This window comes from Diospyros lotus, chromosome 5, assembly GCF_014633365.1.
Source record: "Diospyros lotus cultivar Yz01 chromosome 5, ASM1463336v1, whole genome shotgun sequence".
In the NCBI taxonomy this organism is placed as follows: domain Eukaryota; kingdom Viridiplantae; phylum Streptophyta; class Magnoliopsida; order Ericales; family Ebenaceae; genus Diospyros; species Diospyros lotus.
The window spans coordinates 7,917,925-7,990,013 of NC_068342.1; the positions used below are offsets into that span (position 1 = coordinate 7,917,925).

General features: G+C 32.3%; 2 protein-coding genes across 2 annotated transcripts in view; both read left to right on the plus strand.

Annotated features, from left to right (window-relative positions):
- The first annotated feature begins 6,414 nt into the window (after positions 1-6,414).
- LOC127801561 (putative beta-glucosidase 9) lies at positions 6,415-10,228 on the plus strand. Its single transcript, XM_052336804.1, is given in 7 exon segments — positions 6,415-6,420; positions 6,523-6,598; positions 6,782-6,859; positions 9,692-9,721; positions 9,724-9,775; positions 9,966-10,002; positions 10,004-10,228. Coding segments are annotated over 7 exon segments (504 nt in total).
- Positions 10,229-68,930: 58,702 nt separating this feature from the next.
- The window catches only part of LOC127801894 (beta-glucosidase 27-like), a 4,164-nt gene continuing 1,005 nt past the window's right edge, over positions 68,931-72,089 (plus strand). Inside the window, exons 1-10 of the mRNA XM_052337401.1 lie at positions 68,931-69,120; positions 69,374-69,437; positions 69,654-69,712; positions 70,353-70,428; positions 70,572-70,649; positions 70,739-70,826; positions 71,072-71,327; positions 71,458-71,573; positions 71,747-71,967; positions 72,064-72,089. The exon at positions 72,064-72,089 is cut by the window's right edge and continues 9 nt beyond it. Of these exons, the coding sequence (XP_052193361.1) occupies positions 68,977-69,120; positions 69,374-69,437; positions 69,654-69,712; positions 70,353-70,428; positions 70,572-70,649; positions 70,739-70,826; positions 71,072-71,327; positions 71,458-71,573; positions 71,747-71,967; positions 72,064-72,089 (1,128 nt within the window). The 5' untranslated portion in view covers positions 68,931-68,976. The remainder of the gene's footprint in view (positions 69,121-69,373; positions 69,438-69,653; positions 69,713-70,352; positions 70,429-70,571; positions 70,650-70,738; positions 70,827-71,071; positions 71,328-71,457; positions 71,574-71,746; positions 71,968-72,063) is intronic.

Below are 72,089 nucleotides of genomic sequence, written 5' to 3' on the forward strand. Positions count from 1 at the left end.
TTCTTTTCTTTTAATCCACAAAATACAATTATATATATATATATATAATTTCATTTATTAAATTCCATCTCTCATATTTTACACATGGGCTTAAGCCCAATTCAAAAATCCACTCATACACTTATATGGGCCCAAGCCCAACTCATTGACTCAATTAATTATAATAGCCCATTTCCATTAACCGACCTAAAAGGGCCTCAACATAACATTAAGCCCAATGGGCTTCACAACCATACAACACTTGCAATATACAAAATCTCTCCTTGGGCTCAACCCAGGTTTCCAAAGACCAATCCATAAATTTAATACATCATTTATTTATATAATTTTTGCCACATCAAGATATGCACATATTTATATAAATATATATAATGCCCATGCCTACTTTACTAATTGCCCAATTCATTTTAGGCCTATGGGATTTCTCTAAACCCATCACATTCATGGACCTTAAACACTTGGCCCAAATGGGCAACCCAATTCATGAATTTAAATACATAAATTTTGACACTTAAGAATATTTTCCAACATTCAATTTAATAAAGCAAATCTCCAAATTTTCACAATTAAAATATTAATAAACTTCTAGACCCACTAACGGGTCGTTACACGCGAAGGAGAAAAAGAGCAGCTGACGGTCGGTGAAGCTGAGGGGAAGTGCGGCCGATGGTCACGAGAAGGAGGGGGAAGCACGGCCGATGATGCGAGGAATGAGAGGCAGTGATGGATTAAGCAAGTGAGAGTAGCGGTGAGCCGTCGAGGAATGAACACCAATGGTGTAGCGGTGATAGCCGCAGCCAATGACAGTGGCCAATGATGGCAATGACGGATTGAGTAAAAGAGAGAGCCAGCGAGAGGTAGCGAGCGAGAGCAATGTTGAGTGGCTAAGGAGTGAACGATGATGGCGGCAACGGCGACTAGCGATGACGACTCCTTCATCCTCGGGTGTATGTATATTTGATTTATTTTTAGGTAATTTTTTGAAATTTAATGGCAATCAAACACCAAAAATTTAAAAAATATTACAATTTTTAAATAAAAAATTAAACCAATCAAACACCTTCAATTGACATTTTTCCTGAAATTTAATTCTAGGCAATTCAATTGCCTAGAAAATATTTTCTTTCCATGTAAATTTCATACTTGCAATCAAACGCATCTGAATTGTTTTATCTAGCATAAAAGTTGAATATATTGCGACTACAACTACAGCTTGTCAAGTTATTGGCTAAGAACAATTTTGTAAGATTTTGAAACAATACAATATTCAAAATCTCTCAAACCCAAATACACCTAATTACCCATTCTCAATTACAAAGAGAATTGTCTAAGAAGATATTATATACTTACCCATTTAATACTTCTCCATATCACCACAGCTCCCCAAGCCCTTCGTTACTGTCATAGTTTTTTTTTTTTTTCTAAATCACATTTGAATTTTCTCTCAAATTATTGGGGACGAGTTGAATTTTGATAACGATTTAAATATAAAAATCAAGACATATTTTATCACTTTAAATTTAACATTTGAAACTCATGATACTGTTTTGATAATTTTGTCTATGCCATTAAACTCTAAACAAAATGAAATAAATTATTTAGAAAAATTACAAAGACTTCAAATATTAAATTTAACTCTTACACCCACATACAAGGTAATGTTAGATTTTGTTTTTAGATAATGTGTATTGTTTTCAGTTTTAAAATAATTTTATTAATTAATAATAAAGGTGCAATTTTTTTTATTAACTAATAAAATTATTTTGAACTGAAAATAACACACCTTATTTAAATATAAAATATATTTATTAAAAAATTATTATCCTTAAAATAATAATTAATATTACCCATATATATATAATCCATAAAAACTAAGTCAAATCACATAATGAGAGTGAAATATACCCTAAATTTTATGATAATTTGTCCCGACACGTATGACTTAATTCCGTATTGTTGCAAGGCAAAGTTGGAATCTTTTCACATCAAACAAAGAATTCTTGAAGATCACATGATGAATGCTGAATGGGAAGATCCCATTCAGCATAATAACCATAATAATTTTCTTTTTTTGCAATGTAAAATGAAATGTTAGGAACTGGGCTGCAACTTAACACTACGTGCCAACCAATCACCATAATAATTTCCTATTGTGAGATTAATAGCCAACCTATCCGCGTCGATTTTGTACCACTTCTATATATAATAATATATGAATGGTGCCAAACAAAACAATATTACACTTTTCCAACGTGAAATAAATACTGTATTCTTTTTTGCAATGTAAAATGTAAAATTCGTCACTAATATATATATATATATATACATACACTTTTCTTTCCAAAAAGAAATAAATTCAAAACTTCTTTGCTACAGTTGTGTTTCGCCTGGATGGGATCTAGCATTATTTTGTATTATAAATATTTATCATGTTTATGTTTTGATGATGACATTTGTTTAATGTGTCATTTGAAGTATATGTTAAGGGCACTAATATGGACTGTTTGTTTGTATCGCTTTAGTATTTTATTATGACCTATGAATGAAGTGTTATATATCTTAAAATGAAATGTTAGGAACTTGCTTTAACTAATTACATATCAATTATATATTTGAGAGTGACATACATGATATATTATAAATTGATAAATTGACTTAAGTAACTTGATATCTATGGAGCATATTGGATTAAATTGATGTAAAGAAGACTTCGGTATATATCTCAAATTGATGGGTCTTCAAATAAGCTAATTAAGAAGCAACTTGACTCAAAATACGTATGAAACTGAGGTCTATGCTACACTTAAGCGGTAGTATTAATAATCTTTCTCATCCTTTAAATCCCTATGTACGTGGGAAATTGCGTGAGATTCATATAATGAAATTAGTTGTACGCAAGATTTGATCATTGAGTATCTTGAATCGTCAATACCATGCAAATGAGGTATTATTTTAGTGGTCGTCTTTTTTTATTTAGAGATAAAAATTAATCATATCTCTTAATTATAAAAATAATATCCATTACTATTTTTTTTTAAAAATCACCTTTTCTCATAGTTATTAAAATTGTCTCTTGATTTTGTTGCACAGGTAAATGAGTCTACTTGATATCTCAATTTTTAAATCTAAAAAATGTATAACTAAGATTCGTTGAGCCGAGAATTTAGATCAAGCAATGTATTTGAGTAATTTCCTACAAACATTTTTTGTCTCTTCCTTTTTTCTTAACAAGAACAAACAAAAAAAAAATATCCAGTCACTAAATGATCAATCAAGGTACGTATTTTTCACTTGTCGGACCAATAATTCACAACTCGAATATTAGTTGGTTTAGGAATTTATATATAAATATGGTGAGATGACTACTTAGATTATATAAATATATTATTACAATGAAATTATTAATATTTTTAAAATATATATTAAACTATCACAAAAGTATGAATTATTAATCATTAATTAAATTCTTAATTTTTATAATTATAGACATTAAAAACAGAAAAATAACTAATTAAGAGGAATTTTTAAGAAGAGGAATAAGTGGAACGATTTAAGTTTTTACTTATTTTTGCTCTTTTTTACACAAAGATTAACTTGTCCCTCTATTAAAATAAAAAAGATATCTTAGTAATTGTTGGTTATTTATAACTTCATGTGGGTTTTGTGTTTCCTAATGAGGCGCAAGGCGATGACAATTTTTTCAAGTGGATTTTATCTTCATAGGTTTTGGCTCAGGATTGAAGAACTCAAGTCCGTCACCATTTTTAGGCAGCTCATTTTAGAAGTAGGGTCACAAACCCTATTCCTACTTTAGAGGAGAAATGAGTCTTAACCCATTTGCTCAAGTAGGAGGAAGCCCATTGTACTGAGCCCAAAAGCCCATTATCTTCTAAGCTCTAAGCCCACATATAAAAGGCCCTTGTGCGGCCCACTCTCTTGGTATTTCCTTCCTCGGTCGAACCCTAGCCTCTCTCTCTCTCTCTCGTTTTCTTGCTTGGCCGATTACTTCCTTCGTGGTTTCCTTTTGAGGCTGATCTTCGATGGCTCTGTTTCCATGTCGGTCCGATGCTTTTTTCCATGTTGAGAGACATCATTTGTCTTTGTTGATCTTGGCCTATTTGTTGGTGTCGCATGCCCTATTTAGGGGGTTTCAATCATTCATTCTCGGTAAGCTTTTCTCTTTGCTTTGTGCTTTCTACCTTCTGTCTTTGTGACCGATCTACCTTCTGTGGTAACCTACTATGTGTGACTTTGATCGATTGGGTGAGAGAGGGCTTCGTTTGTGTTCAACCGAGAGGTGTTGAGGCTTTTCTGGGCTTTCGGTTTGAGGGCTTCGTTGTGGCTTGTGGTTCCTATTTGTTGGCGTTACCTAAGTGGTGAACGAACTCTTCAGATCTTAGCCTTGAACGTTATTTAAATAGGGAGTTTGTACTTCACGTTCATCTTTTTGTTGCTATTTTCGGTATTTTGTGTATTGTCGTTATATTCGATTAAATCTGGTTCGATGTTATTGCACTAACCCTTTCTGTTTTGAAGAGATTTTTCGCAACACTTCAAATAAAATTTAGGAAAATTCAGCATCGAATTACATTTTTACTGCATGGCTTGCTTTTCATCCCTTGGCCCATGATTTCATTCATATGGTTGAATATCAATGTCCTAAAAATAAACCTATATTTTAACTATAACCGATTTATACTAGTTCAAGTTGTCCTACAGGATACTCTTGTCTTCCCTTAATTAAACACACATGCGACCATGGACCCGTCCCGGCCTACCCTTAATTAAACCCTCAGCTGGACGACTTTCAAAATAGAGAACAAAATTTCTTTTTTTGGGTCGATAAGAGTGGAAAAATGTTGCTTGTACAAATTACTTGACACACAAAGAATGTAATGATGAAAATACCTCTCATTGATCACCCATTAAATTGAATACCCACCCAAAATTTCAGTTTCTCTCTCTCTCTCTCTCTTTCTCTACCACATCTCCTCCATTTCTAGTGTGCGTCTCCTCCACCTCCAATCCTGCGTTAGTCCTCCACCTCTAGTGTGCGTCACATCCACCTACGACGTACATCTCCTCCACCTCCGGCCTTTTATCAGTCCTCCACCAGCAACAACCTTATGTGACCACGTCTCCTCCACCCCCTACTTGTGCCCTTCAAGAGCATTCTTGGTTTTTTTTTTCCTAGCATAAACTTCTAATATTTTTGGGAATAGAACCAATTAGATTAAAACCAATTACAATCAACTAGATGAGATTTTTAATCAAGCAACAACTCTATTGATTAATTTCACAATTTTTAGGTTGTTAATCGGTCATGGATGAAGTCCGATAAATGAAGTTCTTGGATGAAGTCCGATCAATGAAGTTCTTGGATGAAGTCCAATCAAGCCAAATGAAGTCCGATCAAGCCAACTATGGTGAAGGACTGACAAACAGCTAACCTATTCACGCACGACTGCTGTTGGTGGAAGATAGATGAACGATCGAAAGTGGACGACCAACAAAAGGCCAGAGGTGGACAACCAATGAAAGGCCAAAGGTGGAGAAGAAGTACACTAGAGGTGGATGTGATGCACACCGGAGGAGGAGGACCAACGAACGGTGGGAGGTGGAGGAGACACGGTGGAGAGAGAGAGAGAGACAGAATGTGTGTGGGGGGGGGGTAAAAAAGAAGCTGGAATTTTGGGCAAGTATTCAATTTGATGGGTGATCAATGAAGGGTATTTTCATCATTACATTTTCTATGTGTCAACCTGTTTGTACAACTAGCATTTTTCTTCTAATAAACATGTGATAAAGTAAGAAGAAAGCTCATTTTAAGGTTTCAAACTTGTATCAATCATTACTCTTTGTTACAATTGTAACCCGGAATTCAAATTTGACTAAGATTAGAACTCCCAATTTAACTGTGATTGTGACTTCGAATTTAACTGTGATTGTAATGTTATCAAATTTGATTTTATGTTAAATTTATCTCATCTGGAGGAATATACTCATGAATTATCTTCTAATCACGATATGGTTTCATGTGTATATCTATAGATAATTTTAGGTCTATAAATTATAGGTGCCCAATATTTTGCAATTAGTTGTAGTTATATTACTTTTGTTATAGCAATATTTGCTTAGTAATATTTTATTTGGATGTGACAATATCACTTTCGTACTAGCAATTATCTGTTTAGTGATATTTTGTTCTTTTTGCCCGTGATTTTTTCTAATTTAAGTTTTTTACCTAAAATTCTATGTTTATGTGTGGTTGATTGGTTTGAAGTGGTTTGTTGTCAATCCAATTTTGTAACACCCTTGTTAAACAGTGATAGATCTAATACTGCAAAAAATACGATACATTTATTATCAATCAAATTAAATTAAAAATAATATATATTTATTATACCTTGACCGATGGTTGTACATCATTTTTACGTATCATACGACAACATCTTTCTACTTAGGTCAAAAAGTGTGTTTTATTTTGAACAACCTTTGACATGCTAAAAAATATTGTGACAGGAGGACGTGAAACTAATGAAAGACATTGGGATGAATGTCTTCAGATTTTCCATTTCTTGGGCAAGAGTATTACCTAGTAAGTTTCTTTTTAGTAAGATTTAAATTTTTCTACAATGCCATAAGATGTATATAATTTATTAAAAAAGTACTTTTATTTATATACACATGCATTTTTATCTATTTTTAATTCGTATCTTATATTAATAATTTGTGTGTTTTTTTTTTCATTAGTAGATTAAACGATGATTTGTTTGCTTAGGTGGCATGCTAAGCGGAGGAGTGAACAGTGAAGGAGTTGCCTTTTATAACAGTCTCATGAATGAGCTTCTTGCAAATGGTTCTTTCTATATATAATCTCTTTGCTCTTTCTTTTGTGTGATCATTCTCTTCAAAATTACTTAAATAACTAACTATGGCTTCATTTCTATTTTCCTTGGTGAAAATGTAGCGGCCCTCTCCTGGATAATCTCACTAGCATAGGAAAATTCGAAAGGAGGTCGTCACATAAATGGATACAGAAACAATAACTCAAATTAAACATCAATTTTTTTTTTTTACTTGCTCACTGATCATCAGGAGCCAAAAGAAAACATTTCCAATGGCGATTTAACTTACACAATTCTTTAGGCTCAAGGCCATACAATCAAAATATAAAAGCAAATATCATTTACAAAATAAATCTCACTCTACATGCCCTCAAAACAAATCACTCCCATGAACCTTTTCGGTTGGGATATCTCTGTACACAACTAGACCCGGGCTCTAGTCTTACTGGACTCACCCTCAGCAATTGCTTTTCCCTTACCTGGAATGACAAGAATAAACAAAGTGAGTCACAAGGCTCAGCAAGTATATATTACAACAAATGAAGCAATAGAGTCAAGGCATGGATAAACCAAAGTGGAATAGACCTGACTTCCCAAGTACGAGTAGCATTTCCCATTAGATCCCATCATTATTATCATTTCCATGCCTTTGTCATTATGCATTTCATGCGTCATTTCATTTCTCATGAATATATAATTTTCCATGCAGCATATCGGCCCTCAAGGCCTTTCATTCACATGCATGCATACATATACATAGAAAAATCATTTAGCCATTCATTTGGCTTGAGCATCGCCTACCGGTTTTATGGCCACCTTACCCGTGTCAGGCGCTCTTTAGGATATCATTTTCTCACCCCGAGGTACATAGCCGCCGAGCAAAATAATAAGTGCGCAAATAATAATACCATGCAATGCTCATGTAGGTGTCAAGTAAACATATCAAACATGCTTCATTATTAGAAATGTTCTCATCATGATCATCATACGCACTTAGACATTTCAAGATTATATCCTCACATGAGCCAATGGTATTTTCATCACATAATTTAGCATCATTTATTGAAATTCATTTCCATACTATTTCTCAAGGTCAAACAAGTTGATTACATGAATTCACCATTAAAAGCTCGTGATTTTCATTTTTTATTCTCACCATTAATTAACTTCCCCATTTTTGGAACACCTACATATCCCCAAAATGATTTTGAAGCCAACTAAAACATCACAAGAGCTTTGGGGAAGAATTACAAGCATTAGAAATGAATCAGACCAAAAAGAGAGAATTAATACATTCTGTCGGTTGATCGAATAAAAGAGTTGGTCAACCGACTAAGGACTTAGTCAACCGATGAAGAAGACTTAGTCGACTAAATAGGGACTTGGTCGTCCGAGTAAAAACACTTGGTCGACTAACAGAAGCTTAAATTACCACTTGGTCGACTAACAGCCCACTTGGTCAACCGACTAAAACACTTGGTCGACCGATTGAAACACTTGGTCGACCGATTGAAACATTTGGTTGACTAACAGAAAGTAAAACATATACTTAGTTGACCGATAGAAATATTTGGTCGACTAACAGAGAACAAAACATATACTTGGTCGACTAACAGAGGCTTGAAACTTAAAAATAACAACGATAACCCATAAAACTCAACATCCCAAGCAAGATACACCAAACCTTGCTTCTCTAACATTCCTAATCAATTAAGTGTCATTCCTTTGAGAATTTAGGGTGAACTAGACCCTAATTAAAACTCTCAAAAAGACTCACCAATGATAAAACACCAAGTTAAGGAAATGAGAAAATAATCCACCAATCAATATAACTCATTATTAGATCTTCTAATAAAATAGAAGATTCGAAGACAAGGGAACCAAGAAGGAAACCAACTTGACCCAAGATAGAAAGAACCCAAGATTGCATTAACAAGGAGAGTCAACATGAACTTGCAATGAAACAACATAAGAGGAACAAGAAATTGCATTTAGAACGAGAACTTGCCTCCAAAACGAAACAAGGAGGAAAAGGAACTTGCCATGTAAAGGAAATGGAGTAGAACTTGCATAACCAAAAAGAAATGCAAGAAGAACTTGCCTTAATGCTGCTTGGTCCAAAGAGAGGAATAACCAGCTGCAACTTCCACCTTTGAAGCTTCAATAGAGATTGACAATATAAGAAGAAGAAGAAGAAAAAGATGGCCGATCGGGAGAAGAGGGAAGGAAAAAGAAAAGGAGACAAGGAAAATAAAGAAGCATGGGGGAGGGATGGACGCCACTCAGCTTTCCAACCACCCCCCTTAGCCAAATTACCACTTTGCCCTTCTCCTTTACAAACATACCACAACTCACTAAACCCATTTTGGTATTTTGCCTCTTTTTCTTTTCTTTTTCATTTTCCTTTTTACTCCATAACACTCATAAATTCATTTATAATAATACCCATTTATGAAATTCCCATTTCACCCTTACTTTTCACACACACAATGAACAACATCAAGCCCTCATTAGACTTTTCATAATTCATTCATTTTGACTAAGTAAAATACACAAAACTTTATACTCATGGGCCCAATTCCCATTTCATTAGCCCAACACAATGGCCCCAATATATATATTCTTAGGCCTAAGGGCTTCACAACCTCATTCTTAAATAAAACACAACCCAAAACTAATGGTTTCAACCCAAGTTTTTTCTTTAAAAACTCAACCCCTTAAATTAGGCAAATCACAATTCTATAACATTTAATTCTTGAGGCTAATTTATCACACATAATAATTCATAATTCAAGTAAAACTTTAGACCCACCAACGGGTCGTTACAGAAAATATACATGCAGGTATTCAACCTTTTGTCACACTTTCTCATTTTGACCCCAAGCCTTAGAAAAAGAATATGGAGGCTTTTTTAACCCCAACATTATGTAAGTAAATATTTCAATATTGAAAATCATGCATATATATATACACACATTCTCTCTCTCTCTAAAGCAAGCAATACACGTGATTTTGAGGAATATACATATAAGTACATATTATTTTTCTACATGATTGTATATCTAGCAAGAAAACTTCACCACTTTAGTAAAACAAAACGGATATTTGGATGGGCAGGGAGGACTTCAAGGACTATGCAGAATTTTTTTTTCAAGGAATATGGTGATAGGGTCAAGCATTGGTACTATAACGAGCCGTATGTTTACATTTTTTCGAGTTATGACTTGGGTGTCATGGCACCTAGACAATGTTCTGCATGGAGAAATAACAGTTGCCCAACTGGGAATTCTGTAACAGAACCTTACATAGTTGCTCATAATATGCTTATTTCTCATCTCATGCAAAAACAGCCAAAGTGTACATGGAGAAATACTAAGTGAGATTTTTAATTTTCCGATTCTTCAATTTATAAATATATTATGAGTGTTCATGATCTTTCGTGACTTGGAGGACTCCCGAAAAGAAAAAATAGGAATAACTTTGGTTGCCAGTTGGATGTATCCTTACACTAAAGAGCTCTTTAGACCAAAGAGCATCCAGTCATGTACTTGACTTTATGCATGGATGGTGAGTTGAATATATAGATCAAAATGTCAAAAAGTAATCTTTGATTTAGGAATATATCTCGATGTTTAGAAATTGTTAGGGTTGCAATCTAGCCGAGTTTCGCTAATTAACATTACAAGAAATTTAGGATAATGTGACAAAAATAATTGTGATGGATTAAATTTTGTCAAGAAAAATTTCCGTTTTGTGAAAAAATTGTGACAAAATCGATTTTTCTCATACAAAATTCAAAACGTAAGTAAAATTGGGACAAACAATATTTTGACATAATATTTTGTCATGATATAGTGACGTAAATAATTTATAATGACAAAATAATTTTTGTCACAAAATTTTGTCTCAAGTTGGTGTCAAATTTTTGGCACTAATTCAACTTACATAACATGACAAAATAATTTTGTCACAATATTTAATTATATAAAATGTAATTACAAAATATTTTAGTCACAATAAGTAATAATTTTTATAACAAAAATAGTTTGTCACAACATAGTATTATAAAAAAAAATGACAAAAATATGTATGTAACAAGAAATTCAATTTTTTGTGACAAAAATAATTTTAATGACAAAACAATTTTATTAAATTTATTTTTCATAAAAATACATCATATTAGGAATAAAAAATAATAATCCGGTTACAAAAAAAATTCAAAATATTTTGTCATAATAAAAAAATAAAAGACATGTAGTGACAAAAATATTTTATTATAATATTTTTTCAAAAACTTTTAGCCCCAATATTAATTAGATAAATATATAATAAACATAATAATAAATTATAAAAGAAACATTAGAAAAATAAAATAATAAAATAATAATTAGTTTTTGGTTAATTTAATTTTTCTTAAAAATTTCCTTCCATCATTTCCCTCTTTAAAAATTTTATTTCACATTTGTTGTTTTGATTCGACACAAATTATTAAGTTTCTTATTTAAAAATAAGACTTAAAAAAGTTAACTTTTGTTATAATATTTTTTCATAAAATATTGGCACCAAATTTTTGGTGCCAATATTAATTAGATGTCTTGAAAATTAATAAAGTAATATTTAACTTTTGGAAAATTATAATTTTCGTTAAAAATTTGCCCCAATCATTTTTCTCCTTAAAAAATTTATTTCACATTTGTTGTTTTGATTCAACACAAATTATTAAGTTTCTTATTTAAAAAAAAGACTTAAAAAAGTTAACTTTTGTTATAATATTTTTTCATAAAATATTGGCACCAAATTTTTGGTGCCAATATTAATTAGATATCTTGAAAATTAATAAAGTAATATTTAACTTTTGGAAAATTATAATTTTTCGTTAAAAATTTGCTCCAATCATTTTTCTCCTTAAAAATTTTATTTCACATTTGTTGTTTTGATTCGACACAAATTATTAAGTTTCTTATTTAAAAATAAGACTTAAAAAAGTTAACTTTTGTTATAATATTTTTTCATAAAATATTGACACCAAATTTTTGGTGCCAATATTAATTAGATATCTTGAAAATTAATAAAGTAACATTTAACTTTTGGAAAATTATAATTTTCGTTAAAAATTTGCCCCAATCATTTTCCTCCTTAAAAATTTTATTTCATCTTTACTATTTTGATCTCATCTAAAAAGTTAAGTTTCTTATTTAATAACAAAAACTTTGATTAGAAATATAGAAATATTATAAATATGGCCACTCAAGACGGAAGGTGAATTGAGTTTTTAAAATTTTTCTCTCTTTTAATGAATATTATTGATTAATAATTATTTAAAAATATATATTTGATAAATATAATAAATTATATTTGAGACAAAAAAATCTTCATCTCAAACTAGAGATGAATTTTTTGTCTCAACATCCGTCTCAAATTGAGACGGATTTTGGAGACGGAAATTAATCTGTCTCAATTTGAGACGTATATTTTTTCGTCTCAAAATCTCTATCAAATTGAGATGGATTTTGAGACGGAAATTTTTTTCTCTCTCAAATTTAAAAAATATAAAATTAATTTATAAAATGTATAATTTTAAAATATTAATTTATAAAATATAAAATTTTTATCTATAGATATAGAAATTAAATTCTAAATATATAAATTAATATATTTCATGTGCATAAAATATAAAATAAAGTATATATACATGTAAATTAATATATATATATATGTAAATTTATAAATTAAAACATATATTAAATGTATAATAATTAACTATTTGTAATAATTATTAAATATATACAAAATGATCGCACTATTTGTAATAGTTATTAACATTCTTAACTCTTCTTTTTATTTTTTAATTAATTAATTTATTCTAATTTATTCCTTTATTTTTTATTTTATTATTAAAATTTTAATTTAATTTTTTAAACAATTACCCATACAATTGATAATAAACAAACACTACAAATGTTATAAAATAATTAACTTTAAGATCAAGAATATGATGAAAATATAAAAGATCAGTTTAGCTAGAATGACAAAGAAACAGTGATTACAGCTTTTCTGTTAGAGAATTACGTGCTAATTTTTCTATTCATCGATCCAAATTTGAGACAGATTTAGAGATAAAAAAATTTTGTCTCAAATTTGAGACTGATTTTTTTGTCTCAAAATCTTTTTCAAGAAATCATCTATATAATATAATAAATTCATAAAATAATACACATCATCCATAAATATAAAAATATATTATAAAATCTATCAACAATACTAATAAAACGTACAAAAACATGCAAGAACAGGAGCTGAATGGATTCTCAAAATTCCAGCGAACCCAAAGTATAATAATACTTTGAATCAAGCTGGAAAAGTCAATCAAGGCAGCAAAAAGCTGCCCAACCAGTCACACACAATCATTTTATTTCTTCTCTTTTGGGTGCAAAAGGTGAAATTTCTCGTCTTAAGGGCCCCACACACTACCTCATGTACGTGAGAGGGGTTAATCACGGTACATGGCGGCCCCCAAGATAGGAGGCACAGTGTATAGTGCCCACAAAGAGCCACCCCAATAAGCGGATGAAACTCCTACACTGTGGCTGCCATGACTCGAACCTGCATCCTTGGATGCAATCTTTTACTCTGTGAGCCATTCGTACTACGGCCATGAGGCTTCTTTCTCCTCTCTGTGCCTGCCTGTGCGCCGCTTCCATTCCAAAAAATCCTTGCCATTCTTTCCCTTTATAATATCTTATTATATATATATATATATATATATTTGAGGCGCTGGGCAGCCCTAATTAAGGCCTCCTCCAATTCACGCCATTTTAGTATAATATATAATAATATACGTATATATAATATATAATACATATATATAAATAATCTAATATAATATAATTTATAATAATTAATATATTATTAATTATAATAACTTTAATTATATAATAATATTAATTATTTAAAATATTTATTTAATATTTTCCTTTTTTTTCTATTCCTTAATTTTTTCTCCTTATTCTTCTTTCTTCTTCTCCTTTGTCTTCCTCCCTTTTTTTTTGCACTTCTCCTACACGCACGAACAGCCCGCGCGCCAACCGCCACACTGCCTTCCAGATCCACTGGTCACTCCCGGTCACTGCGCGCCTTCCAAATCAGCACCGCTTTCTAGATCTACCGGTCGCTCCCGATGGCCGCGCACCTTCTAGATCTGCACCATCTTCCAGATCCAACGATAGCTGCGCACCTTCCAAATCTGCACTGCCATTGTCACTCTGCACCCAGGTCCGCTATTGTCACCTCCCAAATCTGTGTCGACAGCCATCTAGATCACGATGAGTTTCTATATTTTTTCGATTCTTCAGTTATTCGTTATTCCACCTAGATCACGGTTATTCGTTATTCGTTATTCCACCTAGATCACGGTTATTTGTTATTCGTTGTTCCATCTAGATCCGTTGTTGGTGCCGCCCAATACCCAGATCCGGTACCTAAATCTACCTAGTATCTAGATCTACCCAGTACTTAGATCTAGCTAAATCTACCTAGTACCTAGATCCGACCAAATCTACCCAGTCATCAAAAAAAAAAAAAAAAAAAAAATAGAAGATCATGTTAGGACCCGATTCTCCATGCGGTGCCTGCAAAGTTTTGATAAGAAGATGTACCCAATTGTGCGTCTTTGCCCCTTACTTCTACCATGAAGAAAGACCTACTGATTTTGCAGTTATTCACACGATTTTTGGTGCCAATAATGCCTCCAAGCTCCTGGCCCAGCTTCCGATAAATGATCGTTATAGGGTTACCGCTACACTCTTGTATGAAGCTGATGTTAGGCTTCAAGATCCTATTTACGGTTGTATATCCTACATTTTGCCTTCCAACAGCAAGTCGTTGATCTTCAATTTCATCTAGCTTATTAGAGGAATTACTATTTGTAAACTCTTATGCAAACCCTCTCAATATTCAAAATTGGTTTCACCTAGAAACCAATTCAAACCCATATTATGATAATGAATTTTTCCTCGTAGATGATCCAAACCCTATTTAGAATTTTGAAAACAGGTCATCCAAGAAGAAAATGTGTCGTTTCTTTATTTTCAAGAGACTAGTTCGCAACCTTACCCAATCGAAACTAGCAGCAGCCAGTGGCCATTCCCAAATGATATCGATGAACTTGGATCCGTCGTGTTCGACAACCATCATCAGCACTGAGTATCGACGAAATCCAAATCTATCAACGTGGGTAAATTAGATTATTGCTTTGTAGATTCTGTAATGAAGTTGTACTATTTGAATATTATATAATTACTTTCTTAGATGTTGTGTAACTTTGAATATGTGGTTAAAAATGTTAGTACGAAATTTTTTGACAGATTAATTTCTGTTTCTAAATCTGTCTCAAATTAATAGTTAATTGTTAATTATTAAAAATAATATATAACTAATATATAATATATTATAATAGTTAATTATTATACATAATATATATAATTAGTATATAATATATTAAGTGGACTCTCCCACCACCCATGAAATTTTTCTAAAAAAATTTAATGTTGTATTATCTAAAAAATTGTCTTACAAAATGACAAACGCATATCATTTAGCTTAGAGGTTGTTTGGTTGTGCCGAGAAGACAATATTTTAATAAAGATGAGGTTTAATTTAAAGTGATTCCCAATTTAAATAATAATATATTAATTATTACAATTGGTGATATTTTATAATAGTAAATCATTTGTTTTAAATCTTAATTTTAAAGACATCATAATAAATAAAATTAAATATATATGGTCACACAAAGTGGCAACAAGTGGCCTCTTTTGATATATATATGTGTGTGTGTAGAACCATCCTCACTTGGTGAGACAAAAAATAATAATAAAAAAAAAAAGGTAGATTTGACTCTTGTTTAATATTAGGATATTTTGCTATAATATTTTGTCATAAATATTGGTGCTAAATTTTTAGAACCAATATTCATTAGAAATATTAAAAATAATAAAATATTATTTAGCAAAAACTAACTACCACTTTAATTTTGGTCGTTAATGTAATATTAGCTAATATTACATTAACGAAAATGCTACTTTTAAGAACCAATTTTAACTAAAATGACGAAATCAATCAAAATAATGAAATTTAATTCAAATAACCAATATTAAGAAGTTTTAGTAAATATGATGATATTTGTAGAGTGAGTTTGATATAAACTTGAGTGATCCACATACAAAAAGAAGTAGTAGATAAGATTATGGTTAGGCGTTTTACGATTTACAAATACTAATCCCACATGCATTATAAGAAATTTGCTACCCCGGAAGAAGCACATGAAAATCCTATCGATCACATGGAATCGGATGATTGGAAAGCTTTATGTACTCATTTTGAAGAGGAAAAATTTAAGGTAATCTTTTATTTCTAATAAATTTAGATACAATAAATAAATTTTCTCAAATTTTTTCATCTGTGATTTAATTGTTCATAGTACTTTTTTTTCTCTTATTATTATATATTTTATAAATTTGTAGGCCCAATGTGCATCAAATACAAGTAATCGAGCGAAGATGCAAGTTTCACACACATCAGGTTCAAAGTCCAAGTCATGTATGAAATGGTATGATTAATTAGTTATAAGTTGAAATATAGTTATTTAAACTACTTTGTACTTCATATTTTTTTTAAATATTTTGATATGTATGCTTTTTTTTTTTTTTTACCAATTTTAAATATAGGAACTTATTGAGGAAAATTTGGAAGAGATTTTAAAAGAAAATATAGAAGGAAATCAAGAAGACAAAGTAGATCAGCCTATTGAAGTAAGGCTTTATTTTGAGACACATTGTATGTAACGATCACAAAATGGGTTTAGGTGTTTTATTACCTAATGTTAGTTTAATGGCATTTAAATATGGATCTAAGTACTTTAATACTTAATGATAACTGTTTTGATGGCATAGAAATAATTATTGGATTGTATAATTTTATTTTATGGTTCATATGATCGTGAAAATAAATGTATGGGTCAAATTTAAAAAAAATTAGAAACGATATAATGGGCTGCAATTAATTAGTTAACGAGGTCACGGGTTGACCCGGGTGGGAAATTAAGCCTGGTGGACTTGATATATATATATATATGGAGTATATGTGGCTTGGGCCTAGGCCCATTGAGATAAATAATTTAAAAATAATGAAATTGGTGGTGTAATAATAATAATAATAAGAAGAAGAAGAAAATAAATTAGCATTTTCCAATAAAGCCCCTAGATATTTCTGCCTATAATTTGAGAAGAAGGGCATTATGATAATTTTATTGGAGTTGGCGTGCAACTTGTACGCGCTCCCTTTTTTGTGTGAAAATCTTCTAATTACAGTGCAAATCATCTTCTTCTTTTTCTACTATTTCATTTCTTTCCTCATCACCTCAGCGTCTTCCTTCTCTTTTTATTTCGGTTTCATCTTCTTCCTCTTCTCCTCCTTGTGCTATCATCTCATCTGTATATCTTCTCTGCCATTGAAGCTCAGTAAGGAGAAGGCTCAATCAACCTCAGGCAAGTTCTTTCTGCCTTTTCATTCACATTATGTAATCTCTGTATATTTTATCTCTTCTTGAGCAATTGTTGTTGCCAGCCGAGTGACCCACTTGTATTTATATATATATATATATACATATACGAACAACCATTGTTGCCCAGCCGAAATAAGAGACCCACTTATATTATATATATATATGTATGTATATATAGGTATACAACCAGTTCGTGTGCTCCCCTATTTTTATTTGACCCAGATAAGTACTTATATATATGCATATACCCTATGCTAAATGCTTCTGTTCCTGACCCACTTTCACATATACTCACATATACATATGCATATGGATGCTTAGCAGAGAGGTTAGCCGAATGGAAGCTCTCTCTCTCTCTCTTTGACATTGCTAACAGCCTTTGTATATTTATATAATCGCCACTGTAACGATTGCCCTATTCTAGCCAGTCGAGCCTAAGACCCACTTACACATATATACATATATATGTAATCACCCAGTTGGTCGCCCCTGCACCAGCCGAAGCTAACGACCCACTTGCATCTATATATACATATACGCATGCCCCTGCTTGGTTGGAGAGCTCACTCTCATTTTCTCTCTCACTCTCTCTCGCTCTCTGTTTATTCGGATACCCCGTGTTTTATTCAAACGGTGTATGTATATATATATACACACACTTTCAAGTTATTTTGGATCTCCTGTTCCAGCCGAGCAACCCACTTCTATATGCGTAAATCCCAGCCGAGCAACCCACTTCTTTTGCATATTATATATGCTTACTTGCAGCACCGTATATAGATATGCACGCACGCCTATTTAATTATTGTAGTGTTTACTTATGTTTTGCACTTAAGGCACCCACATAATATATATATATATATATATATAGGTTTACACATGATAGCTGGTTCAGGAAATTGAAGTCACCTAATAATATATAAATATATATATATATATGTTTAGCACCATTATATATTGCCACGGCATAAGTTATCCATTTAAATAATTTTGAATATGCCCAAATTTATTAGAAGGCATATCAAAACCTTCCTTATTTATTTATTTATTTTTGTCATTAGTTATGGTCAGTAAATTAAATGTGTGTGTGTAAAGATCAATAGAGCTAATTTGCTTGATGTGGTTCTTTTAGCTACATGGAAACTCAAATTATAAATTTGAGACTATTCGTGAAAATGTAATTGTCATCAATACGTGATATTAAACCATGTGGACACTTATTTATGCATTTGAGAGCAAGGCATCAAGGGTGGTAATCTTGTGTGATTTCATAAATGGCATGTCAAAATAAGATGTATATGCTATTATTATTAAACTTTGCGCACCTATTATTTTGCGCGGAGGGAAAGGTACCCTAGAGCACCTGGCGTGGAACAAGGTGGCCATAGCCCGGCATGTTGGGTCTATATTGAATGTGAGTTTTTATCCTCTTGATGCACTTTGGCATATGTTGTTTAATGGCTTGTGAGCCTACGAGATTTGATTCTGATACTTAATTTCATATGCACATTTGCATAGTAATATATGGTGACATGATGCATTTAGATTGAAATTTATAAAGCCATAAATTGCGAATCTTGTATAAAAGTATGGAGTTCTTGATTACTCTTTTTGGTGTCACCATATTCTTGATTCCTATTCGCTATTCATTGCTTCTCGAACTTGCTGAGCCTTGTGGCTCACTTGATCTTCCTTGCCATTCCAGGTAAAGGGAATGTCATTTTCGTGGGCGAGTCCAGTGGGACTAAGGCCCAAGGATAGTGGTGTACTGAGGCACGTCCTGACTTAAAGATCCTATTTAGCATTTTGGTGAGACTTGAGATGAAATGATTTTTATTTTATTAGTTAACATTAGAGCCTCTTAATTATTTTGTATAGCCTTCGAACCTCAAACTTATGAGATATTGGAAGTGTAACTGAATCTTAAATTAGTTTCCGCTACTACTAATGAATTGAGTTGTTTGTTTTATTATGGTTTGTTCTATATCATCTCTGTGATGACCTCCTTTCGAATATCCTATGCTAGCGGGAATATTCGAGAGTGGGCCCTTACATCATAAAAGTGATGGTACTTGGACCCACCCACAAGCTCAAGAAAACTATGCAAGTAACTTCATTTTATTAATTTTTAATGATATATTATTTTAACTATTAATTTATATAAATTTTTATACTTCAATTAACTTCTATTTTTATTTTTATAGGAGCAAATGAATGCTCTTTGGGTCAAAGCAATGGAGGATGTACTGAAATGACTGGGCACCAGATTCTTGAAAAGGTTTTGAAGCTAAAATCTGGATATATTCATGGACTTGATTATGGGGTAAAACCAAGTAAATCTAGAGAACTAGAACTAGAAGCTCTTTTAAAACTGAAAAGATTATATCTTAAAAGCGAAATACTGAATTAAGAGAGCAAATACAAAGCCAACAAATCAAAATAAGTAGCTTACAAGAATCTTATGATCAACTTAAATTTTTTATTGATGAGTTAAGACGTGAACGAAGTGGTAAAGTGAATACATCTGCTCCTTGTATGTTTGGTGCCAAGTAGATGAAGATCAAGGATGTTTGGTGCCAAGTAACTTTATTTAATTTGTATGTTTGGTGAAAGTAGTATTGTTTTGGATCATTATTTTTATTTTAGAAATGATGACTTTCCATATATGAAGTTTTTTTTATTTATATTATTGATTTTATTTATTATATTTAGCATTGTTGACTTTAATATATATTTCAAGACTTTTTTTAATTTTTTATTTGATATAAGGATGAATAAGATATGTCTTAAAAATAATTCCATCAACATGACTTTTATCAGTATTAATATTTTCTTACTAAAAAAATTTGTCACTTATGTGAATTATTGACACAAATTTTTGTCATTATTGGGATATTGAGAATATGACAAAAATATTTTCCACCCTTTTATAATTTTGACAAAACTATTTTTGTCACATTTTTTGATTTTATGGAAAACAATTTCATTAATATTAATATTTTCTTATTAAAAACATTTATCACCTAAACTAATTACTAACACAAATATTTTTTTCACTATTCACTATTGGGACATTGACAAAAATATTTTGTCACTATTGAATAATTTTGACAAATTTATTTTGTCAATATTTCTATTTTATCAAAAAAATATTTGTCACAATATTTGATAATTGACAAAATTAATTTTATCACATTAAAAATTATGTCAAATAAATTTTGTCACTATTTAAATTGTGACAAAAAAATTTCAAATTTATGACAAAATAATTTCATTAGTGTTAATATTTTCTTACTAAAGAAATTCGTTACTTGTGTGAATTATTGACAAAAATATTTTTATCACTATTGAGACATTGAGAATATGTAAAAAATATGTCACCCTTTCATAATTTTGACAAAAATATTTTTATCACATTTTTTAATTCTATGAAAATTAATTTCATCAATATTAATATTTTCTTACAAAATAAAAATTTTTCACCTATACTAATTACTGACACAAATATTTTTGTCACTATTGGGTCATTAATAAAAATATTTTGTCACTATTGAATAATTTTGAGAAATTTATTTTGTCACTATTTATATTTTATCAAAAAAATAGTTGTCACAACATTAAATAATTGACAAAATTAATTTTATCACATTAAAAGTGATGTCAAATAAATTTTGTCACTATTTAAATTGTGACAAAATACATTTTGTCACGATAAAACATAAGATTTTTATCTAAAATTTGAATTTATTGTGAATAAATAGTACTTATTGTGACAAAAAAAATTTCTTTTACAACAAAATAATTTGTCATAATAAAACTGTTAATATTATGACAAAACTCAGTTTTGTCACAATATACTTATTAAGACAAACTTGTTGTGACTAACATGATGACAAAAATTTTCGTCACAACAAGTATGTTGTGACAATTTTCATAGTTATTGTGACAAAATATTTTATCACAAGAAGCCTAATTTCTTTTAGTAATACATTAATAATAAATTTATTCATAATTTTATAAATATATTATTTTCTTATTAGATAATGTATGTATATATTAGATATATATTTGTATATACATATCATATATATTATTTAAACAAAATTACATATTAATATACACATGATCATCAACTCGAGCACTGGTCTGTAGAGATGCGCCTAGTTTGTTCTTTCATCTTCTTCCAACACTGGGCAGGGATGGTTGTTGTCGCCACCTCACCTCTTGCAAACCATCGCCTCTCCTTGTCGCTATACACCCCTCCCTCTAATGTGTTTCCTGCTCAACTGCCACCTTGTCGCTAGCCGCTACATCTTTCTTCTCTATCGCTGTCTCGCATCTCTCTCACGCTCTAGTTGTCGCCTTGCCTTTCTCCACTAATCGTAGCCACATCCTTAGCTCCCGCTGCCAACTGAGCTCAACACAAGCTGAGCTCAAGCTCAGACTATGTTAATTGAGCTTAAGCTTGAGCCTAAGGTCACATTTAGCGAGCTGAGTTGAGCTTACACTACAAGAAATTTGGACATTAGTGGCGAGACAAAATCATCACATATGATTAGAATTTCGTCACAAAACTATATTGGTGACAATTTTATAGCGTCACAACCATCGTCACGTTAAGTCCTTAGGGAAAAGTAATTAGTGACGTTTTTTATATTTCGTCACAAATACATAAACGAAAAGTGACGAAATTTTTGTCGTCACCAAAGGAATCTCCTTTAGTGACGCATAATTTTGTCACGAAAACCAATAAAATTGCGTCATCTTAGAGCTCAAATCGTCACAAAATTACTATGATGGGTTTCTTATAATGACAAAATTTCTATTGTCACTAAATACTGTGACAACAGTGACATTAATATCCTCACTATAGTCTTTTTATATTTCGTCACTATTAGATCAAATTATCACTGAATAGTTTGATCAAAATTTGATTTGATGACGCAAACTAAAACATCACAAAATATCATGTAATTAGTGACGCAAAAGATCGTTGCGAAAGGCAACTACCTTTCATCATAAATATTGATTTTGTCACTAATAAATTGGGTCAATATCTTAATTGGTGATGCATAAATATCATCACCTATCAAATATATTTTTTTATAAAATTTTGTCACAAAAATTAATTTTTTTTGGTCATAGATAGACCTTTTCATCACTATAGGCATGACTTTTGTAACGTTAATAAAATTGTCAAAGAATAGGATAACCAATCGATGACAATTTTAAAATGTCTTAAATTCATATAATTATATATTATCTTTAGTGATAACAAAACAAAATGTCATTAAAAATTGTATGTATAGATGGTGGCCAAAGTTTTATTGTCATAAATTCATAAATTAAACTTGTTAATTTGATGACAAAAACAAGTCTTCACACAAAATTACACAATCTAATAAGTGACAAAATTATTTTTATAGCAAATTGTATAAGCCTGTATTTTTTTTCTTTGACAAATATTATACTCACTATCAATTAATCTAAAATTTGAAATTAAAAATACTAAAATCATATTACACACAAAATGAATTGATATATGATGAACAAATCTCTATCACAAAAAATAAATCTCAATATGACACATCCAAAAATATAAAAAGTAATTAACATCTAATTAGTGTCTCAATAAAAGTTCTAAATTAAAAAAGTAGATTTTACAAAACTTGTTCAAATGTGACGATACAAGTACCACCACAATATACTTCAACCTCTTCACTCCAACCCTTTAGTTGATTGTGCTTACGATTCGTTTGAACCTGAAATCAATCACAATGGTAATTATATTGCGATCATAGTGGTAATTGTGTTGGAATGATAGAAACATGCAATGTAAGATATAAATGCTATTCGGTTGGACACATATAAAGTTTATTTAACAATAAAATAAATAGAAAATTAGTTATTTTATTCTTACCTTGATTTGGGGTTAAAGGAGATAGAATTGAAGGAACCGGTTGGATCTCTAAACTTATGAAAAATTATAGTAACTAGCTGTAATTGCCCAACAAAAATGGAAAGACAACACAACAAAAATCACAGAATCAGGTGTGGGTAAACCTGGTTGACATCACACCATTCTGCATGCAATGAGTTGCCAAAAATCCAATAACAGCGTCACAAATACTATATATAGTAATGCAGGCTAAACACGTAAATAAAATGTATATAAGCCTTGGAATAGTTGGGGGAAAAAAGGAATAGAAATGATCCAACTACAGAGTAAAATAAAAAAATTAAACCTTAAATGGCTAAGGCAATGACCAGTTATATAATGGCAAAGGCAAAAGCTACACACCTATGCAGCTTGGAACCAATTCATGACTATAATGGTAAGGACCAAACCAACCATGTATTCGAGAAAAGCATTCTTGAAATGCTGGCTTGCTTTTCCCCTGGAGACATCAAAACACAATCCCAGTGCTACAAAAATGTCTAACAAGAAAGGGTGTGAGGAAACACTAAAAATAACCAAAAGAAAACAAACAAGTGTAATTATTAAAAGCACCATTATAACCATCTATATATAGGCTAGCTAAGGCTGCTATATGAGACAGCTTATTGTCACTGCTGTAAATGAACTGGGTATGCATGCCGAACAGATTAAAGTAAATTACGTGCATTAGGTAAATGCAAGCTCATACTAGAGAGGTTATTGATTCCAAAAGGTTAAAATATACTAGTCTTAAATTTTTCACTTCATAACAAAGTGACCAAACTATGCTTTAATTTTGGTCGGTATAACTAATAAATTTTAATTTTTGTTAAAACTCAACAACTCTTTTAATTTTCCTTCAAATTTTATTAGCAAATTAATATTGAAGTGACAAATATTAATATAAACCATGAGATTTACTACAAAAAAACTGGCATTTAGCGGCGGTTTTCAAAACCGCCGCTGAACCAGCCGTCGTGGAGCATTTAGCGGCGGTTTTGCCCAACCGCTGGAATAACCGCCGCAAAATCAGTGATTTTGCGGCGGTTACTGCCGCAAAATCAGTGATTTAGCGGCGGTTTTTTTTAATTTTAGCGGCGGTTTTAAAAATCCCCGCTAAAATTAAAAAAATTAAAATTTTTTATTTTAGCGGCGGTTTTTAAACCGCCGCAAAAATTAAAAAAATTAAAATTTTTAAAAAAAAAAATTAAAAAAAATAAAAATTTTAAATTTTAACGACGGTTTTAGAAACCGCCGCTAAAATTAAAAAAATTAAAAATTTTTAATTTTAGCGGCGGTTTTTAAAACCGCCGCTAAAATTAAAATAAAATTAAAAATTTTACTCTCTCACCCGCCGGCGCCCACACGGTTGCCCACCTGCCCAGCCACGTGGCTGCATATCCGCGCGCCACGTGGCGAGGCTGGAAATTAAATTTCCAGCCTCCCCGCTTCCCCAGTTTCAAACCCACAACCTCCCATATGCCATTGCATGCTTGAAACCGCCTGATCTACCAACTTCCCTTGTTATATAATTATATATATAAATTATATACCACTATTTTTCAGAATTATATTTTATATTTTTTAATATAGAAAGGAAAACATTAATTAATTTATCATTTTTTAAAAGAATAAAGGGAATAAATTAAAAATAAATTAATTGAATTAAATTAACTAAATTAATTTATTAAAAATAAAAAAATTATATATATTTTAAAATTATTAAAATTTTGTTAAATTTATTTTTATTTTTATTTTTTTAAATTAAATTTTTAACTAGTGGTGAACCCGCGTGATATGTGGGAGAGTTTAATTTAAAAATAAAAAAATAAATTTGTTATTTTAAATAATTTTAACTAAATTGATAATTATAATTTTTTTAATCTTTAATCATATTGAAAAAATTTAAGTTTACTTAATTATTCATTATTCAATATGCTAATGGAGAACACTTTTAATTCAATATACTTATAATTTTTTTTTATTATATTATATTTATTTATAAATAAATATTATAAAATCTATAATATTTTCACTTAAAGACGTTCGTTATTTTCTATTTATTATATTATAATTATAAATATAAATTAAAACTCTTAAATATGAGTAAGAATAAGTTTTTTCAATAATAACAAAATTTAAAAAAAATGAATTTTGATTTCTTCCATAGTCGTAAAAATGTGATACCTTAAATATTAATTAGCATTGAAAAACTCTAATACTTGACAACCCTAATAATTGACATTTGGCAAAATACTTTATTTGACTATCATATTTTATTATTATATAAATATACATAGAATAAAGATATAAAAATAATATATTAAATAAATAGATACTTTTCTATGACTTAATTAATAGTTTAAGTTGTCTATTAATATTTCTCATAAAATTCATGCAAATTTAATATAAAACAATTAGCATTGAAAAACTTGTATATTTAAAATTTATTATTAATTTTACATAATTAGTATATATTATTTCGAAACAATTGAAAGATTTAAATTATTAATGCAAATTACAAAATATAAATTATTAATGTAATAAGTATTAAATGCAACTTTTGGGGGAAAATTTTATTACTACTTATCATTTCAAAGCAATTGAAAGATTTAAATTATTAATACAAATTACAAAATACAAATTATTAATTCAATCAGTATTAATTGTAAATCATTAATGCAAGTTTTGGAGGAAAATTTCTTTTTTGAAGACTATCCTATTTTTATATATGTAAAGATGCAAATTACAAAATGTAAATTATTAATGCAATAAGTACTAAACGCAAATCATTAATTTGGGGGAAAATTTTATTACTATTTATTATTTCAAAACAATTGAAAATTTTAAATTATTAATGCAAATTAAAAAATACAAATTATTAATGCAATAAGTATTATTTGTAAATCATTAATGCAAGTTTTGGGGGGAAATTTCTTTTTTGAAAACTATCCTTCTTTTATATATATAAAGATGCAAATTACAAAATGTAAATTATTAATGCAATAAGTATTAAATGTAAATCATTAATGCAAATTTTGGGGGGAAATTTCTTTTTTGAACACTATCCTACTTTTATATATATAAAGATGCAAATTACAAAGTGTAAATTATTAATGCAATAAGTACTAAATGCAAATCATTAATTTGGGAGAAAATTTTATTACTATTTATTATTTCAAAACAATTGAAAAATTTAAATTATTAATGCAAATTACCAAATACAAATTATTAATGCAATAAGTTTTATTTGTAAATCATTAATGCAAGTTTTGGGGGAAATTTCTTTTTCGAAAACTATCCTTCTTTTATATATATAAAGATGCAAATTACAAAATGTAAATTATTAATGCAATAAGTATTAAATGTAAATCATTAATGCAAATTTTGGGGGGAAATTTCTTTTTTGAAGACTATCCTACTTTTATATATATAAAGATGCAAATTACAAAATGTAAATTATTAATGCAATAAGTACTAAATGCAAATAATTAATTTGGGAGAAAATTTTATTACTATTTATTATTTCAAAACAATTGAAAATTTTAAATTGTTAATACAAATTACAAAATACAAATTATTAATGCAATAAGTATTATTTGTAAATCATTAATGCAAGTTTTGGGGGGAAATTTCTTTTTCGAAAACTATCCTTCTTTTATATATATAAGAATGCAAATTACAAAATGTAAATTATTAATGCAATAAGTACTAAATGCAAATCATTAATTTGGGAGAAAATTTTATTACTATTTATTATTTCAAAACATTTGAAAATTTTAAATTATTAATACAAATTACAAAATACAAATTATTAATGCAATAAGTATTATTTGTAAATCATTAATGCAAGTTTTGGGGGGAAATTTCTTTTTTGAAAACTATCATTCTTTTATATATATAAAGATGCAAATTACCAAATGTAAATTATTAATGCAATAAGTATTAAATGTAAATCATTAATGCAAATTTTGGGGGGAAATTTCTTTTTTGAACACTATCCTACTTTTATATATATAAAGATGCAAATTACAAAGTGTAAATTATTAATGCAATAAGTACTAAATGCAAATCATTAATTTGGGAGAAAATTTTATTACTATTTATTATTTCAAAACAATTGAAAAATTTAAATTATTAATGCAAATTACCAAATACAAATTATTAATGCAATAAGTTTTATTTGTAAATCATTAATGCAAGTTTTGGGGGAAATTTCTTTTTCGAAAACTATCCTTCTTTTATATATATAAAGATGCAAATTACAAAATGTAAATTATTAATGCAATAAGTATTAAATGTAAATCATTAATGCAAATTTTGGGGGGAAATTTCTTTTTTGAAGACTATCCTACTTTTATATATATAAAGATGCAAATTACAAAATGTAAATTATTAATGCAATAAGTACTAAATGCAAATAATTAATTTGGGAGAAAATTTTATTACTATTTATTATTTCAAAACAATTGAAAATTTTAAATTGTTAATACAAATTACAAAATACAAATTATTAATGCAATAAGTATTATTTGTAAATCATTAATGCAAGTTTTGGGGGGAAATTTCTTTTTCGAAAACTATCCTTCTTTTATATATATAAGAATGCAAATTACAAAATGTAAATTATTAATGCAATAAGTACTAAATGCAAATCATTAATTTGGGAGAAAATTTTATTACTATTTATTATTTCAAAACATTTGAAAATTTTAAATTATTAATACAAATTACAAAATACAAATTATTAATGCAATAAGTATTATTTGTAAATCATTAATGCAAGTTTTGGGGGGAAATTTCTTTTTTGAAAACTATCATTCTTTTATATATATAAAGATGCAAATTACCAAATGTAAATTATTAATGCAATAAGTATTAAATGTAAATCATTAATGCAAATTTTGGGGGGAAATTTCTTTTTTGAACACTATCCTACTTTTATATATATAAAGATGCAAATTACAAAATGTAAATTATTAATGCAATAAGTACTAAATGCAAATCATTAATTTGGGAGAAAATTTTATTACTATTTATTATTTCAAAACAATTGAAAATTTTAAATTATTAATACAAATTACAAAATACAAATTATTAATGCAATAAGTATTATTTGTAAATCATTAATGCAAGTTTTGGGGGGAAATTTCTTTTTCGAAAACTATCCTTCTTTTATATATATAAAGATGCAAATTACAAAATGTAAATTATTAATGCAATAAGTACTAAATGCAAATCATTAATTTGGGAGAAAATTTTATTACTATTTATTATTTCAAAACAATTGAAAATTTTAAATTATTAATACAAATTACAAAATACAAATTATTAATGCAATAAGTATTATTTGTAAATCATTAATGCAAGTTTTGGGGGGAAATTTCTTTTTCGAAAACTATCCTTCTTTTATATATATAAAGATGCAAATTATAAAATGTAAATTATTAATGCAATAAGTATTAAATGTAAATCATTAATGCAAATTTTGGGGAAAAATTTTATTACTACTTATTATTTCAAAGCAATTGAAAATTTTAAATTATTAATGTAAATTATAAAATATAAATTATTAATACAATAAGTATTAATTGTAAATTATTAATGCAAGTTTTGGGGGAAAATTTCTTTTTTGAAAACTAAATTAAATATTTTAATGAATTTTGCGACGGTTTTGAAAAATCGCCGCAAATATTAATTTAATTTTAATTATAAATTATTTAATTATTTTTGAATTTAGCGGCAGTTTTTCAGAAACCGCCGCTAAATTAATTTTTTTAATGAATTTTGCGACGGTTTTGAAAACCGCCGCAAATATTAATTTAATTTTAATTTTAAATTATTTAATAATTTTTGAATTTAGCGACGGTTTTTCAGAAACCGCCGCTAAATTAAATTTTTTAATGAATTTTGCGGCGGTTTTGAAAACCGCCGCAAATATTAATTTAATTTTAATTTTAAATTATTTAATAATTTTTGAATTTAGCGGCGGTTTTTTAGAAACCGCCGCTAAATTAAATTTTTTAATGAATTTTGTGGCGGTTTTCAAAACCGCCGCAAATATTAATTTAATTTTAATTTTAAATTATTTAATAATTTTTGAATTTAGCGGCGGTTTTTCAGAAACCGCCGCTAAATTAAATTTTATTTTTTAATTATTTAATTATTTCTAAATTTAGCGACGATTTTTTGAAAACCGCCGCAAAATGTAAAAAAACCCGCCGCTAAAATAGTATTTTGCTGCGGTTTGAAAACCGCCGCAAAATTTCATTTTTTGCGGCGGTTTTAGAAACCGCCGCTAAAAAACCGCCGCTAAAAATCAATTTTTTTGTAGTTACTTGATTATGAGGTTTTGGCTAGCTAATTTTAACATTAAATGATATATTATATAATTAATAGTAGGGAAATAATATATATTTACGGAATTTTTTATTCTTAAAATATAGTTAATATGATTAGTCACACTCAACACCCTTAAAACTTCAACCAGATGATTATTAACAAATCCTAGTAATTTTACAGAACTTTTAGAGTAACACTTGTAATATAAATTTAACAGTTAGGAATATATATAATCTGTAATTTTTATGTATTTATACTAAATCCCAAAAATTCATATAACTTACCCTATTTAATAAGTCACACTATTTACTATAATAAAACTAATATGTGTGTGTGCATGCGTGTGTATAGATTTATGATTAAGCATGAATAAGAAAAGGACTGTGAAGAGAGGACAAGATTGTCTCCTTCCCTTTTGCAATGGTGTGGATTCAACAAATATAACTAAAGAGGTACCTTTGCTATTTGTATAATTAAATTGACATATCTCCTCTCATTTTTTATGTCTCAACAAAATCAGTTGTTGTCTTGACATGCAAATAGGAATTGCATCCAATATGCATGCATATGAGTGCCTATCTATGTACTGTGGACAAAATTTCTCAAAAGTAGCCGAATAGATTTTCAAACATTTAAATACGCTACATGGCCAACCTTCAAAAAGATAGATTTTCAAGTTCAACATGAATATCACACCTGGGATAACTATGTCCCCAAGTCCAAGCATCGAATATGGGCACGTAACATCTATTGTTGGGAATAAAAGCTTCAAAGAGTTCATGTTATTGCAAATATGTATTTTTGAATACGTGACGCAATAAATTATCACTAAATGTAATACAAATTAGTGACATTTCTAAAATCGTCACCATATGCATCAAATTAAAATATTACTAACAAGGGGTGACGAAACATAATGTCACCTAATACTATTCACACATGTGACGATATGTAATACGTCACAAATAGGTATTCTTGCATACATGACATAAAGAAAATCATCACCGACTGTAACACTCATTATTGACATTTCAAAAGTCGTCACCTTATGCATCAAACTATAATATACTAACAATAGGTGTCGAAAGTGAACGTCATCTAATATTATTCACAAATGTGACAATATGTCATGCATCACAAATGGGTTATTCTTGTATACGTGACGCATATCATATCGTCCCCAAATCTAACACTCATTAGTGACATTCCTAAAGTCGTCATCTCATGCAACACACTAAGATATTACTATCAATGGGTGACCAAAGTTAATGTCGCCTAATACTATTTAGAGTTGTGACAATATCCAATGCGTCACAGATGGTCATCCATTTATTTGTGACACAAACATATTGTCACCCAATGTAATATTAATATGCTGATGTTTTATTTTTCGTCACCTACATATACAAAGCGTCACAAAATCACTTTTTGCAATCGGGTGTTGGCGCTAAAAGTTGGTACCAACTTATGCACGACATTTTTTTGGTGACAAAATCTCAAAATCATCACCAAAAAATAACAATTCACGAATTTTGGTGACAAAATGTTTATATCGTCACAAAAAAAGTACATTTTGTGACAAAAATTCATTGCGCCACTAAAAAATTGTCACTAATAGCAAAATCTGTTGTAGCCAGGACCCTCTTAAGTATGGGTGAATCATCATTCTTGGCCTGCCTCTCCCAAATTGAATCCAACGGCAAGTAGAAAGCACACAAATCTGTTTCATACGCCTTGGTTTTAGTTTTGTAACAACTTATGATAAATGGCTTGCAATTTGTGAATACATAAAAGGTACAAGAACTTTAAAAAGTATTGGCTTATACTAAAAACCATTACAAAAATATGAAAATGTACATTACAGAAAATGGTAAGAAAATAATTATCTTGCTCATATATATCACTTGTTGATTTACATCATTTTCAAGATTAGGTAATTATAATAACGAAATAGTTCAAGAAGGTATCAATCATCCAGAAAGGATAGAGTACTACCTTACCCATCTTTTAGCCCTCAAGGAGGCTTTGAGTGAGTTCTAAACCCTGCAAATTAACATCTAGAAGATAGGTCACTACAATTCCTAGTTTAACATATAAATGTGTTAAATAACTCCTCAAATATTAATTAGATTGAGATATGTTTTATCTCATTTAATAAAATTAATCTAATGTAAAAGAAGTCTTCCAAATATTCCTTATCAAATAAAATAAATTTGAGAGGCCTAATCTCACTATAATTGTAATTTGGAGGGTATAAATAGATAACCTTAGTTCACTTGTTGATTCACCACTCCTAATAATTTTTGTAATAATATATATATATAGATTAATGTGGTTGTGCATTTTTCAAGTTAATAATTAGAGTCTCACTGTGGTATGAGCAATTATTTTAAAAACGTGAGATTAATTAATTTGTTTTAATTAGTAGATTATTCCTTTATAAGGAGATCATAAACCTATTAAACCTAACTATACTAATTTTCTTTGTCGTCATTTTTTTGTTTGATTTCTATTTATGCTTCATTTATGTACGCTTGTATTTATTTGTATATAAATATATATTAGAATAATTAAATTTAATTTTTTATGCATAATAATTATCCGAACTCTTAAATTTGAAATAATAAAAATTTGAAATACCAATTCAAAATCACATTTAAAATACCTCCTTCTAAATACAACTTTGTTGAATTTATTTGGAATTCTTTTCATAAATTATTAACACTAATATAAGGTTGAACCAAATGTCAGTGAGCTGCTCTTACCATAAGTTTGCTTAACAATCTAAGGCTATCTCCAACGATTCGCCATTAAGCTCACCAAGCCAAAAATTTAGGGAGCCAACCTAATTTCTTCACTTCAATGCTGTCTGCCCTCACCAAATTGATAGCGAGCAACCAAAGCCTCACCAAATTTAGTGACCCATCGTGTCTAACCAAGCCTCACTATTCTTTCCCATCTCAAAAGCCAATTTGTCGTCAGAAGAGGCCCACAAAAGGTCTAGGAGGTTGGAGACAACGATTGGCGGCATCAACCACCAATATCTACAATGACATCGGAAGGAGAACAGGCGATGACAAGTAGACCAAGTTGTGGTGACGACCAACAGAGCTGGCGACGAAGATAACTAGGAGATTTGGTGGCAACAATAACTAGCATTTGCAGCAACATCAGAAGGGAAACAGGCGACGACTAGCATCTAGGTTTGTGTATGTATTTGATTTTTGGAAAATTTTTATTGCTTTGTATATTTGATGAGTGATATTGAAAATTTATGTATTTGATTATTGATTTTATGTATGTGTGTATTTGATTATTGATTTTATATATGTATGTATTTGATTATTTTGTGTATTTGTCCGTTGTTGAAATTTTATTTTTAACATATTAAAATTTTAAATTTATTATTATAGAATTATTTCAAATAATTTTTTCAAATAACTATATTTAAAAAATATTAATAAATTGATTTTAAAATATATGAAATATTGTTAATATTTAATACAATCATATTTATTATTAAATTATAAAATAAATATTAAATTTTTGTAGTAATGAAAATTATAGGTAAATTAAAATAAATAAATTTGAAGTTTATTAATAAATAAATAAAATAGAGGATCAAATAAGACAAAAAATAAGGAGTATGGTTGGAGTAATCACAGTTTTTTAGGTAAATAAATCTTATTTTAGTATGTTTCGCTCTAATTTTATTACATAAATCTCATTTCTAATTTTATTTTTCTTGTATGACTGCATATCCACAATAACTTCCTCATCTTACTCTTATATTTTGTACTTGTTAGTGTTTGATTATTCAACATTTCATATCATATAATAGAGCTGGTCTTTTAGCATTTGATAAAATTTTCCTTTTAGTTTTAAAAGGATTTTACAATTATGTAAGATAATGGAAGTACTTCACTTTATCCATCCTATATTATTCTGTGAGTAACATCCCTAATAATTTTCCTAGCTTTTGAATAATTGATCTGAAATATTTGAATTTTTTTTTTGGAATAACTTGATTTTCAAGTCCATCTTTTTTTTTTTTCTTTACTAAAATTACATTTCATATATATTGGGTTTTTAATTTGCATAACTTGAAGCCTTTAAATTCTAAGATGTCCCTCTATAACTTGCATTTAGTATCCACGCTTTATTTTGTCTAATCGACTAAGAAAATGTCAGCCACAAATTAACATATAACTAGGCACCTTTTTGGGAAATACTTAGTCGGCTCATTCATCACTAAGAGTAAAAAGGTAAGCATTCTGTGCCGATTCTTGCTTTAATCTAATTGCCATTGGTAAAGCCTTAAGAGTAAAAAATATTCAATACATTTTCAATGATATATTTTAATAAGATTAACATAAATTTAATGAAACAAGTATAATATAGGAAAAGCGAAAATATATTTATGTAATTGTCCCTTAGTCATAATGTACTACAACAAAAACAGGCATTAACGATCAAAAATTAGCGACGGCATTAATTTTGGTCTTTAATGTAGTATTATTAATGACTAAATATAAATCCTGTCGTTATAAGATAACTTTTAACGACAAGCAAAATAAGTCGTCGTTAATATACCATTTTTCCGTCGTTAATGACTAAAATTTTTAATTCAAACTATAAAATAATAAGAAAGAAATTATTAAAATTTAACTAACACTTATATAAGAAATTCTTAATATAATTATATTTTTCTATAAATGCACAAATATAATTATTAAACTATGATAATTGAGCATTAGTTATTTATTGATAATATAATATATTAAAAAAATATAAACATATTAAAAAGAACATATAACATATTATTTTTATAAATTATATATATTTTTTAATTTAATTATTAAATATTAAAAAAAAACAAATAAATTGAAGAGGCGGGAATCTCCCCCGCCTCTTTCCTGGCCAAAATCCCCCCCTCCCCCAAAAATCCCCAAGTGCCCAATCCTTCCCCAAATCCCTAAGTCCCTCTATCTGGCTCTCTAGCTTGCCCTGGCTCTCTCGCCCTCACTTGCTGCTCGCCCTCTCTGGCTCTCTCACCCTCACCCTCATTGTCTCGCTTTCACTTGCTACCTTACCCTTGCCCTCGCTCTCGCTTGTTGCCTCGCCCTCACCCTCGCTGTCTGACTATCGCTCGCTACTCACCCTCGTTCTCTGGCTCGCGCTCGTGGTTTGCCCTCGCCCTAGCCCTTGCCTCTCGATTGCTCACAACTCACCCTCACTGGCTACCTCGCCCTCGCTCGCCTCTCGGTTACTTTTTATTTTTTGGATATTTGCTTTACTTTTTATTTTTAAAATTTGTTTGCTACTCATATATGTTAAATTTTGTAAATTTGTAGTGTTTTTAGTATTAGTTCATTTTTTTCTATTTAATTCTTTTATGTTCCTTTCTTTCTTTTTTGCATTGTTTTGTTTGTTTAATTCACGGGAGCTTATGAGTCTTGTCTTATGCCTGTTTGAAGATAAAAGGAAATCTAAATTACATGGAAGTGAATCCAATGATGAAAATCTGTCCAAAAAAGATCTTGCCCTACAACAAGCATTGGATCAAATTACTACTTCATTTGGAAAGGGATCTATTATGTGGTTGGGTCTATCTGTCTCTCATAAACAAGTTCCAGTGGTGTCTACAAGATCATTTGCTTTGGATATAGTTTCTGTGAAATATTTTATGATTTTCAATTGTAGATTAAGTTTTGTTGGAGAATTTTCTATTTATTTTCTATTTTTGGGAAATGTATATTATACGCAGTCACATACAGCTTTCATCTAACATTTTCTTCGTTAATATTTCCATCAAACACCCACAATATGTTTTTTATTAAGATAATATGCTCTCAGCTTCTAGAAATGCAAATGACCACACTTAGGTACTATAATAATTAATGTTTCTTTTTTATTTAAGTTTGAATCTAAGCTCCTTAGCTATTTTTATCTTTATTTATATTATTAGATTGTGTTACTGTGGAAGGCATTTTAAATTTATAGTGCTTTGTCTCAACTATTTAGGTTAGGGACAATTGCTTACTCTCAGCTTGTTGAATTCTATACGTATACTTGCTCGAACTGCTATCTGCATACCTATCGCCATACATCATGTGCCTGCATGTGTATGTTCATGAATTGTAAGCCTGTGATCTGAAAAATATATTTCTTATGGGCTTTAGGTTAACAACTTAGTATTGATCATACCAAATAGGGGTGGCAATTCGTGTTGGAGGGTCGTAATCGTGTCGTGTCGAGACAAACGTATAACACGTATCAGGCTAACCCGAACATGACACGTTTATTAAACATGTAACACGACACGACCCGTTTAACCCGTTTAACTAAACATGTCGTGTCGTGTCACCTGTTAACTTGTTTAACCCGTTTAATTTAAACGGGTCGTGTTGTGTCAGCTATTAAATGTGTTATTTAGTTTTAAACGTGTTATTTCGTGTATTATCGTGTTAACGTGTTCAAATTAACCCACTAACCCTTTTAATTAAACGTGTCATTTCGTATATAATTGTGTTAACGTGTTCGGGTCAAGCCGTTAACATGTTTAATTAAACGTGTCATTTCGTGTCTAAACGGGTTAGACGGGTTGACCCACCTAAGACACGAAAATAATCGTGTATGACCCGAACCCAATTAACCCCAACCCTAACTCGCTTAACTCCATGTCATGTCGTGTAATCGAGTCGTGTCCAAAATTGCCAGCCCTATTACCAAGTTTGTATAACAGTTGAGTCATGCCATGCGTGTGCCAAAAGTTTTAACTTTTTTGAATTATTAATATATATGTAAAGAATACTAATATAAGAGCTTTGTTTCTTTTAGGTTGGTAGATATATACATATATATGTATATGTATATATATATATGTACATGAATACTCTTAGTGTTTTTATCCCATATTCTCATGCTCTGTAATTTAATTTATCTCCAATACTATCAATTTTTGTTGTATCTAGTATGATGGATAGGAATTGGATGCGATTGGATGATAGACTTTCTAACCAGTATGTTAATGGAGTTGATAATTATTTGTGATACCAACATTGTTCGAGGTATGTATCCTGTGAGTGATAGGATTTAATCACTCCCTCCGGGTGGTGGGTGATCACCCATTATTTTTTTATTATTAATGCTTAGTGTTGTATGTATCCTGTGAGTGATAGGATTTAATCACTCCCTCCGGGTGGTGGGTGATCACCTATTTTTAAAAAAATTTAATGCTTAATACTATATGTATCCTATGAGTGATAAGATTTAATATGTAACGACTTGTCTAATGAGCCTTAGATGTTAATTATATTTTTATATAGTGTATTGTATGTGGACTTGTTAGATGCCAAAAGTAAGTTATGGGTGAATAAGAGGGTATATCTTTAATAAACAACTCATGTTCTGTAATACCTTAAGACATCAAGAGTAAATAATTTGGTATTTAGACCCTAGAAAAATTATTGGAATTGCGGTGTTTATCGATAAGGTATATTTATAATGTAAATAAATTTAGTTGTATCAAATTATATTATGTATTTTATGATTTAATCATAGTTAAATACATTGCATAAATATATAGCTTAAAAATGATTAAAATAAAATATATACTAGAAATTATATAGTATGTATTTTCTTACTATTATATGTATATATGTATGTATATAGGTATATGTATAAGTATGTAAATACGTATATGTGTATATGTATATGTATATATATATAAAAAAAAAGGCAAAATCTCTGAAAATATGGAGCAAGCGCGCGGCCATGCTCTGGCCGCGCCTGCAATCGGCCACTAGAGGTAAGGGAAGCTTTTAATGCTTCAAAGGACGATGGAATGGCCGTCCAGGACACGTGGCGATCGTGATGCATATGGGACAAGACACGTCGAGTTTTGGCTATAAATAGCCGAGTTTAAGCAAGGCCTTCATCAAACTTCTTTTACTTCATAGATCGCTCAATTGGGGTAGCGTTTGAGAGATTGGTGAGTCGGGTTTTTGTCTTTGCATCGTGGGCAAGCTTTCTGGTGAGTTTAGTTGCCAACAGAGCAAAGGAAACGGTGGATCGAAGTTTCGCCGAAAAATCGCGCCTCGCTGGAGTCGAAGCTTCAACCGTCGATTTGAGGTATTTGCTATTATTTTTTTTAATTTTTAAGGCCGAAATCAAGGTCGGGGGCTCGAAATTAGGGGGATTAGAAGCTTCTTTTGAAGTTTTAGGAGCAGCAGCGTCACCGGCGGCGTGTTGGGCCGCCGGAGAAGACGAAGCAAACGGGCGCATGCAGCCACGCACCCACGAGTAGGAAGAAGGCGCGTGGCTTGCACACGCCCGCCAGGAAGAAAAGAAAAATAAGAAAAGAAAATAAAGAAAATAAAGAAAAATAAAAAGAAATAGATAAAAATTTTGCAAAAATTTCTATTAAATCTGGAATTTTGTTTATATCTTATTTTGTGAAAAATATTCTGAAAAATGCTAAATTAATTATTATTTAAATAGTTTTGCTATTATGGAAATAAGGAAAAATAGGAATTTAATTTGAAAAATTTCAAGAAAATTCCAGAAGGCTAGAAATATTAATTAAAGAATATTAGTAAAGAGAAATTAGATTATATGAAAGTCTAGATAATTATTATGTAATTTTGAAGAAATAAGACTTAGAAAATAAGAGAAATTGTAGAAATTATGAGAAAATAGTAAATTAATATTCTGAAAATAAATTTAATATTTTAGGAATCCTTGGGGCAAGAGGATTGGGAAATAGCCCGCTCGACACGGTTATCGAGGTCGACATGTTTTTCGAGGTAACTTAGTTGTAAGTGTACTTTTTATGAATTAACACGGTTATAAATGTTTATCTTCGAGAATGCTTTCATCATATTGACATACTCTTCTATGTACCCATCACGTAGACTACATACATGACATGACTACAAAATGCATAAATACACGTTGATATCATTGATCACATGCATTGAGGTCGTAGGGAGTACGAACTGGCACCACTACTTTACCAACGGTGCCCCTAGACACCCCAGCTTCGAAAGAGGTGGCCGTAAGAATGGTAGGTAGCATGAGGGGTGCAATTGACACCTACAATGAAAGACATTGCATACACTCATGATATAGCATTATGTACCCTTACTTAGATGGTTCATCATCTAATTTGGGTTTTTGCCCCTGGAATATTCAACGTTCCAGTCGGGACTTGCAATGATGGTACAAAGGTTGAAGATGTGTAGTGACACGAGTCGTCAAGAAACGAGCAAATGTGCCATGTTATGTTGTATTATGAATAGTTCAAGAATTATGTACGTTTTAATTTATCTTCAGAAGCTTATGTATTAACTTTGTAATAAGTGCCATGTTCAGTTATTTATGTATGTAATGCCATGAGCATGTTCGATTCAGCTTCCGCTTTATAAGATTGTATTTATCTCTAGTGTATAAATTATTTCATTAAGCACTAGATAGGTCTTAGGGAATTTCAGGAATAATGTAATTTAGAAAAAAAAAAATAAGATCCAAATTTCCTAAGGCATAACTCACCCAGGGTAAGTGGGGTGTTACATGTTCCATTCTTTTCTAAAATTTTTCATAAGATTCCTTTAAAGATTTTGTTGCAGGTTTTTTTTCCATGCCTATAAACATCATATATAAATAATTTTGTTTACCCCTCCCCCGACCTTTTTTTAGATTTTTGCAAGTATAGCTTCCGTTGTTGGCTTATCGGGCATGAAATTAAATTAGTTTTTAGAAATCTTTATTTTCTTTTTTAAACTAAGAGAAATTTAGAATTGTCATGAATGCAAAAAATGGGTGGTTGCAGACAATGGAAGGTCGTTTAGAATTGCAGCACCAAATAAAGCTAGTTTTGTTGAATTTGTGATAGAGATACACAGCAGTCACAGCTGTTAGGAAAATGGAACAAATTCACCAAAATTTCTAGAATAAAATTTTACCAATTTCACAAAATCTCCCTAATTTGTAAGAATTTTCAAGAAAGCTAAATATGTAAATAATCGTTCAAATTGATCAAAACTAGTGACACAAAGACACAAAAATTTTTCTCCCTAGGTAAGTCAAGATATGGGAATAAAGGCTCTTATACCTATCAGCACAATGCTAGGAGATCTTAATAATGTTTTCTGAAGAATTGTGAATGTAATAGAGCAACCCTCACTTGTGCATTCCCGAAACTGAAGCTGGAAGAAGCCGCAAGCAATTCCATTAACACTTATTTATATAAGACAATAACTATATTGTGTATTTGATATTTATATACATGTCAGCTTGTGCTTGTAGAATGCATATTTAGCATATCACATGGGCATATGTATTGAATACATTTACAGCATCTATTTTGGAATGTCCATGCTTAATGGCTATTGGATGCTTCCTCTGCTTTCTTACAAAGGCTATTATATAGATGCTAGGGAAGCTAACATATGAGAAGATTTTGAGTCTTCGTAGAGATAGAATTAATGTGTCAATTATGATTCATACATATATATATATCTATATAAAACCTAAAAAGCCTTTAAAACTTTAATATAGGATCTAATTTAGTGATTTCTAATATTGTAAAAAATAAAGAGAATTTTGAAATATAGGATTTGAATCCTTCCAATATGGATTCATGGATTGCTGGAAGGAGATTTTATGTTTGAAAGTTGTTGCACGAAGAGAAAGTGGCATTTTGATTTGTGAGATTAGCCATGAATGCAAAAAATGATATACTTGCCATCTTCCAAATATTTTATGTTGGGTCATAGGACTAATGATCTTACAGAAGATATGGTCATGGATAAAGATAATTCACAAATTAGAATTCATATAGGTGGCCCCATTCCATAGAACTAAGGCTTTGTGTTTTTGTTAATCTACATCTCAATCTACTCTATATTTAAGGATTTCTATATTTTGGTACATTTTAGTGATTGTATGTTATGTAGTTTGTGATGGAGACGTTTTGGGTTTTGTTAATTCTATTTCTAACATTTTATAAAGAAAACATGAACATTTCTTTGACTCTAATTTCATGTGTTATTTTTTTGTTTGTAGGTTAATGAAACAACAAGACTCTAAAGGAAGCAACTGCTGTCTTGCAGTACATGAACAGTTTTATGACTATATATAGTGTTTTGTTGTACATTAGTTTTGAATAGTATATACAATTGTCAAAGTGTTATTTTTAGTTGAACATATTTTTTGGTGTAATTTGTTAGCAATTAACACATATATATACTACTTTGGGTATGTAAATGCTAACGGATAATGATTACTTTGGTGTTATTTGAATGACATGTTTAATTTTATGAGTTTTATTCCAATTTGATATGGATAATGATATATAGGTTTGGTGGCTTATATCAAAACATGATGTTTTTGTCATTGATAACTAGTAATTGTTTTCATACTATTAAAAAAAATAAAAAAATATTTTCTTAACGATAGGAATCATATCGTCGCTATAAGCCCACGTTAGGTTTGCGTCGAGCAAACTTGACACAGGCAACAAAATGGAGCTCTCAATTTTATTAGTGGTGATTGGCCACATTTTTTTGCTATCTAAATTTGTATCCATATCTTGGTCCTATTTTTGTAACTTCAGGGTCAGTTGAAGCTATCTACAATGAATTTTTAGGGGTTTTTATAATTAACTTTGTTGTTTTCATTTTAATCAGAAATTTTTTTATTTTATTAGGGTAAAATTATCATTTTTTTCATTTTACATAATAATATTTAACAAATAGAAAGAAAGGCATTTGTTGCGATTTTATAAAATGTGAATAGTCTTTCCAATTACAACAAATCTCAATAATTGTTTGTGCAATTAATTTAAATCCCATAATCAAGTAATTTATCGATTTATATTTGATGTGTATGGGAATCAAAGCCCAATGAAATATATTTAATGGAGACTTAGAGGGAAGTCCTGAGGAAAGCACAGAGAAAGACTTTAAGGGAAAAAGACTTAAGGCAAAAGAATTCACCCAACGAATACATATTGACCTAATCACAAAACCCATGAAAGATAAATCCGCAAGATAAAGATAAAGCTTAAAGGTTAAAATAGAGGATAGAGCTAAAAAAGGCCTGGGAAACCTACTAGGGGAAGGGTTTCTAAGAGATCTATATATCTGAAAAACTCCCAATGTGATGCAGACGAGAGTGTATATGAATGAAATAAGTCAAATACAATTCGTTGATTCTGAACAAATATCAAACTGCATTGATGAAAATGAGAAATTCTTCAAAAGTCTAATCAAATATTCAACCACCCCCTTGCAATGATAGAAAACACATCTAAATACCAAAATCCTAAAAACATATGAAGGTCCTTAATTGGGTCGGACTCTAAACATAATTATGAAAAGACAAAAATAGACATAAAAATAACAAAACGTTGTTTTTCACTTAGTAAACGATTTATTTGCCACCTTGCAATTGAACTTCTCCAAGTAAGCTAAAGTAGTCTTATCTCCATCTTTGGGGTCGAAACAATTCACCCCCGAATTAGAGCTAGATTCATCTTGTCAGGGCCCGCTCCCGAATTACCCGCTAGCATAGGAAGTTTGAGAGAAAGTCCATTCAAAATGGATACAGATACAAATATTACCTTAAATTTGTCAAAAAATTCTTTTCATTCCTATATTTGCTCACTATCAATAGGAGCCAAAATCAACATTATACACCTTTATTTACATCATAAGCTCGGGTTTACAACCCATACATTTTAAAATATACAAAGGCACTAACTTTGGATACATCGTGAAGCCCTTTACTCATACCCTCAAAACTACACCCATAGATCTTTGAGGCCAGGACATCTCTGTACACATCTATCAGAACTTGCCCCAATTAATTATTCTCCTTTTCCCCTAGAATGACAAAACAAGCAAGAGTGAGCCATAAGACTCACCAAGTATATAGGAAAGGAAAATTATGACAAGATCAATGTAATACCCTGAGATACCGTAAATATTTTGATTTTAAGCCCTAGAGAAATTTTAGTATGTATAAATTTAGTAGCAAAATTTATTACTAGAGTTTTAAATGTTTATTAAATTTATGTTTTTAGTGATATGTAATTAATTTAGTTTAATTATGTTTATATGATATGTAATTAATTTATATGCTTATGCCAGAAAATATAGTATAAATGTACATGTATATATGCATGAAAATAAATAGGTATATGTACAAATGTATGCGTATGTATATATATATGGTATAAAGGTGTATATGTATATATGTATCTAATTAAAAAAAAAATAAGACCCAAATTTCCTAAGGCATAACACACCCTAAAGAGGTGGACTGTTACAGTTGGTATCAGAGCTCAACCAAGTAGAGTACCTAGGAAGAAAAACTTAGACTAAGCCTAGCAGGATGAAAGTACCAACTCAAAGACAGTTAGGGATACTAACGAAAGTTGTGATGACAGGATGGCTGAAAATTTCTCAGAGCATGTCTTAGTTGATCATTGGGCACACCGTCTGGAGAACCGGATCCCTGAACCAAATGAGGGTATTATGGAACACCTAGTTCAGATGGAAGAAATCATTGACGACGTACCCCCAAGTTATTGACTCTGGCCTAATCTAGTCCAGCTCTAGATAGACATGATGGTCGGTGTTTTGGAGGGTAACCTACAGGACTTCGCAGATTGGGTTCGACAAGGAGAGTAGTTCCCTGAATTCCGGCTTTACTGCGCACGAATTCGTGAGCTACTAGTGGAGCTGTACGAGCCGGTACTAGCGGATGAGCCCGATGAGGAAATGGAGGACCCGCTCGAGGAGGAAGAGGAAGAAGATATGGAGAACCCGATTGAGCTAGGAGAAGTAGGAGAGATGGGAGATCCGATTGAAGCCGAAGAAGAAGACAACATACCCATATTCTGAGCCGGAGATGACCTTCTCGGGTTCGAGAACACGGACTCTGAAGACGAGGAAGAGATTGAAGAAGTGATGGACGATCCCAAGGCACCACCATACGAATCTGAAGATGAGAAGAACATTTGGATTTGGAGGTCATTGGGACCAAAGTAGATCTAACTAGAAATATTCTAACTATCTACGTGACTTGTGTAGTGTGATGTTTAAGATCTATGTGACTTATGTAGTACCTATGACATTTTGTAGCTGAATGTATAATATCTATAGAATTAATGAAGGATTTACCTTATCGGATGGCAAGACCCTATTATCTAATCCAGAATGCTACTTTCTTTCAGATGGTGAATACTCAAACGAGATTAGCAGTAGGACCTAGAACGCCCAACCAACAAGCTGGCAATACAGAAGGAAACACAAGTGGGCACCCGGAAGGTGAATCTAGCCAGGAGACTGGAAGCAGTCAACTGGATCAAATGGAACGAATACTAGGAAGTGTGGTGGGGTTCATACAAGGGACTCACTCTCGGGACGGCCATATGGCTAACATGCTCGACCTCTACCGTCGCCAGAACCCTCCCACCTTTCAAGGGAAACTTGGTGCAGACCCTAGCGAAAGGGAATTCTGGATTGAGCAAACAGAAAAGCTACTAGACCACCTATATTATGGAGAAGAAGACAAAGTCAACTGTGCCACCTTTATGCTGCAAGATGAGGCAGATAGATGGTGGAAAGGAGTCAAGAGGGCAATGACCCCTCGAGCTAGAGCACCCTACATCACTTGGGAGCGATTCAAGAACTCTTCAATGAGAAGTACTTTCCCCTGAATTTAAGAATGAAGAAAGAGAGAGAATTCATGGAGCTAAAGCAAACCGGGGACATGTCAGTCGCCCAGTACGAGGATGCTTTTAGCCGATTGATTAGGTACATGCCTAGTTATGAAGGGGATGAAAGGATCAAAGCTCAAAATTTTTTTGGGGGGCTGAATTTGAAGCTTCAGAGGGCCTTGAGCAGTATAAATACTCAATCTTATACAGAAGTGTTGTTGCAAGCTTTTACCACTAAGGTCAACCTAAGCTGAATCGAGGCTATCCAAGGAGAGAGTCAGCAAGGGAGCGGTCATAAAGTAGGCAAGAAGCTGGAACTCCAGAAGCCAAAGTTCAAGCCTAGTACTCCGTGCACCAGATGCCAGAAGCAGCACCCTGGAAGGCCGTGCCGGCTAGGAACAAAAGGCTGTTACAACTATGGAGAAATGGGATATCTCAACCAGAACTATCCAAAGAGAGGAATCACTTGTTTCAACTGCCAGCAGATGGGTCATTTTGCAAAGGACTATCCCAAGCTGCTACTGATGAGCCAACCTCAGGGGACCTCCGGGAATGCTAGAGTACAGTAGGGAAGAGTGTTTCATCTGACACGACAAGATACAGCAGAAGACCCAGCCGTAATTGAAGGTACCATGTTATTATCTAGTATTCTCATGCATGTTTTGATAGATTCAGGCGCAAGTCATTCATTCATTTCACATGCATTTGCTGAAGTACTAGAAGAAAAACCAGAAACTTGAATTGTCGTATAATTGTGGCAACCCCAATGGGGAAATCTCTAGAAACTTCTTCAAGATACAAAAATAGGAAGATTCAGATAGGAGAAGTTGAGTTCCTGGTGGATCTAATCCTTTTGGAATTTCAAGATTTTGATATGATTTTAGGAATGGACTTCCTAACCAAATACAATGCTACATTGGACTGTAAAGCTAAGACAGTCTATCTCAAGAGCGGAGACTCGAACGTCAAGTTTCGAGGGCAAAAGAGGGCAAGTGAGCGGAAGTGGATCTCGGCTCTAAAAGCTGAGAAACTATTACGTCAAGGAGCACAAGGATACTTGACTTGTGTCCAAGGGAAAAGCGAGGAGCCATTAAAGGTCGAAGAAGTGCGAATCGTTAAAGAATTCGGGGATGTATTTCCCAAAGAATTGCTTGGATTGCCACCCCAGCGAGAGATCAAGTTTTCAATTAAAATCGTGCCAGGGGCAGGTCCGATTTCAATACCCCCGTATAAAATGGCTCCTGCAAAATTAAGAGAATTAAGGACCCAACTTCAAGAGTTGTTGGACAAGGGGTTCATCAAACCAAGCATGTTACCATGGGGTGCACCAGTACTCTTTGTCAAGAAAAAGGACGGGAGTCTGAGGATGTGTATCGACTATCGACAGTTACACAAGATAACGGTCAAGAATAAGTACCCACTCCCCAAAATAAAGGAGCTATTTGACCAGTTACAAGGAGCCAAGGTCTTCTCAAAAATTGACTTAAGATTAGGATATTACCAACTGAGGATCAAGGCAGAAGATGTACCCAAGATAGCTTTTTGTTCCCGATCACTACAAATTCTTGGTAATGCCGTTCGGGCTAACCAATGCCTAACAGCTTTGATGGATACTATGAATTGAGTCTTCAAACCATTTTTGGACAAATTTGTGATCGTATTTATAGACGACATACTGATATACTCTCCCTCAGAAGAAGAGCACGAGTCATATTTAAGGATAATATTGCAGACGTTGCAAGAACATAAGCTGTATGTCAAATTCTCGAAATGTGAATTTTGGTTACACCAGGTGGCATTTTTAGGGCATATTATATCAGCCGAAGGAATATCGGTCGACCCGGCCAAGATAGTAGCTGTGACGAATTGGAAGCAACCTCAGTCGGTTACTAAAATTAAGAGTTTCTTGGGATTAGCTAGATATTATAGAAAGTTCGTGGAAGGATTTTTCAGGATTGCAACACCCCTCACCAAGTTAACTCAGAAGGGGGTGAAGTTTGACTAAAGTGAGCGATGCGAAGAAAGTTTTTAGACACTTAAGGATAAGCTGACAACCACTCTAGTACTGGATATGCCAGATGGATCAGGAGGATTTATGGTATACACTGACGCCTCGAGAAACGGGTTGGGGTGTGTGCTGATGCAGCACAGTAGGGTCATCGCCTATGGATCCCGACAGCTCAAGAACCACGAAAGAAACTACCCGACTCACGATTTAGAGTTGACTGCAGTGGTATTTGCCTTAAAGATTTGGAGACATTATTTGTACGGCGAGAAGTTCAAAATTTTTACCGATCACAAGAGTCTACAATACGTCTTCTCATATAAAGAATTAAACATGAGGCAACGGAGATGGATGGAGCTGTTAAAAGACTACGACTGCACTATTCAATACCATCCCGGTAAAGCTAATGTTGTAGCAGATGCCCTAAGTAGGAAAGAAACCACTTGTGTGGCAGGGATGATGGTGGCAGAATGGAAGCTAGTGGAAGCATTTAGTCTGATGACGGTGGGAGTAGTTTCTCAAGGAAATTCTACCTACGCAGCTAGTCTCATGCTACAACCAGAATTAATGGATCAGATACGACAAGCCTACTCAGAGGACTCTCGAATTAAGATGTGGATTGATGAGCATGGTCAAGCAAAGAGACTGGAATTCGAGGTAAAAGAAAACATCCTTCGATTTCAAGAAAGAATATATGTACCTCGTGTGAGGGAATTGCGGCAGGTAATTTTGGGATAAGCCCACCGATCTAGGTACTCGATACACCCTGGTGCCACCAAGATGTACCAAGACTTGAAGGCTGTATATTGGTGGCCCAGAATGAAGAAAAGTGTGGCAAGGTACGTTAGTCAATGTGACACGTGCCAGAGAATTAAGATTGAGCACCAAAAACTCGGTGGGAGTCTACAACCATTGGAAATCCCGGAATGGAAATGGGAACATATTACGATGGATTTCATGACTAGATTGCCAAAAAGTCCTAAAGGAAATGATGCTATTTGGGTGATAGTTGACAGATTGTCTAAGTCTGCTCATTTCTTGGCCATGAAAGTAAGCCAACCGATCAGCAAATTAGCCAAACAGTATGTGAACGAGATTGTCAAATTGCATGGAGTGCCTATAAGTATAGTATCAGACCGCGACCCGAGGTTCACATCTAGGTTCTGGGGAAGCTTACAGAAATGTTTAGGTACTCAGCTTAGGCTAAGTACAGCTTACCATCCCTAGACTGATGGCCAATCGGAAAGAACCATTCAGACTTTAGAAGATATGTTACGAGCACGTGCTATCGATTTTCCAGGTAGCTGGGAAGAGCACTTACCATTGGTAGAATTTGCTTACAACAACAACTACCACAGCAGCATTGAGATGGCTCCCTATGAAGCCCTGTATGGACGAAAATGTAGATCCCCGATATGCTGGACTGAGGTAGGTAAACGTCAAATCTTGGGACCCGAGATAGTTCAGGAAATGACAGAAAAGATAAAGATCATTCAAGAGAGAATTAAGGAAGCTCAGAACCGCCAAAAATCCTACGCAGATACGAGAAGAAGGAAATTGAAATTCCAAGTAGGCGACAAAGTATACCTAAAGATATCTCCACTAAGAATGGTGACTAGAAGCAATAAGAAAAAGGGCAAGTTAAGCCCTAAGTATATAGGTCCGTATGATATAGTGGAAAGAATTGGACCAGTCGCTTATCGACTTGCTCTACCCCTGGCCCTATCAAACCTCCACAACGTGTTTCATGTATCGCAACTTTATAAGCATGAGCCAGATCCCTTTCAGGTAATGCCAACTGAAGCTATCGAGATTCTAGAAAATCTCTCGTACGTTGAGAAACCAGTCAGAATTTTGGATCGTAGGGATCAGGTCCTGAAAAGCAAGTCAATTCCTCTTATACAAGTTTTGTGGAGAAACCCAATGAGCGAAGAGATAACTTGGGAACGAAAAAAAGACATGAAACTCAATTTTCCATACCTATTTGAAGACCCTATAGTTAGAATGAGTGAGGAATGATCAAATTTCGAGGATGAAATTTTTATAAAGAGGGGAGAATGTAATACCTTGAAATACCGTAAATATCCCGATTTTAGGCCCTAGAGAAATTTTAGTGAGTATGTATAAATTTAGTAGCAAAATTTATTACTAGAGTTTTAAATGTTTATTAAATTTATGTTTTTAGTGATATGTAATTAATTTAGTTTAATTATGTTTATATGATATGTAATTAATTTATATGCTTATGCTAGAAAATATAGTATAAATGTATATGTATATATGCATGAAAATAAATAGGTATATGTATAAATGTATGCGTATGTATATATATATATGGTATAAAGGTGTATATGTATATATGTATATAATTAAAAAAAAATAAGACCCAAATTTCCTAAGGCATAACACGCCCTAAAGAGGTGGGCTGTTACAATCAATATACGAAGGCATGAATAACAAAGAGCTAAGGGAAACTCATTACCTGACCCCTAAATCTCAATTGAGTTCATGCCTTCCACACTTGACAACAACCTTTTCAGAGGCAACCATTTCTTTATATTTTAACAAAACCCATGCACATGCACAACAATTGGCATATAAGGTTCCTCTAACCATATGCATCATAACATGAATTTCACATGATTACCAAACTCATTTTTCCCATGCAATGGACATCATACATGCCATATGTAGCACCCCACTTTTTCGAGCATTAAATAACTTAGGAATTTCGAGAATATTTTCTTTTTTTCAATATAAACCATTTCTCGATAATCCCGTTTTACCTTCCCAACATACTAAACAAGAATCAATAAGCTAAGACAGGTAATCATCATAAATGCAGAAGCTTAAAAATCGAAACTTGATATGGTACATAATCAATTCACTTTATAACAATATAAGAATCTGTACCATCATATCATTAAATACTTAAATACATGGAAACTTAACATCAAGAGATAAAACTATCAGAACTCACCCCAATTAATTATTTTCCTTTTTCCCTAGAATGACAAAAGAAGCAAGAGTGAGCCATAAGCCTCAGCAAGTATATAGCAAAGGGAAATTATGACAAGATCAATATACGAAGGCATGAATAACAAAGAGCCAAGGAAAACTCACTACCCGACCCCTAAATCTCAATTGAGTTCATGCCTTCCACACTTGACAACAACCTCTTCAGAGGCAACCATTTTTTTATATTTTAACAAAACTCATTTTAAATTTTCATAAGGTATACATGCACATGCACAACAATTGGCATACAAGGTTCCTCTAACCATATGCATCATAACATGAATTTCACATGATTACCAGACTCATTTTTCCCATACCATGGACATCATACATGCCATATGTAGCGCCCCGCTTTTTCAAGCGTTAAATAACTTAAGAATTTCGAGAATATTTTTTTTTTCAATATAAACTATTTCTCGATAATCCTGTTTTACCTTCCCAGCATACTAAACAAGAATCAATAAGCTAAGATAGGTAATCATCATAAATGCAGAAGCTTAAAAATCGAAACCTGATATGGTACATAATCAATTCACTTTATAACAATATAAGAATCTGTACCATCATATCATTAAATACTTAAATACTTGGAGGCTTAACATCAAGAGATAATAACCAAGCACCTTAGATACATTTCGACAATTCTTCAGAAATACATTAAACCGTAACGATTATACATGATCATTAATATAGTACAATCTTCTAACCATGACTAAGAACATGTCCTGAAATCCTCACAAATGAGCATATACCCTAACAACTTGCCACATTTTTTTGCTATCTAAATTTGTATCCATATCTTGGTCCTATTTTTGTAACTTCAGGGTCCAATTGAAGCTATCTACAATGAATTTTTAGGGGTTTTTATAATTAACTTTGCTATTTTCATTTTAATCAGATTTTTTTATTTTATTAGGGTAAAATTATCATTTTTTTCATTTTACATAATATTTAACAAATAGAAAGAAAGGTATTTTTTGCGATTTTATAAAATGTGAATAGTCTTTCCAATTACAACAAATCTCAATAATTGTTTGTACAATTAATTTAAATCCCATAATCAAGTAATTTATTGGTTTATATTTGATGTGTATGGGAATCAAAGCCCAATGAAATATATTTAATGGAGATTTAGAGGGAAGTCCCGAGAAAAGCGCAAAGGAAGACTTTAAGGGAAAAAGACTTAAGGCAAAAGAATTCACCCAACGAATATATATTGACCTAATCACAAAACCCATGAAAGATAAATTCACAAGATAAAGATAAAGCTTAAAAGTTAAAATAGAGGAGAAAGCAAAAAAGGGCTTGGAAAACCTACTAGGGGAAGGGTTTCTAAGAGATCTATCTGGTAAACTCCCAATGTGATGCAGACGGGAGTGTATATGAATGAAATAAGTCAAATATAATTCGTTGATTCTGAACAAATATCAAATTGCATTGATGAAAATGAGAAATTCTTCTAAAGTCTAATCGAATATTCAACCACCCCCTTACAATGATAGAAAACACGTCTAAATACCAAAATCCTAAACATATGAAGGCCCTTAATTAGGTCGGACTCTAAACATAATTACGAAAAGACAAAAATAGACATAAAAATAACAAAACGTTGTTTTTCACTTAGTAAACAATTGATTTACCACCTTGCAATTGAACTTCTCAAGTAAGCTAAAGTAGTCTCATCTCCATCTCCGGGGTCGAAACGATTCGCCCAGGAATCAAAGCTAGATTCATCTTGTCAAGGCCCGCTCCTGAATTACCTGCTAGCATAGGAAGTTCGAGAGAAGGTCCATTCAAAATGGATACAGATACAAATATTACCCCGAATTTGTCAAAAAATTCTTTCCATTCCTATATTTGTTCACTATCAATAGGAGCCAAAATCAACATTATACATCTTTATTTACATCATAAGCTCGGGTTTACAATCCATACATTTTAAAATATACAAGGGTACTAACTTTGGATACATCAGGAAGCCCTTTACTCATACCCTCAAAACTACACCCATGGATCTTTGAAGCCGGGACATCTCTGTACACATCTATCAGAATTCGCCCCAATTAATTATTCTCATTTTTCCCTAGAATAACAAAAAAAGCAAGGGTGAGCCACAAGGCTCAACAAGTATATAACAAAGGGAAATTATGACAAGATCAATATACGAAGGCATGAATAACAAAGAGCCAAGGGAAACTCACTACCCGACCCCTAAATCTCAATTGAGTTCATGCTTTTCACACTTGACAACAACCTCCTCAGAGACAACCATTTCTTTATATTTTAACAAAACCCATTTTAAATTTTCATAAGCCATACATGCACATGCACACAATTGGCATACAAGGTTCCTCTAACCATATGCATCATAACATGAATTTCACATGATTACCAGACTCATTTTTCCCATGCCATGGACATCATACATGCCATGCGTTATTTCCATCATCACGCACATGAAACCATAACAGAGAAACCCACGTGGCCCCCAAGGCTACCACTACCATGCATACATGCATACATTATGAAGGATACTCAGCATTCAATTGAATGCCATGCCTTTAAAGAATCATTGCATAGCTCATGCCTCAATTTAGAAAGGGATGACTTTCATATGCATCACCACAGCTCAAATAGCCAATCATCATACAGATGTATATATGCTCAAATAGCCAACACATCCATGCAGATGTATATATACTCAATAGCCAACACATCCATGCAGATGTATATATATACACACAAATACCAAAATTTCAATAGCCACTCTTGGTTTGAGAAACGCCTATCGAGTTTATGGCCACCTCACCCGCGTCAGGCTCTCATAAGGTATCCTCTTCAACATACGCAGACTTAGTTGTCGCGCCAAAATAATAATAGTGGCACAAATTATAACATCAAGCATGCATATGTGAATTCAAGTGCATGCCACATCACATGCAAACCCTTTACACATAGTGTATACCCATGGCTATATGCATAATACATGCATGCCCTTTTTAAAACTATGAGTGCCCAATGATAATTATCATGCCATGCTTAATGCATCCATCACATACAAGACATGACCCCCAATGGATGTAATCCATGACCCATCATCATAATGCAAGATAAAATAGCACACAATGCCATGCAACACATCCACAACAATGCTATGACAAGAAACAATCACATATCCTCAATTTTTTCCCATTAAAGCTCTTGGCTCTTCCACATAATTCACATTGATTAGGTTTCACCACATCAATTAAAGTCAATTATTCATATAATGCTAGTCATGCATCACGCATGAATTACCATGAACATGCCAACCAAGATCATTTCTTATTAACTTCCCAAAATGATTATCATCGTGCTTCCTTATGCAACTCAATTACATTTTTATCTCATTAACCCCACGTATGTACATATATATGCCTTCAACTACATCTTATCATTTTATAGGATTGAGGGATATCAAAGGAAGCATTTAAAAACACTTTACTTTAACTATCTTACTTGATTTGGATTAAGAAAAACCTTAACTAACTCAAATAATAACCAAAATATATGACATTATATATCAAATCAAAGCCCTTGAAGTCTAGTTTATGATATTTCAAACGGATCGCAATTTTGACTTTTACATAAAAAGTTATGGATAAAATAGCAAAGCATGCACAATGTAGTCAAGTCGCGACCAAGTTGACTCAAGGCAAATCCGAGTTTGACTTGGCTCGAGTTGACTTTCCCAAAACTGAGTCGACTCGGCCCGAGTTTACTTGACCTCCCAAACGAGTCGACTTGGCCGAGAATGAAGAAAGCTTGCCAGAAACCCACCAAAAACACACAAAATAGACACCTATCACCCAAAAACTCCAATCCTAACCCACAATGTCATTCCATGAAAGAAAAAACTACAAGAAAATTTAAATTTAGTGATGGATTTTGTGACGGGAACATACTCGTCACAAATTAGTGACGAATTTAGAGACAGACACCCATCACTAAAAAATTTAAGGTTAGTTTTATATAAAATTTAAGATTTAGTGACGAGGCTGTCAACCCCATCACTAAGTTCGCTGTTTAGTGACGGGGTTGTTAGCCCCATCACAAATTTAGCGATGGGGTTGACATCCCCGTCACTAAATTCATTATTTAGTAACGGGGTTGTCAGTCCTCGTCACAAATTTAGTGACGGGGTTGTCAACCCTCGTCACAGATTTAGTGACGGGGCTGTCAGCCCCCATCACAAATTTAGTGACATGTTGTTAGCCCTGTCACAAATTTAGTAACAAGGCTGTCAATCCCCGTCACAGATTTAGTAACGAGCTGTCAGCCCCATCACAAATTTAGTGACGGGGCTGACAACCCCGTCACTAAACAACGACTTTAAAATTATGCCATCCCTTTCTTCTCCCCGCATTGTTGTCTTCTTCCTCATCTCCCTCTACAATTTCTCTCTTCTCCCCCATCTCTCTCTGTGATTTCTCTCTTTTCCCTCATCTCCTTCCATGCTGTTTTCTTCTTCCCCATCTCCCTATGCAATTTCTCTCTTCTCCCCCATCTCCCTCTGCGATTTCTCTCTTCTCCCTCATCTCTCTCTACGTTGTTTTCTTCGTCCACTGTTACCTCTCGTCGGTGCCGCTTCTGTGCCATTACCATCGTTTTTTCAATCTTTTAGAGGTAATTTAATTTAAGGATAGTTTTATTATTCAGTTAATAGTTATTTTATGTTAGTTTAATTTTAGTTATTCTGTATTGTTAGTTTAGTTTAGTTTAATTGTTTAAAGTTAGTTATTTTTTGTTAGTTTAATTTTTGTTATTTTGTGTTATTCTATGTTGTTAGTTTAGTTTAGTTTAATTGTTTAAAGTTAGTTATTTTGTGATAGTTTAATTTTAGTTATTTTGTGTAGTTTAGTTTTAGTTTAATTGTTTATATTATTTGTACATTTAGAAATTAAAATGTAAAATTTATTGATTGTTATCTAGTAGTCATAGTATAATTAATGTATCCTATTTTGTTATGTAATTTTATTAATAAATATTATTATTTTTATTTAAAACAGTAAAAGTTTTCAATTTCAAATTTTTAATATTTTCTTTTTAATGTTAATTTTTAATTATTTCTATAATTAATTTTAAATTTTTATTTATTATATATAATTTAAATTTTTAAAAACGTTTCTTGTTATTTATTAAATTTTTATTTTTTTTATTTTAAAATTTTATTTTTTTTAATTTTTTAAAAAGATCTATGACCTGTCACAGATCTGTGACGGCTCTGCAACCCCGTCACTGATCTGTGACGAGACACATCCCGTCACAAATTTGCGATGGGATATCTTTCCAAAAATTTGTGACAGGATCCAAAAATCCGTTACTAAAATTTAATGACGCCCACTTTAGTGACGAAATTTTTATTTTTAGTGACTAATTTTTTCGTCACTAAAACTAATTTTTCTTGTAGTAAAATATGGGGTAATCAAACCCCAACGAAACCATCATCGGGACACCACAATGACTCAAGAAGAGACCCATAACTTGAGAAAAATATGAAAGACTTAGCAATTATTGGCAAATGTGGTTCTTACCACCACAAGAAGAAACTAACCATGGATATATATATACATCACTTTGCTACCGAAAGAGATTCTTTAGAAGAGAACAAGGAAATAAAAATGAAGCTTGCACAATATATAAATAAAAGTGCAAGAAGAACTTGCCTTAAAGATGATTGCACCCAAGGAAGAAAACATCCGGCTGCTATCTTTCCACTTGAAGCTTCAATTCCACCAAGCATAATGGAAGAAGAAGAAAAATGAAGAAAAGATGAAGAAGAAGAAAAAGCTGATTGGGAAGCAAGATGAGAGAACAAGAAGAAGAATCAAGGGGACAAGGAAAAGCAAGGGGGATGGCTTTGTCGTCCACCCCCACCTGCCCCCAACAACCCATCTCTCTCTCTCTCCCTTTCTTTCCCCTTTTACTCTCACTTACAACACACACAACTCACAAATATCTAAACCCATTTTTGACTTTTGTCAATTTTCTTATTTCTTTCTTCTTTTCTTTATATCATTATTTATGAATTTCCACCATTACCCTTAGCTTTTTCTCTCATTCAATATATTCATGAAACCCAAAATGATCATTTTCCTTCTTTTTCATTTCTTTCACATTTTCTTTATCCCATTCATTTGTGAAATCCCCACATTATCCTTACCCCTTTTTCACACACAACAAAAACATAAACCCTCTTTAGACTTTTCATAAACTATTTCAACTTTTATTAAAAAAATACACATCCTTATGTACATGGGCCCAAGGCCCATTTCATTAGCCCAACTCAAAAGGCCTCAACATATCCTTAAGCCCAATGAACTTCACAACATTACAACAATTAAAATATACAAAATCTCCTCTTAGGCTCAACCCAAGTTTTTAAAGCCCAATCCATTAATCTAAACACATCACATATGAGTAAAGCCCATTTATGCTATTCTATTTTAATTTAAAACACAATTTTTACCAATGGGCTCAAGCCCAACCCATCAACTAAATACACAACACACTACTACATGGCTTAGGCCCAAATGAGCAACCCTTAATTTAACACATAATTTATTTACATTCATTTACAATATAAAATATTTCTCACATTTAATTTAATAGGGACAAAATTTTCAATGCTCATAAATAAAATATTAATAACTCCTAGACCCACCAACGGGTCGTTACACATCTGTTGAGTTCTCTTTGCAGCCATCTCATGTACCAATAAGTCAATTTGTTGGCAGACTTGAATCATCTCATTCCCTCGCGGTTGCTCGTCAAGAGCAACATCATTAGTCAATTGTCTTCTCGGAGTGTAGATTGGGTTATGAGACCAATTGATGCAGACAGGAGCGTATATGAATGAAATAACTCAAACACAATTCGTTGATTTTGAACAAATACCGAACTGCATTGATGAAAATAGAAATTCTCCAAAAGTCCAATCAAATATTCAACCACCCCCTTACAATGACAAAAAAAACACATTTAAATACTAAAACTCTAAACGTATGAAGGCTCTGTATTGGGCCAGATTCTAAACATAATTACGAAAAGACGAAAATAGACATAAAAATGAAAATAGATATAAAAATAACAAAATGTTGTTTTCCACTTGGTAAACGATTTCTTTGCCACCTTGTGATCGAATTTCTCCAAGTAAGCTAAAGCGGTCTCATCTCCATCACAATGGAAAAAGGGTTGTTGAGAAAATCTTGATAAACTCCCTTGAAAAGAGTCTTTGAGAGACCTAAGAGTCTCCTACTGAGTATTCCTAAAACTAAAAGTACGAGCAAGACAACAAATACGAACAAGACAACTCTGAAAATTGCTTTGACAATCTTGCAAAAGACAAGACTTATCCACAAAAATCTAAATGCTAATCAATCTCATAATAGTAGAAATGCTTATCACAAACATCTAAACTATCTTGTAAATAGGTGCGCCAACCAAAACACACTCACATCGAAATTAGGAGAGTCTGGACCAATGGACATTTTGCCTATTCTGTTCCTCTCAAATTTACAATTATTATTTTTAATAGAAATAAAAAAACTAAACAATGAGAATGTGACATTTTATTATTATTATTATTATTATTATAAGTGTTGCCAAACAAAAGCTTTTTCGTAAAACTTTGATTAACAGGGGGGAAAATATAACAACCAAGAAGGCTCCAAGGACATAGAAGAATCGCTAATTAAAATACACAAAAATGGTTGGCAATGGACAATGACTTTTGTGCATTTTACACGAGATCGTGGACAATGACTTTCATTAGCGAATTTTCAAATGTTCAAAATTTTAAGTACCACAGAGAGTGCGTGTTTGAAAAATAACTTAGAAAATGGTATGGTGAAATTTATTATTATAAAGAAAGTGATGGAATTGACAAATACTATGGCTACGGTGGGAATTCTCATTATGCTTCTTCATTCTTTAATCAACCAATAATGGCAGGTAAGGAAAGAATGAGACATTACAGCAATGCAAATAAATAAAAAATTGCATAAGTTAGAGTCCAAATTAAGTACAGCCTGTCTTCTCCGTTTCACATGCGGATCGCACTGATCTTGAATTAATTCCAGAAGACAAGGACAGAGAGACAGAGATGTGAATGATATTAATGGAGGCACGGCCACAATAATTAACTGAGAATTGTGAATGATATTAAGGATTGTACGATAGTATAAAAGTTTTATGAAAAATGTTATATTTAAGGAATTAAATTTTATTTTTGTTATTTGACATATTATATTTTTTATAAAATTAAATTTTATGGTACAACTCTTTAAAATATATTTTGATTTATTTTTTATAAAAAATTAATTTTATGAAGGAATGAATTTTATTTTTTACGTAAATTAAAAAATATTTTATTTTTCAACTAAATACAACCAAACGCATCCGTGGAGAACAACCAGTTCCAAGAAGATAATATAATAATTATACAACCTCATCCTTATCCTATCCACACAAGATTATATATATATATATATATATAAACGTTGAGTATCTTATACAGACAACGCGCCAGTACCAAGCACCAACCCGGACGCGTAAAATCATTTGACCACAGTGAAAATAGAACCGATTAGAAGCAGCATGTGCTGAGTATCTTCAGCGTATTATGAGATATAAAACATGAAGTTTCACGTGGAAGAATTATTTGTAATTACAATTTGTCACATCCTCTATCTATCCCTATTAGACTCAGATCATTTCATCATTGCTCAGTTGTGTAATTAACGTCACTCTTTAATTAATTATTACTATCTTGCATGTCATGTGAAATTTTTAATTTATGTTGTATTCAATACTCAATTACATCATATACTTCAAGGCCGGCCAACCCTAAAGCTATATATGTCATGGCATAAAACCCCCAAAATTAAAAAATCTTAAATTTTAAAAAATTGTAATATATATGTATATACATTTTTATTTTTAATAATAAATATTTTATTAAAAAAATTAAATACAAAACATTATAAATTTTTTTAACTTCCCTTCATGAATGTAAACATTTTTTTACGTTAATATTTTGTTTTGTTTCTTTCTATAAGAGAATCATAAATATATAATTTTTTACTCGCACAAACTTTTTTAGAGTTTCAAGAAAAATTAGTTTTATTTTTCTTTGTTTATTGTAGTAAGTTGTTCGGCTTTTTTTTTTCTTTATCTCAGAGATATTATATTTTAATTAAAAATTTATTATCGCTAAGAGATTATTATATTTTGTAATTGATTGAATTTTAATTTTTTCTTCTTTTTTTATTTAATAGAATGATAAAATATTTGGGTAAAAAAGTGTGTTATCTATTTTTTTATAAAAAAAATTATTACTTGAAAATCTCAACAAATCTTTTCACCTAAAGCCCCTATCTCTGTTGGGTCGACTCTGACTTGCATGATAGAAAACTTCAATTTTTGAGGTTTTAGAAGACTGCATGTGTTGACGATTTTGTTTTCGTTTATTCGGATGTAATAATCACTCTTAAATCTTCTTATAACATTTAATGTAATTTTTTATGTATTAAAAATATCAACTTTAATTTTTTATTTACTTTATTCTGAAAATCAATGAAACAATAAAGAAACAGAAGTTTGAAATGGGGCAATTAACGTGGACAAATTCATTTTCAATAATTGGGAGATTTATGAAATATGTTGAATTTTAATTTTCATGCCAAAACCGTTTGAATCATTTGAAGTGTATTTGGCCCAAAAATGAATATATCATCAGAAATTAGAAATTAGAAATTAACGTATAATTTTTTAATAAATTCAAATACTTCACTTGAACGTGAGAATGTCACTCTAGAATTGTCTTGTCGCTTCTAATTATTCTCTTTCGTGTAAATATCAATCAATTTCATGATTTCTTTTAATAAATTAATTTATTATTGTATTAGACCACGACACTTTGAATTTAAGTTGAATAAAACAAAATTGTGGGGCTTGTCTGTGAAATAATTGGTGCATGTGTCAATTCAAGTGAGTGAGACAACTGGGACAATCATTAATTGTAAAAAAAAAGAAGAAAGTTGGCATATTACATCCACGAGGAGCTTGGACACCTTTAAAATAGGATAATGCTATTTGTATCTATACAGTTTTGCAGGTGTGTTTATAAATAGTTTAAAAGATTATTTTGCTCTTTTTTATCCTTTTTTAAGGATCATTCTGGGATCATTCTGCCCCTTTTTCCTCCAACAATCTCTCATTTCTTTCTATCTCTCCTTCGTTGCCACCGCAACCACATTCTCACCGCTACAACCGACCATCTGTCGCCAACCCTCTCGTTGTCATTTTTTGCCTTTATCGCCTCATCTTCTTTTACCTCTGCAATCTCGCTTCCTCGTCATTGCATTTTCCAACAATTAGTTTGCCTCTCGATGCAGCAATAAGATGAGAGCTGATTGATGAAGAATACAACGATAAGGAGACGGGGCAACGAGATTACAACGGTGAAAGACAGTGAGATTGCAACAACAAGAAGATGTGAGATGGTAGCGAGAACAGGCGAGGCAGCTGAGGTGAAGAACAACAGTGGGTGATCAGTTACAGCAACGAGAGAAGGGAAAAAAAAGAAAGTGAACAAAAATCACGATATATTACAATATTTTGATATTAAAATATCATAATATATTATCTTATAAAACATTATGTAAAATCCTGTTTATATAAATAGCATAACTCAAACAGGTCCACTAATGTGTGTGTATATTTATATATATAAAATATAATATTGTGAGATGAACTGATCTAGATGCAGTCCGACTTTGGTCGGCTCGTGCTGCACGTGGGATTTTCCTTATAACATTTTTGGTCTGGATTTGGATTGCCACGTTAGGACGGCAGTTTGAATTTTCTAAATTTGCTTATTCATGTATTAAATATTAAATGTTAATATTGTTGGGATTTGATAAATTTTTAGTTTTCTAATAGATTTTAACATTTAATAACAATTTATAATATTTAAAATTTAATATTTATTTAAATCAATAAACTTACTGAATTTGCACGTACCACCTTACCGAGTTTGTAGATACATCTCCAAATAATATCTCATATAATATAATTAGATAATAATAATGAAATGAAAGTATAATAAATATACTTAATTTTTAAATAAAATAAATTTTTATATATTATTTTAATATTTAAATATTTTTATTAATTAATAATAAAATATATTTTATTTAAATATACACTTGTCCCTCTCTATTTTATAAGTATTACAAACCACCAACGATATCAAATTTTGCCTAGAGGTGTGCATTCGGTTATAATCGAATTGAATCGTCCAATTTTAACTAATCGAACTGAATAGACCTTAAGCATATAATCGAATTGAAAATCTACACTAATCGAATTTAATCGAAACCGAACTAACCGATTCTGAATTTGATCTAACCGAACCGAAAACCTACCCAAAAAATCAAATCGAACCTACACAAAAACTAACCTAACCGAAACCGAATGGCAAATAATTAACATTCATTCATTCAACCTTGATTACCAGCAGCCAAGTAATTAACATTCATTCAGAATAAGACTTGATTACCTCTATTCCAAATACGAAAACAACAATGTGTGACATTGAAGATTAAATGATAGAAAATGAAGCAAAATTGGTGTTTTGAGAATGATATAAAAACACAAATTCTACACCAAAAGGACTTAGAGGATGACTAATCGATTGACATCAATTCCACCCATCAAGGGAATAAGAAATGTAAGGATCATCATAGCAGTCCCCAATGCCAATATATAGTGCTGTAAGCACATCAATCGCAATTGCCTCCCCTGTTGAAGGACGTGAACAAACTTGAATCTGAAATAAATTAACAAATGAACAAACGACAAATGAACAAACTGAATTTAAAACAAGTTAGGGTTAGTGTTTCGAAATCACTCACTCTCAATCTCTTGAGAGGGAATGGATGAAGGGGCGACGACGAAGGGAAGGCAGCCGAAGGCAATGTGAGGGGTAGTCGGTTAGGGTTCAATTTGCTCTCGCCTTCGACTGGTAGGGGGTGACTCGAGAGCTATCTGACGGCTGGTGCAAAAGGGTTAGGTGTTGGGGAGGGAGAAGCCGACAACGAGAGCATTTGGGTTCGACAACAACGGCGAGGTAAGGGTTAGCCGGTTAGGGTTCAGTTTGCTCTCACCTTCAACAGGTAAGAGGTGACTCTCGAGCTTTCTAACGCAGAACAGTTGGGTGTTGGAAGGGAGGGAGAAGCCGACGATAAGGGCGTTTGGGTTCGACGACAACGACAAGGTGAGGGTTAGCTAGTTAGGGACCTAGGGTTCGATGCTGTCGCCTTTGACGGGTGGAGGAGATGGGGCAACTCTCAGGCTATTGGGTGTGCAGGGCTTGAACAATGAACTTGGGTTTGGGGGGGGGGGGCGCGGGTGTGTGTGTTGGGGGTTAAGAACGAGTTGGCGATTCAGTTATTTTGACCCAAATAACCGAATCGAACCAACTATCTGATTTTTTGTTAAATGGATAACCGAAATCGAACTGACTATTAAGACTAACCGAACCGAATTAACTGAACTGATTGGTTCGGTTCGGTTAAATCAATTTATCCGAATTTTTGCACACCCTTAATTTTGCCTTGGCTATAGTATGAAAGAATAGGAGAAATGGTGGTTGAATAGGTGTCCCAATTCATAGATCAAAATGGTTGGGTTACGATAAATTGGGATTCGCACTAATAGGTTGTGAGTTCTATTCCTTATTATGTGCAGTGAGATAAAATCTCTACCTATAATTTACTTTCTTTGCCAAAATCGAGAGTACGAGCGATAAAAAACTATACAAAAACAATAATCTTAAGGTGATTGAATAGGGATAAGCAGAATTGATAAGTTGTTCAATCCGAGCTCCACATACAATCCTCTTATTGAGCGCGGGCTCACCCCTTGTGCAACCCCACCCCCTGCAACCCTTCTTGGGGTTTGTGTTAGACAACATATCAAGATCGTCCAAATTGACAAGGAAAGAAAAATTAGTCATCCAACAAAAAAAAGAAAAATTAGTCAATTTTTATTCCATGATGGGACTGGTCTAATTGGTTGATTTGGTCAATTTTTTATTTAATTTATTCTAAAAATAAACAGAAGTTTGAAATTTAATTTCAATAATTGGGAGATTTATGAAATATGTTGAATTTTAATTTGGATGCAAAAAAACGTTTTAATATTTTGAAGTGTTTTTGGGACCACACAATTATAACAGAAATTAGAAATAGAAATAGAAATGAGATGTGGGTGCGGGGTTTGAGAAGAGAAATTCCAAGTAGAATCTAATCAACGATGCGACGTCGCCTTCAAACCTCAAAATAATCCCATCTACACACTAATGTGAAATGCAGACCATTAATGAACGACATTAATTTTGGGGGGGGGGGGGGGGGGTTTGTAATCATGTAGATATTCAATCAACGACGGCCTGTCCTTTCCGGAAGACGGGGGGGAGTAATCAGGTAGATATTCAATCAACTGACGGCCTGTCCTTTCCATTTCATATTGAACGGACGGGACCGCACGTTCTTTCGCGCTATTTCGTTACAAATATCCAAAACCAAACAGCATTCTTTGGCGCTATTTTATTTAATGTATAAAACAATGTTTTATATTATAATATACAAATAAAAATTTTATAATATATAATATATTTTTTATTTTTATATCAAATATTTATATAAAAATATCAATTCATATAAAATAATAAAAAATAAATATTCTAAAATTCAAACACGTAAGACAGCAAGGAATTTTTGCACATGACATTCCTTTTCTTAGAGAACTAGACATCCGGGAGTTTTTAACCACTCATTCCATGCCTAGCTTGGGACAACAAGTTGCACTCCTATGCATGCGTATCATATGTGTCCCTCTCGTTGACATCGACTGGATGTAAATACCTTTCAACCCATCATTTTTAGGGATTTTTTCTGACCTTTCGCATTCCACCCACACTTATTACCAATCACCTGTTTATCCTTTCGGGGGAATGTCACATATTTTTCTCAGACAACTTAAGTAACTTGTTCATAGCATTTACCTGCTTCTTCAAAGCATCATTACCGCATCTGATTTAGATATTGAAAGACCCGCGAGAGAGAAATCCTCGCACATGTTCAAGGAAAGCATGTTGAAAATTACAACTTATAAGATACTAGCTAGTACCTTGTCTTTTGTCTTCCTATTAGATTATATGCATTTTCATACATACATATAAAAGGAAATGCATAAAACATACACAATCAAACCCAATAGACATAAGGATGTGATACAAAACTATAGAGGAATTAATGCCAATATTTGATGTATTATGCAAGGGTTTTTATCATTTTTAAATTTTTTTTTATGAAAACACATATATAGGCATAAAAAATAAACATAAAATCACCTTGCAAGATTTAGTTTCCTATGATCACGTACAATACAAAATCAAATCATGTCATAGGAGATTTAGCATTTATACCTTACGGGAGTTTGAAGTCGATGTAGAGGCTAGAATCTCCTCCGAAGCAGCAATGACTGCACCCCAACAGTTTCCGAACAATTAACTGGTTAGACAGAATCGTCCCCCAAAAACATGAGGAGCCTAGTTAGTCTATACTCCAAAGGGTGGATGAATCTCTCAACTCACTTTATGTGCTAGCTAGATTGAGTGAGGGAGGTTGAGCTAAACTTGGGGTCAAACTAAAAAGTCTCAATGCACAATAGTCTCACTATTGAGTGGGTGATACTACTCTAGCAACGAAGAAACCAAAGGAGTGATTGGAAGAAAGAATAGAAGAGAGTTTTGGGCTCTGGAATGAAGAGAGAAAACAAGCCAAGATCGAAAGAGAATTGCGTACACATGACAGCCAAAAACCTCTTACTCGTTTTCTTCTTCTTTCCTTTAAATATGCACATCCAAGAAACCCTAAGCGTCCCAAATTGGGAAAAACGACTAGGAAAGAGAGAGGGACATGGGAGAGACAAAAAGGACGCACACCATCCTCCCCAAATTGTCCTTCATTGTCCTTCTAGGCCACGCGTCCAAAAGCTGTTGTATAAATGACAAATTAGATGTGTGATTCGCGAACCTATGCAACATAATATATGTAACGCCCCGTTTTCCCACAACGTGCATTACCTCGAGATTTCGGGAATATATTTTTTTTTTCAACATCAAACATAAGTCTCTCGATACATATACCTTTATCATGATCATTTCCCGACAATCCCGATCGTACCTTCTTAGCATATCAAAATTTAATAATTAATAGACTAAGACAAGCATTATCAATCACATCAGCGGAAGCAAGATCGAAACCTCAATGATATATAACCAACAATTCCTTTACAATGACCAAATCGATGTTTCACATGAAAATATCAAAATATTACATAACTTCTGAACATCGGAATCATAGACAAAACCTACGAAAACTAAACATAGCAGTTACATCTCGATGACATTCTTTCCCTTGGCGCCACTGCTTTCACCTGGAACGTTTGAATATTCTAGGGACATAGTCCAAATTAGATGCTGAATCATCTAAGTGAGAGTTCAAAAACATTTTCATGCAGATATGCAAAATCATATATAAAATCGATAAATTCTGACATGCACCGGCCTAAGAGAATCCCACATAGCACTTAACCCTAACCGGGGAAAATGCAATCTCTCTAAAGGCGACACGACCACTTCGGCCCATTGACAAAACAATCCTGCTTAAGAGGGACAACCTCGACATATGAACTCGGGAATCACCCCATTGTCATTGTTAGGCTTTACTCTCATACTCAAAAGTATTCCAAAACCTAATGCAACCCTAGCCCCAAGAGTGTCACATCAGCACTATCCTCGGAATCGACGTCACCTCGGCATTAATGCTATTGCTCAAAGGAACCTGGGGTGGTGTTCACTCGCAGCCCCACCACTTGAGCTAACAACCGGGGTGGTGTCCACTCTCAGCCCCGTCCCAAGTGGTTCACCGAGCATTAATCCTTGGTACGCATCCCGAGTGCTGTCACTCTGGACTACGTCACAGGTTACCAACCCACGTCCCACATAGACGACACAAAACAAGCTAATGCCGAAAAATCATAACATGCATAGCTTAAAATCAACATTTCGATGTATGCAATTTACCGTACGAAATTTAATGCATGTGTAAATAACCGTTTGGACAATCCATCACAATAAACCAAGCCATAAGGATGAACACTCACAGTAAACCATTCACATGTCACTTAAAGTCTTTTTGAGTAGAACCACTCACAAGTCAAAGCAAAGTTGGGGGCGAACACTCACCTTGACAATTTCGGACTGCCTCGATCCTCGTGCACAACCTCGTTATGCGTGCTAAAATGCAAACACTTGAATTTATAGTCAACCTCGAACCACAACACTTCCTAAGTACCATAATTAATAAAGTAACATTAAAATCCATTTTCCTCAATTATTTCATAATTTTCTCTATTTTCTCCCATTTTTTACCTGGATAATTCCAAAATAATTATTTTCTCAACTATTTTTCCAAATATTTCAACACCATAATTCTTAAAATAATTAATTAAAAATACGGGAGTTGAAATTACCAGAATACCCTTGCTCACGCGCCCTCACACGCTTAGCGAGTGGCTGGACAATTTGGGCTAGTGCGTAGCAATCACGCGCCACCGTCTTCAACCTCAAGCCGGTCGCCGGTGGTTGCTCCGATCACCATGAAACGGGTACCTCCTGAAAGCCCATGAAGAATCGATCCTAGCCCCACCGATTTCAGGCCGAAAGGACGCCGAAAAGTGCTTTAAAACTCGAGTTGCAGGTCTCGGTGGCGGTCCGCCTAGGGCTTTTCCGGCCACTCTCAAAATGCCTCGAAAATTCACCAAATTCTCCAGAAATGCTTCTCTTGCCTCAAGGATGAAAAGCCCCTTATTGGCTTCCCTCGATTTGCCCTCAAACTCGAGCTATTTGGTGTTTCAAATTCAGCCGAAGCCCTTGGCTATTTATAGCCAAAATCCGACCCCCACGTGGCTGATTTCCGGCTAAAGCTTCTTCCCCACGCCTCCTAGACCTCCCTAGGCCACTTCCCGATGATCCTAGGCTGCCAAATGGCCAGATTTTTTGGCCAAAATCTCGGCCAGATCGGCCATGCTTGTACAACTTTCTGAAAATTGCATTTTGGCCCTTTGAAATTTCTCTTTTGCATTTTGGCCCTTATCCTCAAGCCCCTTAATTATCCAACTATACCACTAAGACCCACCATATTAGTACTTCTCATTTCTCCCTTGAAACTTTTGAAAAATTACCGTTTTGACCTCCATCGGGCATTTTTAGAAAATTACACTTAGGCCCGATTGATTTATTTGACCTCAAATCCACTCGATTCAACCTGAAACCACTTAAGGGTTGTTCTACACATCGAATACTAGTCCTTGACACTCTCCGTTGGCTTTTTGGACATCGTTTATAACAATTCGGTAATACGAGCTTATTGGCAGCTGTATTTTCGCTGTACCGAAAGCTGTTCCCGGTCTCATTTCTTTTATCACTAAAAATCATAATTTAAATCATTTGTCGTTACGATACCATTTTCCTTGGCTATCTAGGGTCCGGGATACTCCTTCTGACTAATTCAGTCGTCCAAAGTTGTGTTAGTGTACCCTATAGTCTTATTTTTTCCAAAATTCCAATTATGCCCTTTATCAAATATCATTTTTATCCTCAAATTATTCTCGGGTGTTACAATATAAACGGTTGACAATTCTAAGAAACTGTTAATCGATTGGCACAAACGGTTGACAAGTTCTAAACTTATCAACTGGCTTTGATCCTTAAATCGATCGACAGCTTCCAAGGTCTATCGACCATTTTTGGCCTTTTTCGTTTAACTTTTCAGAAATTGCATTTAGGCTCACCATTAACTCTTAATAACCTTTTCATCATCTTATGATGAAATCGAGGCCTCCATTAACTCTTAACAGCATACTTGTCAACTCTTGACAGTTGCTCCTTTATTAATTAAATCATTGAATCCAATCTATTAACTTTTAATAGTGACATTATTAACTCTTAATGATGATTTCAACTTTAATTACTTAGTCAACCACCATACCCAGATATGCGTATGACTTTATAGATTCACTACTAAGTAGCAATTAAGATATGTAAAACTCTTTGAGGTCGATTAAATATTTTGGTTTACAACAAATATCTTTCCATCTCCCCAATATATCATGAAAGACCTTGAATAACAACTAATATTATGTCAAAACGATTTTACTAGTAATAAAGTCTTACTTCAAATAGAACATATTTGGGCTTTCTATTCTCGTGTTTTATAATTCCTTAATCGAATAACATCATGATCAAGTGAGAGTCATAGACTGATCAAACTCACTAATTCGATAGCCATGCCAAGATCAGTGTGGTGTGATTATGATGACATATTGAAACTCTTTCAGACATTGTAAATACTTTTCAATCAAGTGTACATTGGTCAGGGGTTTCTATAATCAAAATCATTACTGATCACATTAGATGTTCACCTTATATCGGAGATCGATGAATTCTATTAGTAATCACTTATCTCCATACGTCACTGCACAAAGATTACACAATGCATCTCCTATAATCAAAATCACCATTGATCGCATTGAACTCCTACACACGAGTGAGGAGTCCAAGTATTCCTAACGGTCTTGAGAATTTGGGTCATACACGAGCTTGGGGTAGGTCTCCCAGGGATGAAACTTCTTTTCTCATGTCCAAGGCTGGTTATATTTTTTTTTTTTACTTTTTTTTATTTGCTTTGAGAGACTATACATATTTAGTAAATATATACTATATTAGTGACAAATTATGAGACAAGTTGTATAAAAGAAGTAATTCTTACTATTATTATTGTTCTGACTCTAGTTAGATGATAGGTATAGTTATTCTTAATTACTCATGATATATTACTCGAAACAGGATCAAGCTATTCATCTGAACTCAAAGAACAGGGTCAAATCCCAGTGATTATAAATTTGTAATGAAATTTAATATTTTCTATAAAAATGAAAGTTATGTTCAACTCTCAGTATGATAATGTTATTTGTATTGAAATAGTTTGCATATATAAAATCTTAAAAAATTAAATTGAGTTGCATTTCATAATTAATGTGTTCATGACATTGTAATATGAGTCTGATCAAATTATTCTAAATATATCTAATTTACATGAGCTCAACAAAATATAGCTAATGACAATATTCTAAATCTATATAAACAAAATTTATTTAGGCACAATAAATCCAACAAAACACCAAAATTCCGTATATAAATAACAATGTCGTCACTTTTAAACACGAAAAGTACAGAGCACGATTTTAGGTTTTTTTTCCTCTGGTTCGTAATATTAAGGGATGAGGGTTGGCAGCAGTATTTAAAAGGGGGGGGGGGGGGGGGGGGGGGGAAGCAGAGAAGCTTGAAAGCAGAAGCAGAGACCCATGGCTTGCCGACGGTTCCTCCTTCTTGCCCTCCTCCTCGTCGCCGCCTCATTGGTCCAAACCGATTTAGTCTCCGCCGGCCATTTCAACCGCAACTACTTCCCCAAAGGTTTTCTCTTCGGCGCATCCTCGGCCGCCTATCAAGTGCGTTCTTCTGAGACCTGCACTTCTTCATTTGTACAATTGCCAAACAAGTGTTATTTTAAAACTATTTATGTCCACAGTCTAATTATAGTATAAATAAATAGAGAGATGGCACATGTCTAGTTGTCTTTTTGCCTTAAAAAAAGGTGGTTCATGAATATAAAATTATCTAAGACAAAATCAACACACATTCCAAGCTGAATATATATTGCGTCCTTAATCTCAACGTTTTGTTTTGTGGATGTGGTATCAGTACGAGGGTGCAGCAAACTTGAGGGGAGAAACTGTATGGGACAAGTTCATTCACGATTTCCCAGGTAGACCACCTCTGTCTTATCTATTTTGTTGGTTACTCATAATTTATCACATATATACTGTTCTACTTTACACTTTTAAAATAATTAAACCACCCAGTTGATAGCATTAGTGATTCCAGTCATTATTGTGTTTCTCAAAAGAATGTATTAGTGTTTAATTTTTTATATTATTACAAATTTTTAATAATTTTTGACATAATTTATTTCTTTTTACAGATAAGATTACTGATGGCAGCAATGCAAGCGTAGCTAATGATTTCTTCCATCGCTACAAGGCAAGCAACACACGACCCTCAACTGACTTTCAACTTTTCTGTAAACAAAATAATTAATATGTTAAATCTATTTTCGAGTTGGAATCACTTATTCACAGCTGTTTAGTTGTGAAAAATGATTTGTATTTTTTTTATCTTTAATTTTTTAAATAAAATTTATAGTTTTTTTGGTAGAAAATTTGACATTTACATTGTAATGTTAAAAATATATAAAAAATAATTTTATATTCCAGAAAATTTAAGACCCCCTTTAATTTCAAAAAGTATATATTTTTTAGTTTTTAATTTATATTTTACAATTAAAAATGTCTTAACGTTTTATATTTTGAAAAGTTATAGCATTTATTTTTAGAAAATTTATAGAATATTAAAAGGGTGTTTTTTAAGTCGTAATATAATATTAAAAAAATTAAAAAATTGAGTTTTTATTTTAATTATTTAATAAAAATTTAAAACTATAAAATGAAAATGTTTTTTATAATTGATTAAACCCTAAACATTTTTTCTTAAAAAAGAGAAGCTGTTATGTTTTTTCACTAGAAAATGGCTTCTGGGCTGCTTTTTTTATTTTTTTTGTTTAAACATAATTATGAGAGTGAATGAGTGATAACTCATGGTATTGCCAAAATCATCCATGCAGGAGGACATAAAAGTAATGAAGGAAATAGGTTTGGATGTATTCAGGTTCTCCATCTCGTGGGCCAGGATATTGCCTCGTAAGACAAAGACATTTTATTATCTTTACCCTCAATTTTATTGTCGTTTCTTTCTCCACTTGCATCTTCTATACATGTGTGTGTGTGTAATATATTCATTTTTTTTTTCATTTAGTCAATGGTTCAAATATTTTGATGGTCAGATGGGAAGCTTAGTAAAGGAGTGAGCAAAGGAGGAATCGCGTTCTACCACAGTCTCATTAACGAGCTTATAGCACATGGTCCCTCTCTTGACCCTAAAATTAGTCTTTAATTAAGTATTACAAATTATAATTTTATTTATTTTTCATTCTCCTAAACATGCATGCAGGTATTAAGCCTGTTGCCACGCTCTATCATTTTGATCTTCCCCAAGCCCTAGAAGATGAATATGGCGGCCTTTTAAGCCCTAAATTTCAGTAAGTAAATTTTCCACCTATTAGACATGAAATCTGGCCAATTAGATTGCTGTTTAAGTAATTTTATGTAATAATAATAATAATAATAATAATAAAAACTCTCAAAGAGAAAGGTCTCGTATAATGACGACACTATCATATGGTGTAGTTGGTGTGTCTTAAAATTTTAGTTCATGATTTATAAACATGATAATAAGAACAATTATTGTTGAGATTAACAAGTTTTTATATATGTGGATGGGCAGGCAAGACTTTCATGACTTTGCAGATCTTTGTTTCCATTTATATGGCGATAGGGTGAAGCACTGGATCACTTTTAATGAGCCCTATGTATTCATTTTTCTCGGTTATGGCTTGGGCAATATGCCCCCTGGTCGATGTTCAGCATGGTTGAACAATAGTTGCCCTGGTGGTGATTCTGCTACAGAACCTTATACAGCCGGCCACAATGTGCTTCTTGCTCATGCAAAAGCCGTGAGACTTTATCAGGAGAAGTACCAAGTAATTAATATTTTTATTTTAATTCATCTCTAATACCTAATGTTAACCATAGTTATATTGTTAGATAATTATTATTGTGCCTGTCATGTATAAATTAGAAAATATTTCTTACAATTGAAATATATTGCAGGCTACTCAAAAGGGCGAAATTGGAATAACGTTAAATGTTCCTTGGATGTATCCCGATACCAACACAATACAAGATAAAAGAGCAGCCATGCGAGCTCTTGACTTTATGTATGGATGGTGAGTGTTGCAATTGTCTAGTTTAATTAATTAATCTAAAATCCTTGCATTTAAAAATATTTTTCTTGTATTAAGTTGATGAGTTAATGCTAATTCCAAAAGATATGTATTTTCAAAAACCCTTAATTAACTATAGTTTGATTCATACTGAGATGAAGTTTTGCTCTTGATAGGTTCATTCATCCAGTCGTCTATGGCGACTATCCCCGAACAATGAGAACGCTTGTGCGAGACAGATTACCAAAATTCACTGCTACGGAGACTTTGTTAGTCAAAGGGTCTTATAACTTCATTGGACTAAACTACTATACCTCATACTATGTAGTCCATGTGCCGTTCAGTAATAAGCCTGCTCATCTTAGCTTCTCATCTGATTCTTACACTACAATGTCAAGTGAGTTACTCTATTCATTGCCTTTAGTTTGTTGTCATATGTTGTAACTGATCATATAAAACATAGTGTTAATATTGCTCTCGTATCATTTTGCAGGTGAGAACACCAATGGATCGGCTGTC